The 72,089-nt window shown below is 36.8% G+C and overlaps 4 protein-coding genes across 8 annotated transcripts; 2 read left to right on the forward strand and 2 right to left on the reverse strand.

The window, feature by feature from the left end:
• Positions 1-4,357: 4,357 nt before the first annotated feature.
• On the forward strand, positions 4,358-9,139 carry LOC110775540 (mitochondrial import inner membrane translocase subunit PAM16 like 2). Its single transcript, XM_021980149.2, has 4 exons — positions 4,358-4,551; positions 4,693-4,780; positions 8,589-8,722; positions 8,819-9,139. Exons 1-4 carry the CDS (start codon positions 4,549-4,551, stop codon positions 8,945-8,947), a joined length of 354 nt encoding a protein of 117 aa, XP_021835841.1. The 5' UTR covers positions 4,358-4,548; the 3' UTR covers positions 8,948-9,139.
• A 2,649-nt stretch (positions 9,140-11,788) lies between these two features.
• Positions 11,789-15,878, reverse strand: LOC110775537 (uncharacterized). Its single transcript, XM_021980143.2, has 3 exons — positions 15,651-15,878; positions 13,259-13,492; positions 11,789-12,217 (listed from the first exon to the last, which is right to left on the reverse strand). Exons 1-3 carry the CDS (start codon positions 15,672-15,674, stop codon positions 12,170-12,172), a joined length of 306 nt encoding a protein of 101 aa, XP_021835835.1. The 5' UTR covers positions 15,675-15,878; the 3' UTR covers positions 11,789-12,169.
• A 21,280-nt stretch (positions 15,879-37,158) lies between these two features.
• On the forward strand, positions 37,159-42,350 carry LOC110775539 (probable 20S rRNA accumulation protein 4). 5 transcript variants are annotated; one of them, XM_021980145.2, is made up of 9 exons: positions 37,159-37,315; positions 37,866-37,937; positions 38,310-38,413; positions 38,513-38,596; positions 38,671-38,756; positions 38,860-39,182; positions 40,134-40,371; positions 41,122-41,326; positions 42,060-42,350. In XM_021980145.2, exons 3-9 carry the CDS (start codon positions 38,321-38,323, stop codon positions 42,183-42,185), a joined length of 1,155 nt encoding a protein of 384 aa, XP_021835837.1. In that variant the 5' UTR covers positions 37,159-37,315; positions 37,866-37,937; positions 38,310-38,320; the 3' UTR covers positions 42,186-42,350. The 5 variants fall into 5 exon arrangements, with proteins under 5 accessions (XP_021835837.1, XP_021835840.1, XP_021835838.1 ...); XM_021980146.2 differs by having other exon boundaries at positions 37,167-37,315; positions 37,906-37,937; XM_021980147.2 differs by having other exon boundaries at positions 37,167-37,315; positions 37,909-37,937.
• A 4,475-nt stretch (positions 42,351-46,825) lies between these two features.
• LOC110775538 (alkane hydroxylase MAH1) lies at positions 46,826-48,523 on the reverse strand. The gene has a single exon (XM_021980144.2). It carries the CDS (start codon positions 48,458-48,460, stop codon positions 46,907-46,909), a length of 1,554 nt encoding a protein of 517 aa, XP_021835836.1. The 5' UTR covers positions 48,461-48,523; the 3' UTR covers positions 46,826-46,906.
• Between the last annotated feature and the right edge of the window lie 23,566 nt (positions 48,524-72,089).

Here is a 72,089-nt window from a genome sequence, read left to right on the forward strand (position 1 = left end):
ATAAACGCAATTTGCAATTAATTACGAAAATTAATCACCACTTTAATTCTTTGCAAATTTGTAAAATTTAACCATGTTCATGCAATTTAGATTATGAAAATAATAAGAGGCTCGTGATACCACTGTTAGGTTATGATACATATGACAAAACATAAATCATGCGGAAAACCTTAATGCCAGGAAACATATTATTTACACATAATCATTTAGCATAATTCAGATGCATACACTTTGTAGCGTGCCCTCCCTAGCTGCGCCCGAACCGAACATGAACAAGTCTTTAGGACTCCAAGTGTCGTCCCTCCGTAGATAGTCCATAGCACGTCCGGATCCGCCTTAAGCTTGACCAACTAGAATCGCCCTTAAGGTACTTAGAATTTTCGGCTAATAGGGCAAGTGTTTGTGGCTGATTTTTGCTTGAAAATCTTACCTTTGAATACTTCAATTCTCAATGTAAATATGTGACCCTAGGCACCTATTTATAGAGTTATGGAAAGGGACTTGGAATCCTATTAGGATACTAATTTATTTAATTAGAATCTTATTAAAACTCTATTAAACAAATTCTATCTTTATTAGGATTAGGATTTAATCATAGAACAAATTCCATTAGCTTTAGGATTTGTATTGAAACACAAGCGTTGCACGAGCACGAGCATCGCACAAATCCGCGCAGGCCTTGCGGCCCACACGAGCTGGCGCTGCTCGCAGCCCACGAGCATCAGCCCGCGCGCGCGCGCCATGCCTTGCTGGGCCTGGCCTTGCGCTGGGCCTGGCACGGTTTGGCAGCGTGTGTTTTGGGCGCTTGGCTTGCTGGGCGTAGGCCTGGCTTCGTGCTGGGCCTTCGTCTAGCAAGTCTCGTCCGATGCTAATTCGTACGACGCGCTTCCGATTAAATTCCCGATTCCGGAATTCATTTCCGATACGAACAATATTTAATATTTTCGACTCCGGAATTAATTTCCGTTTCGAACAAATATTTAATATTTCCGTTTCCGGAATTATTTTCCGATTCCGATAATATTTCCGATTCTGACAATATTTCCGTTTCCGGTAATATTTCCGATTCCGACAATATTTCCATTTCCGATAATATTTTCCGATACGTACCATGTTTCTGTTTCCGGCAACATCTACGACTTGGATAATATTTATATTTCCGATACGATCCATATTTCCGTTTTCGGCAATATCATCGTTTCCGGAGTATTCATTTCTTGCTTATGACGATCTCAGCTCCCACTGAAACCAAGATCCTTCGATTCCGAATATCCATAGATGGAGTATTTAATGCCATTAAATACTTGATCCGTTTACGTACTATTTGTGTGACCCCACGGGTTCAGTCAAGAGTAAGCTGTGGATTAATATCATTAATTCCACTTGAACTGAAGCGGCCTCTAGCTAGGCATTCAGCTCACTTGATCTCACTGAATTATTAACTTGTTTATTAATACTGAACCGCATTTATTAGACTTAACATTAAATGCATACTTGGACCAAGGGCATTATTTCCTTCAGGACCAAGGGCATTATTTCCTTCATAGAGCTTGATGAAGATCCACATAACTTCAAACAAGTAGTTGAGGAAGGAAATCACTGGATTTTGGCAATGAATGAAGAGTTAAGGGCCCTAGAAGACAATGAAACATGGGTGATTATTAACTTGCCACCTAGAAAATGGGAATAGGAAACAAATGGATTTACATAACTAAGTTTCATTCAGATGGAAGAATTGACAGGCATAAGGCAAGACTTGTGATTTTTGGAAATATGCAAAGATATGGCTTGGATTATGATCAAACCTTTGCTCTAGTAGCAAAGTTAATGATAGTTAGAGAACTTCTTGTAGTGGCTTCTCTGGAAGGATGGATAGCACATCAAATGGATGTGAAGAATGCCTTCTTACATGGTGATTTGAATGAAAATGTGTATATGAAATTTCCACAGGGATACACTAGTTCTGGAAAGAGTATTAGTACAATACAGGGAGAGTAAGTGCCATAGAAGAAGGTTTTGAAGCTTACAAAGTCTCTGTATGGACTAAAAACAGGCTCCAAGGCAACGGTTTTCCAAGCTTTCAGCAGCACTAACAAGGTTTCGATTTAAGCAATCCAAAATAGATTATTATCTCTTTACCAGATTGACAGGGACTATGTTTGTGGCAATTTTAGTATATGTATGATCTTATTCTTTCTGGAAATTATGAGAAAAAAAATTCACTGATGTAAAATCTCTTTTGTCTGCACAATTTTACATGAAGGATATGGGAGAACTGAGCTATTTCTTGGGAATTGGGGTTAGGAGATCAGATCTAGACATATTTTTGTCACAAAAGAAATAAACACTTGACTTGATCAAGCAATATGGTATGACACATATGAGACCACTTAGGCTTCCCATGGATCATAATGTGAAGTTGATACATGATGCTGGAGATCGGCTTCCCAATCCTGAAGTGTATCAAATGTTGGTAGGAAAAATGATTTATCTCACACTCACAAGACCTGACATTGTATTTACAGTTCATAAGTTAAGTCAATCTATGCATTCACCAACAACTGTGCATTTGCAAGCTGCTAACAGGGTGTTGAGGTACTTGCTACATTCACCAAGGCAAGGATATGCTCAATGCTCACAACTCAATCAAATTAATTACTTACTGTGATAGTGATTGGGCTGGGTGTTCTATCACCAGGAGGTTAACCACTAGGTTCTGTACTAGCTTGGCAACTCACCTTTGTCCTGGAAATCGAAGAAACAAAAAGTTGTGGCAAGATCATCAATAGAAGTTGAATATAGACCCATGGCTATGACAACTTGTGAGGTCCTTTGGGTTGATAAGTTGCTGAAAGAACTTGGAGTTAAAAATCTGGAAACTACTGTGATCAAGTGTGACAACAAAGAAACAATATCTATTACAGCTAATCCAGTTCACAATGAAAGAACCAAGCATGTTGAAGTGGACTGTCACTTCATAAGGGATAAGCAAGCATAAGGCAAAATCAAAACTGAGTATGTGTCATCAGCCGATCAGATTGCAGATTTCTTGATAAATATCCTTCTAGTTTATCAACCAAACTTGGAGAGTGTTCTTGTCCTCCACACTAAGTTTGAAGGAGATTGTTAATGGCAAGAGAAGCAGTCTAGTAGCTTTATTATTCAGTCTAGTAACATTATTATGTTTATTGTTTTACTGTTAGTTGTCACATGATTATCATGTGACAGAAGCATCCTAGGATCCTACATATTTTTTTCTTCTTGTGTGAGGTGTCTTAGGTCATGAATGTAATGTGGGTTGGTGTGCTTGAGCAGCCGCCATATATGTACACTGGTTGTGCTTATAATCAGTGTGATTGAAGAAAAATCAATGAAATAGTAACAAAGCTTCTCTGCCTTAGCATGTGCTTCTCTCCTTTACTCTTTGTTTGATTTTACTCATAAAAGTGTTCACTTTCCTCCAAATGAAAGAGATTTAATAAAAATGTCAAAGCTTTCCCTTCTTTTCCTTTATTACTATGTAATTGCTGGTCAAATATTATATCTCATTCAATTTCTTACATTAAAAAAACACTGAAAATTATAGTTTTCTATAATAAATTGTTCATAGGCTACATCTCATGCTGGAAATTTTCCATTTCCTGCAAATTTCGAAGGAATAGTGTGTATTCCTTCGTAATTGTTTCATAGGCTACATCTCTTGCTGGAAATTTCTTGTCTTGCAAATATGGCCTAGCTTGAGAAGCCAGAAAAGTTTGATGCTATTTTCACATACTGTTTAGTCATATAATTGGGTCGGTATTAGTGTGTGCGTGTATGCACGTGTGCATGTGTGCGTGCGTGTGCGTGTGCGTGTGTGTGTGTGTGTGTGTAGAAAGAGACACAAAAGACAATGCGACAAATGACGTAGATGAAATCCGATCCCAGTTCTGAAATTTATCAACTAAACTAATTGATATTAGTGAGCACTTGGCACCCCACCAAGAAAATTTCGATTTCGTAATTATAGGTCACATGCTTATATCTTTTAATTATATCTGTAATTTGTTTTTTTTTTTGTGTACCACCCATTTCACCCTTAGGGCTAATCCGGATTCGGGGTGAGTTCTGAGTGGATAGGTTCCAGTTCCCTCTCAATTGTTATTGCGGGAGGACCGAACATGGAGTCCCCCTATCAAGTTCAGCCTCAATCACCACTGAACCAACGGACAATTGTCAATTGTATCTGTAATTTGTAAGTGTGACACAACCGAAAAAAAAAAACCAATGCTTCAACCAGGTTAACCCTCAAAAAAAAAAAAAAAAAAAAAAAAAAGAAAGGAAATTTTCTATCGAGAAGCTTCGGTTCGATTGGTCCATTCCATTCCTGTACTTTCACAAAATAATTTCCTTCCGACCTGTGCAGTCTGCCCTGCGCCTCCTTTCTCTCTACCCAAATCAGCTAAGCTCTTCATTTTCCAGTTTCTTCCATTTTCCTCAAAACTCAATCAAAGAAGAAAGTATACAAGAAAAAGCCTTTTGGAGCAATAAACTTCTAGCAACCTTGCAATGGTTGGTTAAAGTTTTCCAACATCCCATTTTATCCCCAACTTGATCATTTCTTGTTCGTTGAAATTGTTAATTAAGTTTTACTTTTTGTGGGTTTGAATGTTCTATTTTCTGATTTTGATTGATTTGAATATATCAATGCAGGCTGGAAGAATTATCGCCCAAATTCTAGTGATGGGCTCTGGGATATTAGTTAGGGCTTTTGCTCAAGCTTATCGTCAAGCTCTTTCTAGTATGTTTCTCTATATCTATTTTTATCAATTCATTTGGATTCTTTTCATTTTTAAGGTTTTCAATCAACTAATCCCACTTGTGAAACCTATGTTCATGTGTTTGTAGGGTTTTTTAATTCATTGTGTTCTTTATCCATATTATTGGGGTTTGATGTAAAATTTGTGCCCAAAATTGATGTAATAGTTAGGAGTACAATAGGATATATTGGTTTTCCTGTTTACAGGATTAAAATGATTGGGTAATGGGTGTATTTATTCTTTGATGTTATAATTATATTTCTATTTGATTATGTTTCCTATTACTAGTAGTTTGGAATATGTATTCCATGATTTTAGAATGGATATTAGAAGTCTGAAGTGTTGGCTGTTGCAATCGAAGCGAACTTTCTGTTGGATTTCTTGGCTACTCTCTTCGTGTTTCATTTAAATTAGTTTATTATGAGGAGAAGGGGAGAGGAAAGACTGAGACTTAGATGAGTTAAATCATGTTGATGTTACTATGGAAGGGGTTTGAAGATGAGGGGAAGTGATTTTTTTCAAGGTCTTGATTATATTTTTGGTGTATTGGAAAGTAGTGTTTGTGCATTTCAGTGTATGGCTCCTAAACTCGTTATATCATTCTACCGAATCCCATATATCTTCCTCTGAAAACGTCTGGTATCTCTGGAGGTAATAAAACACAAATAATCATGCCTTCACATTTCCAGTCCTTTTGATATTTCCTCTGAACCGTGGAGCAACTATGTATCTTTTGGGTAAATGAAGTCTTTCGAAACTCTACCAACATTGAGGTTTTTTGGATATTCTCACGCTTAGTTTTCACTCCTTCATGCTCCCCTGCAATAGAAAGGAAATGTTGGTTGCTTTAATATATACCATAACAATGGAGAGCAAAGAAATTTCATATCCAAGGAAAAGTTGTTTGCTTGATTTTTGTCAGCAGCAACTCTTATATTATTTATTTGTTACACTTTTTATAAGGTCCTGCAGAACTACTTTGGAAGCCACTATTTATATAATTATATTCAGCTTCTTACTAGATCTTATGAATTTCCAATTTAGCATTTGTCTTTAGTCTATGTTTTGACTTGTTATGAGAATTTTACTCAGAACAATGGATGTAGACTACGAGTCATGATTCGTATTTTTACTTTCAAGTGAGCAATCTCATAAGAGCGAGTTCTAACCTTTAAAATGGGGTTGCCTAGATCATTTTAGGTCTAGTATCATCTACTTCATTTCTTAGCTGTGGGATTCTACATGAACACTTCTGAAACTTTCCTCCACATTTTATTGATATTTTCACTTGGTGTTTGAGATGGGCTGATAAAGTTTCTCAAACAGGATGTACTCCCTGAAAGTTTTTTTGGAAACAGATGCGTGGGTCTAACATATGGGTTGGGTTTCATTTTCTAGAGAGATGTTGGGTTATGCCTTTTTCTTTTACTATTTTGTTAGAGAGATGCTGGTTTATGCCTTTTTCTTTTACTATTTTGTTAACCATTACTGGCCTTTAAGTCTGGGTTTAGTGTCTGTGAGGGCATTTTGGTGGCAAGTTGACAAGGTTGGTTACGTTGGGCTCCTCTCTCTCTCTCTCTCTCTCTCTCTCTCTCTCTCTCTCTCTCAACGCCTTTTAGTGATCGAAGGGCCTATGTTCAGATCTTTAAATTGCAACTGCTCCATATTCCTCAAATGTTTTCGGATCTGATTACCAGAAGATATATGATGCCGCCATGGCATTTTGGTTTCTTAGGTTGTTTATGTGCTTCACCTGTTTTCTTTGCCAGTTTCTTTTGACATTGGACCGTAGGAGGTTGCATTGAAACCTATGCGACCTCCCTCCTCGTTTCTTTACACTTCACTAGTGGTTTTGGCTTGATCAAGATAAGTCTTTTATGCATAATAGTGGCTTTTTGTAGTGTCAATAAAAATATTTTTCATGTTTTTTGTAAAAAGTTTCACCCAACACCCTCACTGTTGTAAGTTGTAAGTCCTTGTAATTTATAGAGTTGTACCCTTTAAAATCGAATTGGTTAAGATGCTATGTATAGTTCATATAATTAATATAAACCTCAAGCAATCTTAAACTGTAGCGTAGGGCCATAGTAAACTTCTATTTGTTAATTCTTTTCACTAATGTGCAAAATGAATGGAGTGGTCTTTTAAACATGGCTTAAGCTCTTCTTTAAAGAACTGTAGGAAAAAAAGCTCTTCTTCAAAGGAAAATTAGGCACTAACCTTAGGTTACCCATTGGGTGATCAGTTAATCACAATAGGTTTCCTGCGGTTCAATCTGAGGTCTGTGAGCCCTATGGCCTTTCATTTTTACCATATCCTTCTTTGTTTATTTCACATTCTTTATCCCCACCATCAACATATCATCTAATTTCAACTGTTGTCACTTCTATTTCCAAGTAGTCCTTCTGGTGTTCTCCCTTCTTTTACCTCTTGGCATGTTTCATGTGATGGCGTTCCTTAAATCCTTACTAGATTTAACTGCTGTCATTGGATTTTAGTTAGTTCAGTCTTTGTCCCTTTTTATCTTTCTCAGGGACTATGCTTATTTCTTCTAGATTGCTAGGCCTGCTAGCTGTTGCCCTCTTTTGGCCCTTTTGATTTGAGACGCCATTTTTTTCATTCCTTTTTTGAAGCTGTTGGACTTGTAGTCTTGATCTTAATGAAAATTCCCAGTAGGGGTCTAGGCCATTCCCTACACATTTGCCTTTATTTATTTATTTAGGGGTGGGGGGGGAAGAGGGGAATATGCCCATCACCAATTCTCCTAATTTTATTTCTACTTATTTTTATTTTTGGTGCCCATGTTAGCAAACATCCTATAAATAATTGTAATTGATCTTCGATTGATAGCTTGGCCCTTATCACATAGGCACCTCTAGATTTTGTCTCCAAATTTTCTAATTAGTCTAATGCACCATCCTTGCTTTGTTCTTTCATCGGTCTAATATAAAATTGACAGTTTACCTTTCCTACTTTTCTGTCCCTTTTGAAATTCCTAGGGCGTTGATACCACTTTAGGAGCAGATGTTATATGTCAGTGTACAGTGAAGCAACTAGAAAGGATGAAGAGTAGATGTGTGTTGTGTTGTGAACTGGATACTATGAAGTTAACTAGATATGGTTGAGATGTAAGGCGTCTTAAAACTTCCAGTTCCAGAAGAACGAAAAATTATTAATTTAGAAACATTAGACAATAAAAAACTTGATGATTTTATTTGATATTGTGTGTTACAAACTTACAATGCCTTCTACTTCTGCTTCCTATTTTATGTAAGTGTTCAAGTAAGTAAGAGATACTAGCTACATGCCATTCTACCGCTCACTAGATTTTATTGAGGCGTCAGCTGAACTTTATAGTATTACCTGAACACCTTGGACCTTTTTGAACTTATCACAACTTACATTTTCCTGACATTTTATTCCCTCTGTCCCATACTAGTCTATAGACTATACATATACATTTTTCTGGATGTCCCATGTTAATCTTCATTATCTTTGCTATTACTTATATGTCATAGGAAATAGATAATGTGTGCATAATTTATTTTCTTCTTGTTTCGAATGTTAAAACATAAAGGATAAGTATTGGTCAAGGAATGATTAGGGGTTTACTACAGCCCTTTATCCTTTTTTGTTTGATTTTGAAGAAATACGTGGTGTTAAATTATGAATCCAGCCATAGAATCTTGTTAAGCGTGTAAGATTTCATCTCATGGAAGAGTACTATAAATTGCCCATGCAATTTGCAGTTTCAACTTTCAACCATTTTTAACCTTTCCTGCATTGCAGATGCCTCGAAAACTGGTGCAGCTCAGGAAGCAATGAACAATACCGTACGCAGAGCAAGTAAAGCCATCACAGAACAAGAAGCAAGGCAGATTCTTGGCGTTCCTGAGAATGCGGCCTGGGAAGATATTTTGAAAGTACGTTCACATCTCTTGATTTTCTTTTTGGTGCGTGTGTGTTGACTTTCTAGTATGTTTGGTGATTGTGTTCATAATTTTCATTGGTTTATGCAGAAATATGATGTTTTGTTTGAGAGGAATGCCAAGCAAGGGAGCTTCTACATCCAATCGAAGGTCCATAGAGCAAAGGAGTGTCTAGAAGCGATACATCAAAGCAAAGGTCAAGGTTCCGCCAATGGGTAACTTGAACTTGTTGTACATAAAGAGAGTATCATCTTGATAATTAGAATATGAATTTTTAACATAGTGTTTGTTCATTTTTGGTCCTTGGCCGTTTCTGGCCCCACCACCGTCTCCTCTACCTCTATGCAACGAGATATTGTTTGTTTCATAAAAGTTTTTGAAGCATCACATGAGTAGTTACAATTGTGTTAATCATATCTATTCCTCAATGTATGAGTATGAGTAGTTAGCCTGCAACTTGACAATATCTTATAAGCAGATTTTTGGATACTTTGATAAGGCCAAAACCATTCTCGACAGGATAAAAACATTGGTGCCTCGAAACATTTGCAATGAAAGCAGCAAATTTGCAAAGTGCTAACTGTTCTGGTTGCTCTTGTACTTTTGTTTGGTTTTGTTTTTTTTAATGTTGTTTACAAGTGTTCTACCGTTTTCCCACCCATAATAAAGGATAACGTTTTATTTTGTTAAACCCAATGAGACAATGACTCATGCATGATGTAGTTGTAACTATTGGCTGCAAACGGGCTGTTTGGATTGGAAATGGTGAGCCCATTCAGGTTCGGTTAGTTTCGGTTTTGGAGCTTTAGGGGTTGGTATGGGTTGGGTTGTCAATTTCGGGTAGCAGTGTCTTTGGATGGGTATTGGTTGGGTCAAGTCAAGTCAATTGGAAAACTATGTCATCTCAATTGCAAATGGTTTCTCCAGGGTCCATTCGGGTCGGGCCGTCGGGGCCATTTCAGATTTTCCAGTTCCGGGTATGAGTATGGTTTATTTTGTGCCGGATCAGTTTCGGGTATGGTTCAGGTTCGGGTCGGCTCTAGCTGTAAAAGTAACGTACCAATTTGTTAGGAGTAAACTATACTGGAGGTCCCTAAACTTTGGCAAAAGGAGCAGTTAAGTCCCTCAAGTTTCAAAAGGAGCATTTTAGTCCCTCAAAATGGATGGAATCAGCTACTTTTGTTAACACCGTTTCATTTTCCGTTAAGTTCAATAAAATAATAATAAAATCGCTTTAAAGAAAAGGAAAATTAATTTACACGTGTATAAATAAATGAAAACAGCTGATTTTAATTATGACTTAGCTTTTTCAACTTACTTAGCTTTTTCATATGGCTTTTGCCCCCGAATTCTGAATCTCCCATTGTAGGCACTATGTCAGATGAACCCGAAATCCCGGTTCCGCCTGAACCAAGCACTCACGTTCTCAAGCTTTTTCATATGGCTTTTTCTCCATTTACACGTTTCACCCTTTATATTCCCTTTTCTAGGTTTTTCCACAACTCTTCCTAATCAAATCGAATTTAGTGAGTAACCCAAGCAAATTTACTCTAAATTTTCAGCAATTATCGCCATAAACTTCAGCTAATTGTTGTTCTTCCACAACTCTAAAGTTTCAAATTCTCTTCTCCCAGATGTCTGCTACTACCACTAGTTCTTCTTCTACCTTTTTCTCTCTCTTTCTCTCTCCTCTTTTATTATGGGATACTGTTGAAAGTGATCTTTGAAGGTGCACGATTATTGTGATCTCAAGCTCAAGTTGATAGATGATTGATGGTGATCATGATGAGGATCAACGATGATGCAGAGTAGCAGTGAAGAAACCAATCAACCATGGGATTTTTCCCTACTTGCAGCCACGAAATACCGAAGAAGAAGAGGAGTAAACTAAGATGGTTCGAGACTTTGAGTAAGAATTAAGAGGCGGAGGAAATTAAACCCCCTTTCAGGAAATCAGCCAAGAGGTGTCCAGAGCTTGGCTAAGCCCACTCAGAGGCTCCGATTGAAAATTCGGAGTCGGGCCCTGTTGTTAAGGAACATCCAGCAAGGTGCTTTGTTTTTGTGGTTGTGAGTATTGGTTCTCGATCGATCGATCGACTTGCTGATTAAACATGAGATTGAAGATGATGACGATGCATGGAGTTTATGGGTTTGAGCTCGGATGAATTTTACCGGAAATGTAAGTTACTTGGGTGTGCACACAAGGTGTTTGATAAATTGTCTCTGAGAAATGTTGTTGATTAACCTATGCTTGTTGGGTGTGTTAATTTGGGGGATTTGATTAGTAGGAAGCGTTGATCCTTTATTTTATTTTATTAAGTGTTGAATAATTTGGGTACAAATGGCTTTGTTAAATACTTTGAACTGCTAGTTTTTGTAAAAAGCTAACTTAAAAGGGTTTCCCTTTATTTAATTATTGTTAATATGTAAAAGTAACTGTTATTTTGTCCTTTTCTGCCTTTTATATTAATTTGCCTTTATTTTTAATTCATTTAACAGACGTTAGTAACAGAAGTCAAAAAGCAGCGGTTTCCATCCATTTTGAGGGACCTAAATGCTCCTTTTGAAACTTGAGGGACCTAACTACTCCTTTTGGCAAAGTTTAGGGACCTCCAGACCTATTTACTCAATTTGATAGGCTAGTGGCTACACATTCCGATGCACATTTTCGGTATTTTCAAAATCAATATTAATGTAAGAATGTCAGGATGAGGGGAGGCAATGGACAAAAGGTGGAGTAAATTAAAGTTGTTCAATGTGTTGTATGAGATTGGAAGAATCACATAATTTTGGGGAATCCAAAGTTGTTTTATAATCAACTCGTGGATTTTCACAGCACCACCATTTCACCATTCCTTGCTAAAGTGAATTAATTATTCGAAATCTCATCACGCGATGTTGGACCAAACAAAACCAAAGTCTGAGGAAATACAATATACAGAAGGGAAAGTCATTCATAGCTATGACAGGATAAGTGTCAAAAATGTCAAGCCACCTTACGCTTACTAGAAATTAAATCCTTTAAATAAACGCCTCACAATTCGATTATAGACAACAAGATAAAGACGTGAAGGTGACAGCTTGATCAACTTACCAAAAGGCAAAAAGACAATCCGTGATTAAGGAATTACTCAACAAATCAAACACGATATACACCTTCAGCCCACAAATGTGTCCACACTCTATCTATAATGCATTCAGATTGTTTTCGGAATGAACAAATTGATTGATTTGATTGTATTTGGAAGTCATTTTTAGGAAGTCCAGCTTTGAAGTTAGCTCTTGAAGACAAATTACAACCGAAATACAGGACATTGCCGTGTGAAAACCAAAGAAAAGTAGAAGAGGACCACAAGGCAACTGGATAATAAGGAGATCGATTTAGATACAGGGTCTGCATATTATCACCATTCTACTTCTTGGATTGCAGTCTTCCAAAGCTTAGGCTCTTACACAGCAGTTGAAGTAGCTCAGGAAGCTCTTCCTCGGCTGCACTCAACCAAAATAATACAATAATTAATTATTCACCACTACAATCGGGTTAATCTAGGACATATACCACTGCTGTCCACCATATCATACATTTGATAGGAGCATGAGTGCATCAACTCTTGAAACATGCAACATTTAGCAATTTCGATATATACTTTATTATTTAATCATGTGATTAACCACGAGATTTCCCGTAGATTATTCCTTGCCAGTACTGCAGCAAATCTCGTACAAGCAGTGTCCACAACATCATAAAAAGCAAGAGCCACATACTGTACATATCATGAGATGATAGTTGCCAAATTAAAAACATATCAAGTAACATGTTTGTGTTGTAAAAATTGCAGTGCCCTCCTTCATCTGGTACCACTCACATAGTCACATGACAACTGAGTCACTCACCAAGTCACCACAAGGACCCATGCTTTTCTAGTTTATATATACCAACTAGCTCTCAACAAAATCTTCCTCTCAATGATAAGATCTAGACACACCAATATAGGATTATTAAACATGAATCCTCAAGGTCCATAACCGGCATCACACTTAGCCTTCTATTTTTTAAGAGGTCACCCATTTCACAACTCACGGTTTTAAACCCAGGCATACACATCAACTTTGACATCAAAGTGAAGCAAATCAAACATCAAATTGGAAAACATTACTATCAAGGATAGTAATACACAATGGCTGATTTATTTTAATGCAAAATGTGAAAAGCTACAGCCAGTATTCCCACCAAATAAGTACTTTTTTTGTTGCACCAAGTAGCATGATCAAGGCCCACATCCTTTTACATTTATTGATTAAGCATCCAACAAAATGAATGCCACTTTCATGCTTAGTTTCTTAATAATGGAACTGCGCTCTACCACACAATACTCCGCAAATACAGACAGCATGTGAAAAAGCAAACATATCTTAAAATGAAAAGTCGACGAATCGCATCAATGCCAAAAGTATGATCTAGCAATTCTTAACAACCTAGACAGCTGCATGTAAAAACAACTAGATAAAGTCAGTGGAACAAAATCTTACAGTTGGAGAGTGGCTTTGATTCAAATGCTGCTGTTCGTCACCGTTTGCTTTGTTGTTAGCAGGAGCAGTTGGATTGATAAAATCTTCTTCATTACCAAGACTGGCCCTCGATGGATCTCTTTTGTTCTGTTTCCTCATTTCTCTAATTTTCGAGAAATCAAGCGAGTAATCTGGCAATGGTCCCTTCTGGTCCCAGTCTCCAAATTGTGGCACAGATAGCCATGATGCATTTCTCTGTCCAAAATAATATTTTCCTATGTCAAATTTGCAACGATCAAGGCTATAATCTTCTTCAAATGAATAATAAAGTACAAGGGAATTTTGGCAGTCATGAACCCTATACTTTTAAATCTTCAAGAAGTCTTAAAAGCATAAAATGAATTTTCAGCAATTTCAAGTTTTCAACCACCATGTCCCAACAAACCATAAGCAGCAGCGGCTGCCAGATACTCGTAAAGAAAGAATAAACAAGACTCACAAAGTAAAGTAAATCGAAGTATGAAGTATTTCTGTCTACCAAAATTTATTCTTGGAGAACGGAATTTGGAAAGGCGCAAAAATAACATATCCCTGTGGTATTTAACTATGTTTCATAGTACCAAGCATATCCCAAAATTTCACAGTTCATTAACAATTTACTTGTTGCAATTAAACTCCCAAGTACCACTCCCTCCCTCCATTCTTTTTTATTGTTTATGTATTCCATTCTAGACATTACTATTTAGTATTTATTAAGATTGGACTATTTCCTTTTGTATAACAATTTTTGGATGGATTTATGTGCCATCATTCAATTTTATCCCTATACTTCCACAAAATATGTGCCAATCATTAATTTTCTATTCATTGAAATCATTTTTTTTTCTTTTATTTTTTTTATAATTCATCCAATATTTTGATTCATCACCCAGTGCTCCCATTACTTAATCTAACAACCACGAATATATACCTACACTTGTCGATCACTTTGAACATCAATAATAAAAGTAGAATTTGCAAAAACAAATAGAAAATAAACTAGAGGAATCTATCCCTACTTTAATTATTCGATAATCCGCGCCTACATAATACCAAACAAAAATATATAAAAATAATATATATAAAAAGAAGGAAGGAAGGGAGTAGCATATTATGACCATGCTAATGGCTTTTTGACATTTTAAATTTGCCTTTGTTATATCGTCAAACAACTACTAAAGTTAGGTAACTGATTTTTAGCGAGCCTAAATTAAAGACTAACAGGAGTAGCTTTTCATAGTGGTATTTGGCTTTTTATCCAAAACGTTGGTCAATGGGTATGGGAACAGTGTACAGTCTAATTAGTATGACAAATACAAATAACTAAACCAGTCAACAATTGATTGTCAAACAAAACAATTTTTTAGGTAGGTACAATGGTAATTTTGTTAGGGGAAAGCTGGTGAAGCAACATATTCTCAACAGAGCAAAATAGGTAGAAGAAAAACTTAACATGACTTTTCAAAACCATAACATGTCCTCACCGTGATTTACTCCACTTCTCAAAAAGCTGTCACCTTAATCTCCTATCTAAAACAACCCATTTAATCCAACTAATACCCGAACAAATATTCAAAAGCGATCAGGCTAAGAAAACAACATATACCTACGAATTCTTCCAACCAGTCAAATTAAATGCTATAAAACTATTCAAAATCTAATAACCTAACACATTATTATGGTCATCGTTTCTGTAATGATTCATAGGTTATTTTTATTTTAATGATTACAGTATAACGCGTATTGGCTTTCGATTGTGGGTACAATTGTGTGAAAAAAGTACACACTCCTATTCAATTATAATCAGTATTATGTATAAAGATACTACTAATCTCAAGTTAGCCAATCTGGACTTTGCTCCTGTCAAAAAAAAATCTGGACTTTGCTATAAGAAAAAGTCAAACATTGTGAAAAATTCGCACAGTCGTACACCTATACCACAGCTAAGCTAATTTAGTTGCTTACCTGGAATTTCACTGTCCAGCAATCAACACCAACCAGAAAATTCATCAAAAATTCTTAAAAATCAAGCAGAAAAAAAAAAGTTGACATGCAAAGACAGTATGTAAAAGCGTCGATACAGTAGTTGAAGCAAAATCGGCTTCAAGTGTCAAAGCGTCGATAAAATGAGTGTTCATATTTCGATTAGCAACATAGTTGAAGCAACAAACCATAAATAGCTTGAATGGAAACACAATTAACTCGATTATAACACAGAAAAAGTAGAAGTCACACTAAAATACTCTTGCTAAACGGAAAATATAAAAAATAAACCTAAACTAATTAAAGCTGGAAAGCGTCGAATCAGTTGATATCGAACAATTGTAAAAAATAATGAAATTCAAAGTAAAATTCAGAAGAACAAACTCAGTACCTCTTTATCTTTGCGATCTTCCATTGGAAAGAATTGTTGGAAGCAAATCAACAAAAAATTAGAAGAAAATCGAAGAGAATTGGAAAAGTAGGAAAGAAGAAGAGGAAGAAGGGAAGTTGTAATTTATGAAGGTGAGGAGAGAGAGAAAGTGGGACAGCTAGCAGAGTGACAGCAGGAAGATAATTGGAGGTGCTGGATGTCTGACGTTAGAAATCGACGAATTTGTCTGGTGAATGCTGCTCTCACTTTTCCTTTTATATACGCCATTTTATATTTGTGCACCTTATGTTCGTTTTATTTACGTAACCGCCATTTTCTCTTCGTGTTTTTTACGTGTCATTTTCGTTTTTTTTATGTCGATAACACGTTCATTTAAACTATTGTGTAGTTTGGGTGATGTTTGGTTTCTATTTTGAATAATATAATTTGATTTTTACATAAATAATTGTTACTTTGAACTATTTTTCTTATCTATACTATATATATTAAAAGGCGTTTAAAAGAAAATTTATATGACACGTGGCGCTCTTCTTATGGGGTTTGCTCAATGTAATCTTCATACACATTAAAAAAAATATCAAACATGGTTTCATAAGATTTGAACCCATGACCTTGAGTTTAATAATAAAGCCTTTAATTTACCACTAAGCTATTACATGTGTTCATGTTATCAATGCAAAAAAAAAAAATATAGGTAAATATGAATGTCATTAATGTAGTAACCCGGGGCATCGCCCGGGCCCAAAAACTAGTTAAACATTATTTGGCATCAAATCACAGAGTAAAATGTTTTGTCATTAACATCTAGTGAAAGTAAAAATTAATAATTGAAAGTGTTACTTTGTAGTACTCCCTCTGTCCCTTAATATTTGACATGTTTTGATCGGACACGCTTGCCAATGCACAACTTTGACCACCAATTTCTTTAACTACATATTATAAAAACTTATAAAATATTAATATTTTGAAAATATATATTAAGATGAAGCCAACAATATATTATATACTAACATTTGTTTTCATACACTATAAATAAAATAGGGTCAAAGTGAATTATGTGAATAGTGCAAAAAGTCAAAGCGGATCGAGTATTAAGGGACGGAGGGAGTACATAGTGATTCATATTGAACACTCATTGTTCCAATTTATATGTATTACAGAATAAAAATCATATCAAATAGGTAGATAAGATGGTAAGACTTCCACCATATATTTGGTTGGTCTCATGTTCAAATCTTTATTAGAAATGTCTGTTAATATATTAGTATTAATAGATGGCATAAATTAAAATGAGACTTTTATCAGGTCTTGGATGCCACCCGTCAAAACTTTATCAACTAAGTTGATTAACATCCACATTTTTTTTTAATATAGGCTATAATTCACTTAATTTCTCGGGTTTTTAGGATACATTTGGTTCAACGCGAAAACCACGAGCCTGGACGGTGAACAAACATATGCCTTTCCATTTCGGACCTGTTGTGCCTCAACTCAGGCCGCTCAGCTACCTCCTTTACTTTCTAGTGTAAAGTGCCAAGAGTGGTAGTAGTCTCAAGCTATGAAACACAGACACGCCATCTGACCCACATATACATGTCAAACATGTATGGGACACGTATACTCCGTGGACACGCGAAAATATGTGTCTGACATGTGAAATCAAGTGTACAACTCTTTTTTTTTTGAAATATCTAGACACTAGGATACTGACCGAATACGCGGTGGACACACTTATTTGACAAGTATTTTAATAGTAGTCAAATTTTCAATTTTTTACTTTCTTTTTTCAATTCTTTCAAAGGTCCAATGCGTTTTTGTAAGCCCCCAAACTCAAAGGCTCAAACATTCACACTTTCTGTTGTTGTGGTGCAACCGTCAATACTTCACTATTCAGATCTATAACTCATCTTCTTGTTGCTTTTGTTATCTTAATTGGTAAGCATATATTTGTATTTTAAATATAAAAGGTCTATTTATGATATATGCAGCTTCATATGTGTAATCAATCAACTATGTTACCTTATATTTGGTGATTGTAACTGAGAAGTATATTATATTATTTTATTATTTCCCGTGTCCACGTGCGTGTCATTTTTAAGATAACGTTTTCCCGTATCGTGTCTGTATCCGTTTTGGTGCAACCTATGTCTCAAGTCTCCTAGTTTGTTCTTTATTAAAAACGAGTTTTTGAGGTTTGACCACTTGGACTTAGTCCATATCCAATGGGGTTCATGTTAGGGGCTAAATAGGGGGGAGAGAGAGAGGACTTAGTCCATATATTCATGTTAGGGGCTAAATAGGGGGGAGAGAGAGAGGACTTAGTCCATATAGGGGGGAGAGAGAGAGAGAGAGAGAGAGAGAGAGAGAGAGAGAGAGAGAGAGAGAGAGAGAGAGAGAGAGAGAGAGAGAGAGAGAGAGAGAGAGAGAGAGAGAGAGAGAGAGAGAGAGAGAGAGAGTCCTCATTGGATGAGTTATAAAAAATAACGATAATTCATTTTTCATAAACTATTCTCAAAAGGTTTTCTTTAAAGTAAAAAGTTAATCCTCATTGTATGAGTTATAAAAAATAACGATAATTCATTTTTCATAAACTATTTTCAAAAGGTTTTCTTTATTGTACAAAAACGTTTTAATGCTTAAATTATTTAGAAAAGGCTGGAAAGTAAATAAGTACTAGCGTAGTACTCCTTCCGTTCCTAAATAAGTGTCCACTTTGGACATTTACACGGTAATTAATAAAATTGAATGGTGTGTAAGAGGTAATGATTGGAAATGTTTTTTTTGGGGAAAGGAAAAAATAGATAATTGTTTAATAGATAAAGTACAAAACAGAATCTGAGAAAAGAGGAGGGAAATTCAGAAAAGTACACAATTGCCAAGTCATCAATCCATTAACTCAAAAAGTAACCAATAGAATTCATAGAAAAATATCCAACAGCCAATAGGAAAGCAGGAACAAAAGTACACAAATCAGAAAAGTAAGTGGGGACTTCTCACTTTTAGTGGGAAAATTTTGGCAAAAAAGGGACTTTTCTCTCCAATATTTTCATATACATCAGGAGAGAGAAGAAATTGTACAAAACGAACCCAAAAACTATACAAACACAGAACATTTATTCAAAACAAAGGCTGAAAGCTTCATTTCTTTTGGCTTCTTCTTCTCAGACAAAATGGAGGAAATAAATGATGCTGAATGGGAAGATGTTGCTTGGAACATTAATGATGCTTGGATACCAGAATACGATGAGGATGGTCACCAAATTGATGAGGAGGGGACTTTTTTCGACTTGAATGAAGCAGCAGAAGAAACAGGGGACATGGAACACATAGTGTTTCCATTTGATCTCAATGAGACACCAGAGCAGCATCAACACAATTTTCAGCAACAACATGTAGGTGACCGGGGTCATCAACGCAAGAAGAAGCCAAGGCTCAGCTGTGACACAAGGTTGCAAATTCTGATGTGGTTGTTGAACAACCACCGCAAAAGGGACAAAGACAAACCATATTATGGAGCATTTAAACATGTTGCTCAAATGTACAATGTGCATCCAAGAACAGTCAGACGAATTTGGAAGCAAGCTAGGGCACAAAAAGAGGCATTCCAGAGATACAACATGGCAACAAAGGCAATAAATGCTGGCAATAAATGCTGACAAATAAGGGGACACAATTAGAAATCAACATAGAAATGAATAGGTTTTTCGATCTAATGCCAGTCTATATGTGTTACGAAACTATTCGTTTCCTAAGACATAAAGACTGGAAAAAGATCGAAAACCTAAACACATCAGTTTAAGGATCTCAGGTGTCCCCGAGCCTCATTGAAGCACATTATCTTGGCTTCTCATCAAATTGAAAGACTCGTCATAGATCAACACAACAGGGTCAAACAGGGTCAAATAGGGGACATTTCTTCATGGTTAACACAACATACCAAACACATCAGGGACAAATTCATCAAGTAAATCTCAAACAGGGACACATTCATCAAGTAAATCTCAAACAGGGACCAATTCATCAAGTAAATCTCAAACAGGGACATTTTTCCATGGTTATCATCCAGATCAAACAGGGATCAATTCATCAAGTAGACATCAACACAAACTGAGACATGGAATCAAGTCAAGATCAACATAAACCAAGCTCAAACAGGGACAAATTCATCAACACAAACAAAGATCATTTCATCTTATAAGGGACATTTCATCAACAGGGAAATTTTTTCATGGTTATCATCAAAATCAATAGGGACAAATTCATCAAGTATACATCATGTAAAATTTTATGATCAAATTTAGGGATTATTTCATCACAAATAAAAACAGGGGCGTACCACATGCATGAAAAAACAGGGGAACATTTCATGATAAAACCCTCCAAACTCCACATGCATCAACACATTATCCTTCAACAACAACAAATCCAACCCTTGCCAGCAAGAGACCACACTTGCTGGCCTACAATTTCATCAACAGCTAAACATGCATTCAAATAGGAAATCCATAAATAGATAGAGAGAGAGAGAGAGGGGAGAAGAGAAAAGTGCCCCTTGTAGAGATGCATGCAACACCAACAAAGCTAGGACCTCGAACATGCACCATCAGATTTTGAGCCACCGTCATCGGGATCGTCGTTCCCTTTCTCAGCAATTAGGGTTTCAGATCCCCCAACATCGACACCACCAGGGGACTTAGGTGGAGGTTGATCAACCTTATCATCAAGAATTAGGGTTTTAGATCCGCCAGGGGACGGTGGCGGTGGCGGTGGTTTACCCTCCACCGTTTTTCCAGATCCGGTGGAAGGAGAAGCTCATAAAGAATCGTATCTTTGGCGTAAATAACGGAGATATTCACGACTATAGCTGTGCTCGCCTTCACAATACTCACCAAGATCGCAGTGATCGTCGGTGCACTGATACTCAAATGACTCCATCTTGCCGACGTTATCATGAGAAGAGGAAAACCCATGAAAACTCTCCGTTTTTTTTAATCCATCAACCCAGAAACTCAACCAAATAATCAGAAAACCCAGAAACTCAACCAAAAGATCAAGAACTTCAACCCAAATAACCCAGAAAACCTAGAAACTCAACCAAATAATGAAGATCTTCAACCCAGAAACTCAACCAAGATCAAGAAAAACCCAGAAAAACCCAGAAACTCAACGATCGAATCAAGATCTTCAACCCAGAAACCCAGAAACTCAACCAAGATCAAGAAAAACCCAGAAAATCAACGATCGAATCAAGATCTTCAACCCAGAAACCCAGAAACTCAACAAGACTCGAAAAAAACCCAGAAACTCAACCAAAGAATCAAGATGTTAAACCCAGATAACCTAGAAAACGAATATCACCCAGATCACCAAAGTAACCCAAATAACCCAGAAACTCTAGATCTTCCAGATCTTCAACCAAAAACTCCCATAAATCCCAGAAACCCAATCAAACTCAATTAAAACCCAAAAAACAACCCAAAAATGCATATGCAAACACTTTTTAGAGAGATCTAAGCAAGAAAACAACAAATTCAAAGGAGACAATAACTTTTTTTAGGGTTTAATCCCAGAAAACCCAAAAACTTGAGAGATTTTTTCAAATTCTAGAGAGAGAAGGAGAGAAACCAGAGAAACAGAGTGAAGAAATGAGACACGAAAGTTGAATAAATGAAGGAGAGAGAGAAATACGCGTGAGAATGGGGTGGGTGGGGGGAATATATGGGGGGACAATTAATGTTCCCCATAAAAACCCCAACTCCCCATGTCTGACTTTCTTTTTTTTTTTAAAAAAAAATCTTTTTTTTCATTATTTTAATATTTTGTGTTAGGTATTTTGTGTAATTGTTTAGATGTTTAGGGATATTTTGGGAAAGTTTTTATGTCCAAAAAAGGAAACTAGACACTTAAAAGGGAACGCCATAAATGGTAACTGGACACTTATTTAGGAACGGAGGGAGTATGTACTATGTGATAAATGAGAAATTACTTTCTGAGAGTCTCAACATTAAACATTTGAGTCTCAAACCGAGTATAGAAACAAAATGGATATTATGATATTCAACGTTGGAGAAATAAAAACATTATTGATTAAAGTTTTTTTGAACCCGATGCTCTAAGAAATTTCTAATTAGAAGACTATTACGGGTTAGAAAATATGTGCGCAATATTTAATATTATTAATATTTTTATGAAAGACATGTATACGTTAATTTATGGCCTCCTATCTCATGGATAAACAAATAGATAAACCAAGGTACAATAGGTAATTAAAAAGATTTTTTCATACGAACTAACCCCGAGTTTTCATAAACTTCACCAAATTTACACTAAGTTTTAGAAATTCACCAAATACTTACACCTATTCTTTCACAAATACATCCACATTCCCAGCTGTATAACGGAAATCTAATCCGTTAACTTTAACCCCTTATTAAGAGGGAGAAGAGAACGAGAAGGGGAGATGAATGGGAGAAAATTATATAAAGTATGGGAAAAGGAGAGGTAAAACTAGGAGCTAGATGAAGGAGACTAAAAAGATTGAGGGAGATGGTGGATGTGTTAGGTTATGATACATATGAATAAACATAAATCATGCGGAAAAACCATAAATCCAGGAAACATATTATTTACACATAATAATTTAGCATAATTCAGATGCATACACTTTGTAGCGTGCCCTCCCTAGCTGCGCCAGAACCGAACAAGAACAAGTCTTTAGGACTCCAAGTGTCGTCCCTCCGTAGATAGTCCACAGCACGTCCGGATCCGCCTTAAGATTGACCAACTAGAATCGCCCTTAAGGTACTATAAATTTCGGCTAATAGGGCAAGTGTTTGTGGGTGATTTTTGCTTGAAAATCTTACCTTTGAATACTTCAATTCTCGATGTAAATATGTGACCCTAGGCACCTATTTATAGAGTTATGGAAAATGATTTGGAATCCTATTAGGATACTAATTTATTTAATTATAATCCTACAAGGACTCTAATTAAATAAACTAAATCTTTTAGGATTAGATTTAATCATATGACGAATCCCGGTAGCCTTAGGATTCGAGTAACACACTTCGAGTGATACGCTAGCACCGCACGCAGGCCTTGAGGCCCACGTACAGCGCCAGCCCACTCGTCGCAGCCCCGCGCGCGCGCCAAGGCCATTGCTGGGCCTGGCCTTGCGCTGGGCCTGGCGTGGCTTGGCAGCGTGTGTTTGGACGCTTGGGCTTGCTGGGCGTAGGCCTGGCTTCGTGATGGGCCTTCATCTAGCAAGTCTCGCCCGATGCTAATTCGTACGACGCGCTTCCGATTAAATTCCCGATTCCGGAATTTATTTCCGATGCGAACAATATTTAATATTTCCGATTCCGGAATTAATTTCCGTTTCGAAAAAATATTTAATATTTCCGTTTCCGGAATTATTTTCCGATTCCGATAATATTTCCGATTCTGACAATATTTTCGTTTTCGGTAATATTTCCGATTCCGGCAATATTTCCATTTCCGATAATATTTTCCGATACGTACCATGTTTCCGTTTCCGGCAACATCTACGACTTGGATAATATTTACATTTCCGATACGATCCATATTTCCGTTTCCGGCAATATCATCGTTTCCGGAGTATTCATTTCTTGCCTTTGACGATCTCAGCTCCCACTGAAACCAAGATCCGTCGATTCCGAATATCCATAGATGGAGTATTTAATGCCATTAAATACTTGATCCGTTTACGTACTATTTGTGTGACCCTACGGGTTCAGTCAAGAGTAAGCTGTGGATTAATATCATTAATTCCACTTGAACTGAAGCGGCCTCTAGCTAGGCATTCAGCTCAGTTGATCTCACTGAATTATTAACTTGTTAATTAATACTGAACCGCATTTATTAGACTTAACATTAAATGCATACTTGGACCAAGGGCATTATTTCCTTCAGTCTCCCACTTGTCCTTAGGGACAAGTGTGCATTTCCTAATTCCTTTGTCGCTCGATGCTTGCTCTTGAACATAAGGTAAGAGTTGTCATCCTTATTATGTCCAGAGGTGTTTCTCGGTTTCAGAGTTCAACTGATCAAATAAACAGATAATCATAACCTATGATTCATCCGAGCACGACCATGCATTTTACAGTTTCTAGCTCTCCGAGTGGCCTTGTACAACTTTTAAGCATCTCATCCCGATTTATGGGAGGACAATCCCAATCTTGTGATCTTGAATATATCGTCAAATTGAAGGGACTCATCATTTAATAAACCACAAATTAAATGGAAAAATGAATTCTATTCATTTATTGTGAATGATTAACCAATAATGTTTTACAAAGTATTAAACTCTTAAACTTTAAAACATTAAACAAGGACATCAAAGCCATTCTCCAATATGCTTGATTCCCATAGCTGCAGTGTGCGAGTTGTGCTTTGCCTGCGGCAGAGGTTTAGTCCATGGATCTGATATGTTGTCATCAGTTCCAATCTTGCTTATCTCGACTTCTTTTCTTTCAACGAACTCTCGTAGAAGGTGAAATCTACGAAGTACATGCTTGACTCTTTGGTGGTGTCTAGGCTCCTTTGCCTGTGCAATAGCTCCGTTATTATCACAATATAGGGCTATATGGTCCTTTAATGGAGGGGACTACACCAAGTTCACCTATGTACTTCTTTAGCCATATAGCTTCCTTTGCTGCTTCATGTGCAGCAATGTACTCCGCTTCAGTTGTAGAATCTGTTAGGTTATGATACATATGAATAAACATAAATCATGCGGAAAAACCATAAAGCCAGGAAACATATTATTTACACATAATCATTTAGCATAATTCAGATGCATACACTTTGTAGCGTGCCCTACCTAGCTGCGCCCGAACCGAACAAGAACAAGTCTTTAGGACTCCAAGTGTCGTCCCTCCGTAGATAGTCCACAACACGTCCGGATCCGCCTTAAGCTTGACCAACTAGAATTTCCCTTAAGGTTACTAGGATTTTCAGCTATTTGGGTTGCAAGTGTTTGGCTGATTTTTGCTTGAAAATCTTACCTTTTGAATACTTCAAATCTCGATGTAAATATGTTACCCTAGGCACCTATTTATAGAGTTTATGGAAAGGAATTATAATCCTACTAGGATATGGATTTATTAATTAGAATCCTATTAGAACTCTAAATAATAAATTTAATCTTTTAGGATTAGGATTTAATCAATGCACGAATTCCGATAGGATTAGGATTCGTTACGAACACGAGCACACGCACACGCATGCACGCCCACAGGCAGGCCTTGCGGCCCACGCCGAGCGCATAGCGCATGCGGCCTCGCAGCCCATGGGTTTCGTGCGCGCCCGCCATTTCTTGGCTGGGCCTGGCCTTGCGCTGGGCCTGGTCGAGCACTTGGCGCGCGGCTTGCTGGGCGTTGGCCTGGCCTCGTGCTGGGCCTTCGTCTAGCAAGCCTCGTCCGATGCTAATTCGTACTATACGCTTTCCGATTAAATTCCCGTTTCCGGAATTCATTTCCGATACGAACAATATTTAATATTTCCTATTCCGGAATTAATTTCCGTTTCGAACAAATATTTAATATTTCCGTTTCGGGAATTATTTTCCGATTCCGATAATATTTCCGATTCTGACAATATTTCCGTTTCCGGCAATATTTCCGATTCCGGCAATATTTTCATTTCCGATAATATTTTCCGATACGTACCATGTTTCCGTTTTCGGCAACATCTACGACTTGGATAATATTTATATTTCCGATACGATCCATATTTCCGTTTCTGGCAATATCATCGTTTCCGGAGTATTCATTTCTTGCTTGTGACGATCTCAGCTCCAACTGAAACCAAGATCCGTCGATTCCGAATATCCATAGATGGAGTATTTAATTCCATTAAATACTTGATCCGTTTACGTACTATTTGTGTGACCCTACGGGTTCAGTCAAGAGTAAGATGTGGATTAATATAATTAATTCCACTTGAACTGAAGCGGCCTCTAGCTAGGTATTCTGCTCACTTGATCTCACTGAATTATTAACTTGTTAATTAATACTGAATCGTATTTATTAGACTTAATATTATATGCATACTTGGACCAAGGGCATTATTTCCTTCAGAATCCGCAATGGTGCTTTGCTTAGCACTTTTCCAGCTTATTGCACCTCCGTTGAGGCAGAAGACAAACCCAGGCTGTGATCTGAAGTCATCTTTGTCGGTTTGGAAACTTGCGTCCGTATAGCCTTTAACAATTAATTCATCATCTCCACCATAGACTAGGAAGTCATCTTTGTGCCTTTTCAGGTACTTCAGAATATTCTTGGCAGCAGTCCAATGTGCCTCTACTGGGTCTGACTAGTATCTGCTCGTAGCACTGAGTGCGTACGCAACATCCGGGAGTGTACATATCATAGCATACATTATTGAACCAATCAATGATGCATATGGAATCCCACTCATTCGTCTACGCTCATTAAGTGTTTTTGGGCACTGAGTCTTGCTTAGAGTCATTCCATAAGACATGGGTAGGTAGCCTCGCTTGGAGTCTGCCATCTTGAACCTTTCAAGCACCTTATTGATATAAGTGCTTTGACTAAGTCCAATCATCTTTTTAGATCTATCTCTGTAAATCTTGATGCCCAATATGTATTGTGCTTCTCCTAGATCCTTCATCGAAAAACATTTCCCAAGCCAAATCTTGACAGAGTTCAACATAGGAATGTCATTTCCGATAAGTAATATGTCGTCGACATATAATACTAGAAAAGTAATTTTTCTCCCACTGACCTTCTTGTATACACAAGATTCGTCTGCGTTCTTGATGAAACCAAAGTCACTGACTGCTTCATCAAAACGTATATTCCAGCTCCTGGATGCCTGCTTCAATCCGTAGATTGATTTCTTTAGCTTGCATACCTTTTTAGCATTCTTTGGATCCTCAAAACCCTCAGGCTGTGTCATAAACACAGTTTCTGTTAAAATGCCGTTTAAGAAAGCGGTTTTGACATCCATCTGCCATATTTCGTAATCGTGATATGCAGCGATTGCTAACATTATCCGAATAGACTTTAGCATTGCAACTGGTGAAAAGGTTTCATCGTAATCCACACCGTGGACTTGCCTGTAACCTTTTGTAACCAATCTAGCTTTGAAACCTTCAAGTTTCCCATCCTTGTCCTTTTTCAGTTTGAAAACCCATTTGCTTCCAATGGCTTGGTAGCCATCTAGCAAATCGACCAAATCCCATACTTGATTTTCAGACATGGAGTCTAATTCAGATTGCATGGCTTCATGCCATTGCTTGGAGCTAGGGCTCGTCATAGCTTGTTTGTAAGTCGTAGGTTCATCACTTTCAAGTAATAGAACGTCATAGCTCTCGTTCGTCAAAATACCTAAGTACCTTTCCGGTTGAGATCTATATCTCTGCGATCTACGCGGGGTTACATTTCTAGATTGACCATGATTCTCACCAGATACTTCTAAAGATCTCTGAGTTTCATCCTGAATGTCGTCTTGAGCATTCTCTAGAGTTTGTTGTTCGACTCGAATTTCTTCGAGGTCTACTTTTCTCCCACTTGTCATTTTGGAAATGTGATTCTTTTCCAAAAAGATACCATCTCGAGCAACAAACACCTTGTTCTCAGATGTATTGTAGAAGTAATACCCCTTTGTTTCCTTTGGATAGCCCACAAGGATACATTTGTCAGATTTTAGTTTGTCTGAAATTAATCGTTTGACGTATATTTCACATCCCCAAATCTTGAGAAAAGACACATTTGGAGGCTTTCCAAACCATAACTCATATGGAGTCTTTTCAACAGCTTTAGACGGAACTCTATTTATAGTGAGTACAACTGTATTTAGTGCATGTCCCCAAAATTCTAGTGGAAGTTCGGCCTGACCCATCATTGATCTAACCATGTCTAGCAAGGTTCTGTTCCTCCGTTCCGACACACCGTTCCATTGTGGTGTTCCAGGAGGAGTCAATTCTGATAGAATTCCACATTCTTTCAGATGGTCATCAAATTCATAGCTTAGATATTCACCGCCTCTATCAGACCGCAGTGCCTTAATCTTCTTGCCTAATTGATTCTCTACCTCACTCTGAAATTCCCTGAATTTGTCAAAGGCTTCAGACTTATGCTTCATCAGGTAGACATAACCATATCTACTGAAGTCATCAGTGAAAGTGATAAAGTATCTGAAACCACCCCTAGCATTTGTACTCATTGGTCCACATACATCTGTATGGATTAAACCCAATAGTTCAGCTGCTCTTTCTCCAACTTTAGAGAAAGGTTGCTTCGTCATTTTTCCAAGTAAACATGATTTTCACTTTCCATAATCCTCTAAGTCAAATGGTTCTAGAATTCCTTCCTTTTGAAGTCTTTCCATGCGTTTCAAGTTAATATGGCCTAATCGACAATGCCACAGATAGGTGAGATCTGAATCATCCTTTTTGGTATTTATGTTATAAACTTGTTTGTCGTGATCTAATAAATAAAGTCCATTGACTAATCTAGCAGATCTATAAAACATCTCTTTAAAATAAAACGAACAACTATGGTCTTTTATTAAAAAGGAAAATCCCTTAGCATCTAAGCAAGAAACAGAAATGATGTTTTTAGTAAGACTTGGAACATGGAAACACTCTTCCAGTTCCAAAACTAGCCCAGGGGGCAACGACAAATAATAAGTTCCTACAGCTAATGCAGCAATCCGTGCTCCATTTCCCACTCGTAGGTCGACTTCACCCTTGCTTAACCTTCTACTTCTTCTTAGTCCCTGTGGATTGGAACATAAGTGTGAGCCACAACCTGTATCTAATACCCAAGAAGTTGAATTAGCAAGTATACAGTCTATAACGAAAATACCTGAAGATGGAACGACTGTTCCGTTCTTCTGATCTTCCTTTAGCTTTGGACATTCTCTTTTGTAATAGCCTATTCCATCACAATAAAGACAGCTTGATGTGGACTTGTCCTGCTTTGATTTTGCATTGCCCTTGGACTTTCCACCTTTCTTGAATGGTCTCCCTTTAGCCTTGAGTAAATCTTTGGCTTCACAGTCCAGTATTATCTCAGCCTTTCTAACGAGGTGAACAAATTCTGCAACTGTTTCTTCTCTTGGTTCACTTAGGTATAGTTGCTTGAAGCGACCAAACCCATTGTGCAGTGAATTGAGCAAGATAGAGACTTCCATCCTTTCGCTTATTGGTGTTCCTAGCAGACTTAGGCGATCAAAATATGAAAGCTTAAGATCCACATGGAACCTTAGTGGGACGCCTACCCTTTGTTTGGTGCGAAGGAGCTGAATATGTGTTTCTTGGACCTCCATCCTATAACACCTGTTGGGAGAACTAACCTTTAGACCAGACATTAATTCAATCAACTCATGGACCTTCAGGTCCCTGTCCTCCGTGCTTCCACGACAGATATCCCTCAGATTCTTGATGAGCGTAAAAGGTTCGTAAGCTACAAACCTTCTAGCCCATTCATTAGGGATATTGTTCAGCATGAGACTCATAACCTTTTTGAGATCCGCATCCCAGGCGGCAAATCTTTCAGGGGTCATGTCTCTGGCATAGTAGCTTGGCATGGGATGTAACAGTACATACTCAAGTCCATTGAGTATGACTATTTCAACTAGCTTAGCTTCCCATTCAAGAAAATTTGTTAGGTTCAGCTTGATCATAAGCTCAGAACCCATGATGATGTTTTGATTGTTGTTTGCCATAGTTAAACTACAATAGAAAAAGAATAAACAAATAAATAACCATTCACAGTTTCTCTTAATAAACTTAAATTCTAGCATACATGCATAATTCAATGTTCATTAAGCATTTTATTCAAGTTATGTGTTCCGGCAGGTGTGAATAAAATGATTCCAAGATCCTAAAACCCATTGAAGAATTAAGCACATTATGTATTTAGACTCAATTCTAAAATCTTTTAGGTAAGAAAAAGCCGTTTGCTAATAGTCTAAAAACTACTCTTGGTTGATAGGTACGTCTAAGAGCTTATTAGGTAAACCTATCGATTTTTCCACGACATAAAAGGACTCCTTACTTATATCGTTGAGTTTCACCAAAACTAACATGTACTCACAATTATTTGTGTACCTTACCCCTTTAGGATCAATAAGTTACACCTCGCTGAGCGTATCTATTACTAGATTGATGTAAAGGTTATCCAAGTAAGTGTTATTTTGGCATGGCACCTTTTAACTCAATTTTTAAGTTTGGAACTTAAGGCTCTTACTATGTTGGTTAGATTTTAAGTGAACTAAAATCCTTAATCATGCAACATAATCAAGCTTCGATCTCATGCATTTTTAAGACATATTTAAAAGCAATAAATAACTTAAAGCATGCATAAGATAAATGTGATCTAGTATGGCCCGACTTCATCTTGAAGCTTCAACTTCAAAGTCCGTCTTGAAAATGGATGGAAACTTTGTCTTGAATTTCACCGTGGGAGGCTCCATTTTCTTCAAACAGGATCAGCTATAATTAAACTAATTACAACTATTTGATGGTACGCAGACCATTTTTGAATTGAAAAACAAATTTGGTGCAATAGACCAATTACATTCAAATTAATGATACGCAGACCATATTTTCTATCCTATTTGGGCCATACTAGTTACTTCATAACCTGCAAAACAGTACATATAGAATATATATACCATTCACCCATTCATTATCATGAATGGCCCACATAATTGGTTAGTAAAAACACATTGTATGCATCACATAAATATTTGCAGCAATTAATCAAGGGCACCAATAATCTACCAATTATTCAGTCCTTATTAATTCTAATCAAGTTGTTTAACCTTAAAGGATTTGTAGACCTAATCAAGAGTTTATGACTAAAATTGCTCCCACTTAAACCAATAAATTCATATGCTTTACTAATTTTAAACATAAAAATGTATTTCTAGTCTAACCGGAAACATACAAATTTAATTAAAATTTAAAGCTCATATAAATTTATAATTGAATCCATTTTATTTAATTTATTTTTCAGTTGAATTAAATGAATTTAAATTAATTCAAGGTTTAATTTTAGTAAAATAATTAGTATAAATAAAATTTATAATAATTATAGTATTCAACATTAAAATCCGAGAAAACAATTTAAATTATTAATTTTAAAATTAATTAAAATTATTTCCGAACTGAAAATCTGAAATTAAAATTCAAAACGCGTCAATCGTAACACGACGAGGCACTTGGGCTTGCGCCCAAGCCCCATCGAGTCATGAGGCATCCACGCCTCATCGACTGATCGCTAGGCGCGCACGAGCAGGCCACACGCATCGCAGCCACGCCAGGCCACGCTGCGCGCAGCCCGCATAGCACGACGCTACTGCTTTGCTCGCTGGGCGAGGCAGCGCGCGCTGTGGCGCAGCTCACTTGCTGCCCACACGCGTCTGCTCGCCTGGCACACGTCGCGCCCATTGCCCATCGAGTCGCACACACCCAACCCCCTTGCTTCGCGCGCGCGCCTCTTGCTTGTTGCTCGTTGCATTCGTACCGTATGGGCGACGAGCTCCCTTGCTCGTCGTCGCATGCCCGCACTATACAACACCCCTTAAGGGTAACACGTAGCTTCCTTTGCTTTATGCGTGCAACATTTATGAGAGATTTCATAAAAATTTAAAGTTTTTAATTTAAAATTAACGACAAATTAATAAATCATATTAATTTCATAATTTTAGGGTGAAAAATCGAAAATTTATTAATTAATTAATTTCCGATTAACATGGATTCAAATCTAGGTCATAAAAATTTAAAATTTAACATAAATTAACAATTTTTATGGTGGATTTTAATCATGGATACCTAATTAAATTATTAATTAATTATGAAAAACAAATCAATTTTAAAATATTTTCGAATTTCAACAAATTAATCATAATTACAAATTAGGTTGTATAATTAACAAGTCTAGGAATTCATAATTGTTAAACATATACAGTAGGTCAATCAAAAACTCAAGATTTATCAACAAGAATCGCAAATATTCAATTTAACATCTTAAATTTACAAACTTTTGCGTTCGAAAAACTTAAACCTCCGAAAAGTCATAGTTAGGCTTCGAATTCGGGAATTCTTGGTTCGGCCGAATTTAGAATGCCTTTTACATGCGAAATTGACACAAAAATCACTCGATTTGGTTGAGTAACGAATATTCTGCCGAAAAACTGCGTACATATAATTAAATAAACGCAATTTGCAATTAATTACGAAAACTAATCACCCCTTTAATTCCTTGCAAATTTGTAAAATCTAACCATGTTCATGCAATTTAGATTATGAAAATAATAAGAGGCTCGTGATACCACTGTTAGGTTATGATACATATGAATACACATAAATCATGCGGAAAAACCATAAAGCAAGGAAACATATTATTTACACATAATCATTTAGCATAATTCAGATGCATACACTTTGTAGCGTGCCCTCCCTTGCTGCGCCCGAACCGAACAAGAACAAGTCTTTAGGACTACAAGTGTCGTCCCTTCGTAGATAGTCCACAGCACGTCCGGATCCGCCTTAAGATTGACCAACTAGAATCGCCCTCAAGGTACTATAAATTTCGGCTAATAGGGCAGGTGTTTGTGGCTGATTTTTGCTTGAAAATCTTACCTTTGAATACTTCAATTCTCGATGTAAATATGTGACCCTAGGCACCTATTTATAGAGTTATGGAAAAGGATTTGGAATCCGATTAGGATACTAATTTATTTAATTATAATCCTACTAGGACTCTAATTAAATAAACTAAATCTTTTAGGATTAGATTTAATCATATGACGAATCCCGGTAGCCTTAGGATTCGAGTAACAACCTTCGAGTGATACGCTAGCACCGCACGCAGGCCTTGCGGCCCACGCACAGCGCCAGCCCACTCGTCGCAGCCCCGCGCGCGCGCCAAGGCCATTGCTGGGCCTAGCCTTGCGCTGGGCTTAGCGTGGCTTGGCAGTGTGTGTTTGGGCGCTTGGGCTTGCTGGGCGTAGGCCTGGCTTCGTGCTGGGCCTTTGTCTAGCAAGTCTCGTCCGATGCTAATTCGTACAACGCGCTTCCGATTAAATTCCCGATTCCGGAATTTATTTCCGATACGAACAATATTTAATATTTCTGATTCCGGAATTAATTTCCGTTTAGAACAAATATTTAATATTTCCGTTTCCGGAATTATTTTCCGATTCCGATAATATTTCCGATTCTGACAATATTTCCGTTTCCGGTAATATTTCCGATTCCGGCAATATTTCCATTTCCGATAATATTTTCCGATACGTACCATGTTTCCGTTTCCGGCAACATCTACGACTTGGATAATATTTACATTTTCGATACGATCCATATTTCCGTTTCCGGCAATATCATCGTTTCCGGAGTATTCATTTCTTGCCTTTGACGATCTCAGCTCCCACTGAAACCAAGATCCGTCGATTCCGAATATCCATAGATGGAGTATTTAATGCCATTAAATACTTGATCCGTTTACGTACTATTTGTGTGACCCTACGGGTTCAGTCAAGAGTAAGTTGTGGATTAATATCATTAATCCCACTTGAACTGAAGCGGCCTCTAGCTAGGCATTCAGCTCACTTGATCTCACTGAATTATTAACTTGTTAATTAATACTGAACCGCATTTATTAGACTTAACATTAAATGCATACTTGGACCAAAGGCATTATTTCCTTCAGGATGTGGATGGCCAATGGTGACTAGGAGATGGTGGTTGGTCGACAGCGAATTGGGTGGTGGACCGGCAATGAGTTTGGTAGTGGTGACTTACCGGCTTATGGAGAGAGGGGCAATGAGAAAGGGGTAAATGGTTTCTTTAATTGCGTATTAGTGGTTTAATTATGGTTTATCAATTTAGGTAGGAGTTAGTTGGGGTTGATTAAGGGTTAACGACTAACAAAGTTAAGGATTATTAGTCATTATTGGCATTTTGATGTATTCTAAAAATTCAGGCGTGTATGGTAAATTTCGTAAACTCTGCAAGTATTTGATGAATTTTTAGAAAGCTCGGGGTAGTTCATGAAAAAATGAAAAGAAAAATTACAATCTTCTCACTCAAGGAAGCCAAAGAAGCAGAGAAACTTACTCAAAGGAAAACAGACAATAATCCACCAAGGCGAAACGGAAGGAGCACATCGTATAAGCATGCATCATCGATTGGATACGAGGACGACGACCAAAACCCACCGACTTATGCCAAATACCTAGTCTTCGCATCCAGATGAGAAATACACACCCAAGAGTATTAAAAGAATGGATACTTGGATTAAACGGATGAGATGTGGGTGATCCGTCCATTCGTTAACCGTCCATCCACCGTTTAATATATTTGTCATCCAAAATTTAATAAAACTATTAAATATTCAAGAAAATATATTTAATTTTATGAGCCAACTCTTGAGATATTTAATGTCTATATAAAATAAACAAAATTTTATAAGTGAAGCCTAATTTACCCTTATCCTTTATCTTAAATTACTGAAATAAAGATACAAGATTAATTGATGAAAAATCTCATCATATTTCATATAAGGTCCTGCTATATTTGGTATAATTAACGTAGTGAGTAACTTTAGCGGTGGAGTAACGTAGCGGTGCCTGTCAGAGTAACAAGTAACGGTGAACGTACTAGTAGTGATTGAGATTGTACAACATACCCGCTACTCAACCTTTAAAAGCCACCCGCTACTTAACCGCCAAAAGCTACCTGTAACTTAACCGCTAAAAGATACCCGCTATACGTAAGTGTTCAGTACAATAGCGGTTGAGATTGTAAAGTAAAATTAAATATATTCAGAACTCTGTTATAAGTTTATCGAACACTATTCGCTACCTTTGAATGCTATTTTTAACGTTTGAAAAAAAACCCGCCGAATATCTATCTCTCGCTAACCGCTAATTGAATAACACTTACAAATTTTGCAAGTACCATTTTGAATAGGTCAAAATTGCTACCCGCTACTTTAAATGCTGATGTTGAACACGTCCTAAATAATGTATAACTTAGGAGTATGTCAATTGATATTGCATCGACTAAAGTACAAAAGATCTTGCACGCTGTGAGGGGGTCGAAAAAGCACCAGGCTAATGCGTGACCTTGTCCCTCGTGGGTGTGACGTTTCTTTTTGTCAAATCAAGTGTAATTGGATTTCCTGTGAGTTTACACCCAATTGACTAGTAATATAGGAGTCGCCATTCAGTTTTTAACGACAATGAGAAAAACTGACAAAACCCGGTTATCGTGACATAAAGGGAGTGCAATTATGTTTGACCACGACGGCCGTAGGTTCCCTTGTGATCCCTGGTGTGGGGATCTCTCAACATACACCCGCAAGGTAGAGATTGAGGGTTCGAGGGACTGTAACTACCGAGAGGAGTACTCGCTTTTCGATAACTCCAGAGGCAGGATATCCTTACTAGCTCAGCATAAATAATTGAAGGGACATGTGTTAACTATTAAACTAATCTGAGTTGATTTTAACAATATGCAACATATAGTACTAGATTGAGCGCGATTATCTGATTTAGATTGTATTAAGGGACCTAGCATGATAATCCAATTTCCCAAAAATACCATATTTATTAGGCGTGATAGAACAATCAGATTTAGTTAGTTTAACAGTTCATAAAAAGGGCGAGGAAAGCAATTAAATCATAGAAAAGGGACACATTACGACGCACCCTTGAGAGGTGCGTCACGGTTCTCAGAAAACTAACCACTTTGACTTTGCTATTTCTCCTTTTATTTAACGAATCTCAAGGTACGGGACATGATACGTTCTGTTCGATTTATGGATCGATTGCGACAGAACGCGTGATCAATTTCGCAGCGTGAGGCTTAGGCTTAGGGGTTGGAGTCAATACTCAGAAATAATAATTGTGTGTTGTTCTTTTTCACGTCGAACTTGGGCTATATTTATAGAAAAGAGTTCGTGGAAAGATAGAATTGTAGAGCTCGAATCCACGAGGAATTAGGAAAGAACACGTCCCAGGTAATTTCAGCGCCCAGAGCCAGGCGTTGAAAATAGGATCTGGGCTGTTTTCTTAGTCAGATTCGGATTTCTAGAATCCGGAGTGTTTGAGACTTAATCGAGTCTTTTAGTGCGTATTAACCTTGTGACGGAATGCGTCTGGGCCCGTTACGAACTCTAGGCTCGTTAGAATTTTAATTAATACGTGACTCTTATTTTCGAATCATATTAGGAATAGGATTCTCTCGTAATCTCTATCTCATTTAAGATTTATGTTGGAGTGCAACACCTAATTCTGACAGGTTTCTATCTTTTATGACTTGCCACTTTTAACAACTACCCATTGCGGCAGTTACTATTTTTAGCAGGTTTCCATAAATAGCAGGTTTCTATAAATAGCAGGTTTCGGGTGAAATGAAAAGGGGTGATCGAGATTCGCTATTTTATAGGAGATGCGTTGTGAAGTGGAGATTTATGCTTTCATCATCGAACCTTCCCTTTCGGGAATGGGGACAAAAGTAGGTGTCTACACACGCACAAGGTGTACAATAGTTTATTGTACACTAGGATAACTTTTACTCAATTTTTTTTGTAACTTTTACCAGTTTTTAAACTTTTAATATGTTTTGATTAACTTTTACACGAAATATTATATCAAAGAAAGTTGATAGATAAACATTTTAAAGAGTAAATAATTAATTTTATACATTATAGTGATTTTGGAGAAATGAATTTTATTAAAATGAATTTTTTTATCAATAAAAAATAAATAATTTTACATATATAAGGGTAACTTTTAAGCATTTTGAGTAACTTTTATTCTGGTGTATAAGACTTCTTGTACACCACGTGCAAATAAATAAGAATTTATCAAAGCCAAAACTCCTTCCGGGTTAACGTAAAAGGGGGAAAGACAAAATTACTCAGGGAGTAGATCTGACAATGGGTTGGGTTGAGTCGGAATCAAGTCGACCCATTTATAAACGGGTTGAGATCTTCCCAACACAACCCGACCTCTTTACTTAAATGGATTGAGATTCTCAACCCAGCTTGATTATAAACGGGTTGACCTAAAGTTGACTCATTTAAGTTTTTCCAGTTTAAGTGTAAAAATTGACTTAGATTTATAACGAAAGAGTCATTTTTTCGAGGCAAATCTCATAGCAAAACTAATACTCCAACATTATTTAGAGAGAAAAATAAGTATTAACGGCTGTTAGACTTTAGTTTAAGTTTTAAAAAGAGTAAAACATTCAAAATTAAAATTTTTATGTAGGTTAATTAACCCAGTTAGTTATATGGGTTAGGCGAGTTGCTTCCAGGTTGAAAATTTCAACCCGACCCAACCCATCTGAGTAAACGAGTTGGATTATATTGACCAATTTAATTAAAAATATTGAAAATCTTGACCGAACCCTATATCATTGGATTGGGTTCGATTCCGATTGGTGGGTTGAGTCAGCTTTTGCCGGTTGTATTAAGGAGTTTATAAGAATTTAGGATTAGCTTTTCTGGGGATAACTGGAAATGGAAAAGCAGCCTGTAAAAGAAATATAAAACCCTAAACCCCTCTTTTTTAAAAAATAATTTAAGTTCAATTTATCATTCTTCATCCTTTCTTCAAATCTAGTAGCAGTATCCGCAGGCAGACCAATCTACAAGAAGGTATTATTAATCCGATTTCACTTAATATGGCCTCCTCGTGCAGTAATCTGTTGTTATAATTTCCCGCGTTTTAATTTACTTGAATTTGTATTTTCACTTAATTGAATTTTTATTTTTCAAAATTCAATTTGTATATCCTCAATTAATTTCCTCCTCAATCAAATTTATCATCGATATTGTAAGTTTACTCTAATTATTTGATTATTTAAATTTGATCAATATGTTCATGATAATATGACTAATATCATGATTCATGTTATAGTGTTACTCCGTCTTCCCTTGTTCAATATGTTTATGATTATTTTCCGCAAACAGTATTCTCCACAATTGCAAACAGCTAATTAAATCCGTATCAGATTGATAGCAAGTTACTAATTGTTCTATTTTACAATTCTTATAATTTGTAATGTGATCAGGCGCTATTCTTTCTTGATTTATATTAAGTAAAGATAGATTTTATGTAAATTAGAGTTTTCTTAGAATTACAATTCCTCATAGACTTAGGATTGTACTACTATATATATTTCACTAATGAGAACCTCCCACATAGGGAGAATTACATTATTCTACAATCCTTTCTTCATATCCAGCAGCAGTAAACGCAGACCAATCTACAAAAAAGGTACTATTAATCTGATTTCACTTAATATTGCCTCCTCTTACAGTAATCTGTTGTTTCAATTTCTCGCGCTTTAATTTTATTGAATTTGTATTTTAACTTAATTGAATTTTTATTTCATTTGTATTTATTCAATTAATTTCCTCCTCAATCAAATTTTATATTTCTGAATTCGTATTCATGATTGGAATTTTAAAATTGGTCTTCATAAACTGAAAATACGAACATCATTCCCAGTTTTAATGATAATTAGTTAATTGTAAGTTAATATAATTGTATTGGACTGGATTTGATAGTTTGGGGTTTTAAATTAAGCATTTGATTTGAGTTGTATAAGTTTAAATTAAGTATCTTATGGGCGATTTACTCTTCCAGTTGACTAAGTTATGAGGGAAGTGATTCTTGGCTTGCCTGGACCATGGGCTGATCATAATCTAGAGCTTGCTGATCATTATACTACCAAAATCGGAGGTCTTCCTGTAAGAGTTTCTGCTCATAATTAACATTGCCCCGGCTTCCTTTAATGTGTACATTATATAAATTTGAAGTATTAACTAATCTTATGCCGTCTGTTGTAGGACTGGCCTTTTCCCGAGTCATCTTTAGGATTGGATTTCATCGAGTGTGGTTCGTGTCGAAGTAAATTGTGCCTAATTTCACAGGTAATGATATGATCTATCAGCTGGAAAAGTTTGTTCTTTTGAAGTTTTGAGATAATGGTCTTTTTATGTTATAGGTATATGCACCAATTCATGGTGCACCTCTGAAGATCGAAGAGCGTGTAATTTATGTACTTGGTTGCCCTAATCCACCTTGCAGAAGGTATTTTGTGTTTTCCAAGTCTTTACGGTTATAGTTGTATGTAGCTATGCACCACCGTTTTGATTTCCTCATGAGTTGTGTCTCCACCTTGACGACCTTATAGCTGGCGTGCTATTCGTGTTCAGAAGCCTGGAAACTGTGGGGAACCAGAACTTGTCGACTCACAAGCGGCCTCAGCAATTGTTTCATCTTCGGCTTCTGAAATTAAGGCTTCCAATGATTTGTACTCATTTGAAGCTGAATCAGAGGATGATGGAGATGATGATGATGATGATATAAACTTGGAGGAATTGGGTAGGGCTCTATTTGAAGCTGCAAGCCTTGCTTCTAAGCCAGCTAAACAAGATGTCAAGAGTAACACTGAGACCAAAACAATACCTCCTTCATTGAATCCGAATTCTAGAAAAGTTGATGCCACTAGTATGGGTAATTTTTTTATTTCTTTAAGAACAACTCTTTTTGCACTGGGCATGAATTAATAATTGAGCTTTCCGAAGGAATAGGGGACCTGTCATGAATACATCGATATCTAACCCCTAATCTCCTATGATAGAGTTAGTCCTTGATACAACTAAAAGTTCAAGAAATGTTAATCTGTAATGCCATAGCTAAAGAGCTCTAAGTAGTTTCCAAATGATGAACCACAAAATAGTTGAACTCTTTTCCAGTAAGGAGTTATAAAGAGACGAATGTGTCATGTTGCTTATGGTCTTATACTCTTAAAGATTTACCAGTATGTATTTACCCTTAAAGGATATGCTTCCTGTAAATTGCGATAGTGCGGGATCATGGATGAGGCGATGCTGGAAGGAAATTACATTGCGACTGGCTTACAACAGAGACCCTAAAATTTTCAATCCAGATTTCCTCTGGAAACGTAAGGTTCCAAAGAGGGTCTTGCAATTAAACTAATGCCACAATAACTGTAGTATCTAGATCAAATACAGTTTCCTATCTAATGTGTATTTTCTGTGTTACGGTTGCAGAGAGGTGGATTTTTGTGCTTCTCTTCTGCCTCCCTATGGCAAATATTTCACTATAGGGAGTAGGGAAGTTTTGTCATGCCCAGCTGTCCTTTTAGATCGTTTTTGACAAGGTTTGTTAGTCAAGCTTAGGGAACATATGGTGTAGACGTGTAGTAGATCCATTGGTGATGTGTTTGCTTGGTGGTTCCATGCATTATCCTGGTCTCACTTTGTGATTATGCTTTAACAGTTGCTTTCATCTTTCTCTGTTTAGTATTATGCTTGCTGTCAATTTGGATATTGTTGGACTCCTGGTTCCGGGACTTGCAACTATTTCTGTACTTCTTTCATTCATTACAAATTAATTTTGTTTCTTATTTGAGAAAATTTTCTGTACATATTTTGATTGCAGAACTTCCTTGCTTTTACGTATACAGTCAAGAGGATAAATCTTCCCGGGATTCATCCGCTGTTTGTTCCAGTTATCCTTCACTTTCAGCCGAGGAGGCACAAGCTAAAGATAGTAACGATCCAATAGAGGAAGAAACCTGGGAAGAAGAACGCTATGAGTATGACAAAGCTTTAAGTGCAGATAGAATTTACCTGAAGTTCAAGAAAAGACTGGACAAATGGCCAGAACAATGTTTCAGGTATCAACCTACAGAAAACTTTTCAGAAATTTTCTGGACTTGATAGTAACAGATTATAATTGTGCAATTTCACATTTCATTTTCATGTGTTATAGATGCCTGTTCTTCATATTCAATTTTTAGAATCAGTTTCTAGAGATTCCTGGCTGAGCTACTACACAGATTATAACGATAATGAAGCTATAACAAAGTTAATACAAGGATAATGAGCTACCTGTATTTGTTGGATTTTGCATGATTACTGTCACAGTTTTTTCCTGCCTGTTCTAATAAGTGGAGAATATTTTTACATATAAAAATTAAATAAAATTCCCTGCTTGTTGATGGCTCATTTGTGCTCACACCTTAATTTCAGTTGCGGTTGATTGACATTTCTCCTCTTGTTGTTCTTTATTTATTCATTTTTAATAGTAAATGCTGCTATGCTGCGTTCATACTATGTATTCTTGAGGGATGAAAGACATGCCTTCTCAAGTGTTGATTTGTGTGTAGTACTCCGTACAAGCATTAATCCAAATACTAAAGTCTAGGTGCTCAAAATTTTGTTGCAGTTTTTTAGTATTTGTGAAATAGCCAAATGTTAGGTGAGTCCAGAATGTCCAGATGGTTAGGACTATTGGGGAACAGTTTGTTGACTGTGTTTATTGGAACTTCTTGATGTTTTTTTCCCTTGCTGATATTGATAACTATTTACATATTATTACTCTTGCGTGTAAAAGTTAGCTATTTCTGATGAAATTTTTATTTTAGGTATTGCTTTGGGGGGAAGCCTCTGTTGGCTACTGGAGATATCGCTGATCCTAAAACATGTGACCTTTGTGGTGAACCAAGGCACTTTGAGTTGCAGCTTATGTCACCATTAGTTTATTTTCTACAAGAAGGAGCTATAGGTGGACAAAGAAATTTGCTGGAGAACTGGAATTGGATGACGCTCATCGTATATACATGTTCAAAGGTGAGTGTTTGTAGTATAAAATTTTTCTTTACAAGTTCTCAGCATACCAGACTACCAGAGAGGCAGAAAGCAATTATGCTACCACTCTTTTTCTGGTTGCCTCATTCAGACACATTAGAATCGTTCCGACTTAAGTCAGCTATCTAAATTCCTTACTATTCCAAAACAAATAAGGTGTAGAAGGCAATTTAAATGGATATATAATTTGTCCACTAAAAGCCATTGTTGAGAAATTGTCCACCAGTGACCCTTTCACCTCCTTTGATATGCACTTGGGATAACTCACGCCAACGAGGTGTAGTAAAGCCATAGTATTTTTACTCATGTTTCAGTGTTCCGTAAAATGTCTATAAGCTTTGCTCAAACATGGACCATCACCTCTACTCTTGTTCAAACCCTTTGTCTTGTCCTCCTATCATCTATCAGCTCATCAACTCATAATCCCCTACCCTAGCATACCCTAAGAGTAGTCGTTGAACTGTGATTATTTTCATAGTTGTATGTTTCGGAGTATATAGTGGACCTATTATGTCTGCTGCTGGTCCATATATATTTACACTGGTTGTTCCCACTTCCCCTTGATTTGTTCATCAGTAACACCTTCCTCTCTCCGTGCGTGCAGCCATTGTTCCGGTATCTTTGTTTCTGTTTTCTTGTTTTGCTAATGGCAAGATGTGTTGCCTATATCGGAGTCTTTATTCTTATGATGTTATGGTGTTTGTGGTATTCACAGAGCTGCTTTCAGAGGATGGATTCTGAAGTGGCCAACTTGCATCAATGGAGTGTGGTAGAGGAGACTGTTATAGCACAGTTTGAGAAGCCTCTGACTAAATCATCTTGTCTAGGTTACTTCTCTTAATTTATACTTTATAGTATCAATATATCTTTGCTTGTCATTTTCACGTTTTCTTGTTGGGAGCTTTCATAGCTAGTCACTGAAATTGTAAATTTGATAGTTTTGTTTATCAGCATTTTAACAGTTTATACATTATATGATCAAAACTTGTGAGCATTTATCGCCTAATTTTGTTGATGCTTCAAAGTTCTAATAATAGGGATCGTAGTCTATTGACCCAAGCATCATTCTATATCTTCTCCTTGCAAGCTGCATTCTCTGTACCAAGCAATGGCACAAGTAGTTGCTTGGAACTTGATCTCTGAGGGAATTTCCAATTTCCAATTTCTAATTTTTAGAATATGGGTGACATGCCGGTTTTTGTATGATGAGCCTTTCGTCTGTCCACAATTGCACAAACCCCACGTATGTTATTCTGGAAATTCAGTTTCTACATGATCATTCCCATTTCCACCCATGTGTCTTTAGCCATCTGAGCTTGTAGAGGTTAGCCATTTTATAGAAGTTGGGAGAAATAATACACAAGTTGGGAAACACTTGAAAATCGCAGAATTTAATCTCGATCTAGTATTCTGTTTTGGCTAATTATTCTCTTTCCCTCTCGGTTTAGATTACATACAAAGTAGGACATATTAATGTGCTTGTAGCCCTTTCCGAACCCAGCTTATATTCTTAAATTCCACAAACTTTATTCATTTATCTCATGTGAATCTGTATGACTCTACTGGTAATGTGGTACTCCTTAATTTCTTTGTTTCTCTGTTTTTCTTACAACTCTTAAAGTCCATCTTCATGAGAACCTTACATTTCCCCCACTTCTATAGACCTGTGCACAACCCCACCCCATCTAGGCATGAAGCAAAAAAGGAGACCAAGGGAGTAATTTTCATTGATGCTTTTGACGGAGTTTGACACACCCACAGTTACTGGTCTGTTCATCAATCTCCGACGATAGTAAGTTTCAATATTCCGGAGAGGACTCACACTATGAGCATGTTTGTTATAAACTTATGAAAGAAAATGGAAAGGAAATCCGTAAGAATGGGAACCAATATTAGCTATTATCATTTATTGTTGATTGGTATACTTCAGAAGAGGAATCACTTGTAACAAATTGGTGATTGAGGAGGATAACAATTTTGTTACCATAGGGTTGGTTGGGAGAATGGGAGAGGTAACAAATGGTGGTAATGGTCACCCTTAAGGGCACGCTTAGATTGGGTGTAATGGGTTATGAGGGTAATAAAAGTCAAACCACCATAATAAAAGGACAATGAAGGTGGTTGCAAGGAGGGTGGTGTAGTGGTATTGTGATGAGAAGTTGTGGTAGTGGTGGTGTTGTGAGGAGAAGGGAGGAAGGGGGGAAGTAATTACCCCAAATGAGGATAATAATTACCCTAGTGGGATGGTGGGTAACTATTTCCCCCATGATGAGGTTATTTGTTCCCCCTTTCCTTTTATTTTCTTCTTGCCAACACTACCTTGTTTCTTTGCCACCATTTCATCCCCTCATCATTACCTTCAATTACCTTAGTTTGACTTTTATTACCCCTTTAATACATTACCCTCAATCCAAGCATGCCCTAAGAAAAGAATTGTGTTATCACTCCTCTCGTACCAAATATTAGATAAAGGAAATAGTTAAGTGATTCCATTTCCTTCGCTTAGAAACACTATACCAAATATGGTCTATGTGTAATTGAAACGCATGTGATATGTAATCCCATCTTCACATGTGGAAACAATCCCAAGAGTTCGATTATTGTCTTGTTTACCTTACTCTCATGTACATACAAGATTTCATAAAAGCTGAAATTTTTTGGCTCTAACCGAAATACTTACAAATTGTATGTTGTAGTAGGCCGAATCAGAATATAAATGTAAAATTTATATGTTAAAAATAAAATAAAATAGGATATAAAGAACTTTCCCAAATGCACTAAAATGAAAAATCTAAATAACTTCCGAAAACAGATGGATGCAATATAGTCGGACTTCTTATTGCATACTCCGTACTTGGTGTTTACCTAAATGGTTAGTGGTTGAGGAAAAAGGAAAAAGGAAAAGACAATGTACTGCAATAAATTAACTTTCCTAAGTTCTTTACTACTGTTCTCCTTAGAATATAAAATTCTTTACTACTGTTCTCCTGAAAAAGAAATAAAAGAATTCTTTACTACTGTATTCCTTATTTTGCGGAAATATGGTTGCAACATTTTTTTCCAACAGTCAATCTGGTTGCTTTAAATTCTTCTGGTAAAAGGGGAAAAAAAAAGTGATCTTACAGAAATCTATCATCTTTTGCATTAATTGTTACTTTTATTTTATTTTTTATCACTCTCTCCCTCCTTTATGTATTTTTCTACTTCTTCCGTTCCGTAAAAATGTTCCGATTTCTACTTTTACGTTTGTCAATGTACATTTTGTATCATTTAAAAATTATAAAATTTTGATATTATTAAAATACTTATTGAGTAGAATCAAACAAACTCCACATAAATATATTTTTTCTTATGTACTGAAAATAATCTAGAAAATTCTTGCAACTGTGAATAGTGTCAAAATTATAAACTTGAACATCATTGTGGAAACGAGGGAGTATGAGATATCCTTTTAATATTTACCATTTCGATTATTTCTTTTTATATTGTAACCTAGATTCCTCTACTATTTTGTCAAAAATCTTGTCAAACGATTATTTTAATCAATTAAACTAGTTTGTGGCCCGGGCGTTGTCTCGGTTTCTTACTTTTATTCGAGTTTATTTATTTTGTAAATACGTGCACATATAGATGGAGTCGACATCAAATGACATCGAATTACGGTGTTGACACAAGATTAGTGGCCGATCAACAAACTTCCCAAATATGAAATCCCACATTCGAAAATCAAAACAAAGTTAGATACTTTTCTTCATAATTAGTTGATTTATTACACCATTTTTTGTTTTTTGTTTTTTGTTTTTGAGGCTTAAGCTAGAAAAGTAATAACGGTACATTTACAAATTAAGTAATCACTCCCTTTTTGTCTTTTTGTTTTTGCATTCACTTTTATTTAATGTATTATTTAACGTCAAAAAAATATATATGTTTATATAGAAAGATATAACATAATTTGCGGTTGGCTAAGATGGTAGGAAGTGTAACTTTTAACAAAGAGGTCTGGTGCTTGATCCTTTTTACATGTTTTTGGTTGTAATGACAAGTCTTGATGCTAATTAGTGGTGACGTGGCGTAATGAGGAGAGGTATACATGAGAAGTATACATTCTTCCTAACGCCTTTTAATATATTAGTATAGATTCATGGATTGTTAAATCTCTCACTCTTTTCTGTTGGTGTATTAAATCTCTCACTCTTTTCCAATGTCAGGATTTTGATGAAAGTGAAAATAATATTGATAAACTTAATTTGTTTAATTAATTGTTAAATCATATGCGTGATACGAAGCGTAAAGATTAAAAAGAGAAGGAGAGGATAGGAAAGAAAAGTAGGCGGACTACCTAGCTCCTCCTTTCGGAGTTCCTGACTCAGTTAAAAAAAAAAAAAACGAATTTCAAACACTAATGATAAATTTAAGACGAGTGTAAAATAACTATTGTAACACTATAAAGAGTTAACTCAAAATACTTAGAAGTTACCCGGTATAACGTAAAAGACTCGTGTTTTATATGGACAAAGAAAATAACGTAAAAGACTCGTGTTTTATATGGATAAAAAAATTTCTTTTACGGAGTAATAAAAATTGTCAATTCAAAATCACTCATAAATAGGGATGGCAATGGGTAGGGTCTGGGTAGGGTCTAGTAATATCCGGACCCGGACCCTAACTTTTTGACATATACCCATATCCTACCCTTACCCTATAGGGTCTAAAATTATAAGACCCTTACCTGGACCCTATGGGTCCGACAGGGTATGGGTAGGGTCTAGGGTCTTATGCGGGTCCGCGTTAAACTATAACTTTTATTTCCTTTTTTGTATGCAATTATATGTAATATGCAAAAATAATACAAGAACAACGAGTAATATGGCATTTTAAAACAAATAAATAGCTAGTCTTCAAAAATTATCCTTGTCTTTCCTTAAATACAATACATTTTAAAGTACGAAGCTCATAAGTTACAAAATCCCACATTCTTAACTACACAACATTAATGTTAATAAATAGGCATCCATATAGTACTTTAGTAGTAGTTATTGTCCATATCATCATCTACTTCATCATCAAGACCTTACAAAAAAAGTGAAGTACATAAAAATAACAAAATTTAAGCGGGTCTAAATATAGGGTATGGGTATGGTATGGGTCTTAAGGGTCCGGGGGTAGGGTACGGGTAGGGTACGGGTCTGAAAAATTAAGACCCTTACCCTACCCTAAAAAAACAGCATATGCCCATACCCTACCCTTACCCTATAGGGTCTAAAAAATAAAGACCCATACCCTAATTTTAGGGTAGGGTCCGACAGGGTCCAGGTAGGGTCCTGGACCCGCTGCCATCCCTGCTCATAATGTATAAATAACCATATACTCATATAGTAGTAACATTTACAAAGTAAAATCACTTCATAACCTAAAAGGTTATCAAAAACTGATTTAAAAAGTTAATTCGATGTACAATATATAAATTTATTGTACAGCAGGTGCAAGCAATATAATAAGTTTTGAACAGTAGCTATATAAGCTAATAGATAGAGTACAGCAGTAGGTATTAAATGTTGCAATTCAGTGCAATGTGTTCCATCTACTGCTAACATTAACCTTAAATCCATGTTTCATATGCAGAATGACTGATAAATCTGGTTCAACATCTTGTCCATGAACCACATGAAACTTATAGTTATGAATCAATGTTGCACCTACCATTTTCATTTGAGTCAAAGCCACCTCCTTCCCTAGACAAGTCCGGGGACCGGCGTTGAACGATAAGAACTTATGTGGTGGTTCATACTTGATCTTCCCTTCCTTTGTAATCCATCTCTCCGGCTTAAACTCGAAACAATCTTCTCCCCATATACCCTTCATTCGTGCCATGGCGTACAATGAAAACAGGATTTTCGTGTTTTGGGTTACATGATGGCCACTTGGTAGAGTATCAGGTTGGATTGGAGATTTGTGTTGGAATGGAACAGGTGGGTATAACCTTAAAGATTCACATATTGCTGCATGTAGATAGGTTAACTTGTTGGTTTCTTCTATTTGGAAAACATGCCATTGATTTTGTAAGACGAGTGTTCCTTTTAGTTCATCTCTTACCTTATCTTCAACTCTAGGGTTTTGTGACATTAGCCAAAAAAACCATGTTAGAGCTGAACTGGTTGTGTCTCTTCCTGCAAGCATCAGGTTTAAGATGGTATCTCTTAAGAACTTGTCGTCGTTCACGTTGATCCCACTCGTTTCCACTTGTTCTTTTAGGAACGACGTTAACAGATCCACACCTTCTTCTTCTTTGTCTTCTTCTTCTTCTTCTTCTTCTTCTTCTTCTTCTTCTTGTTGATGTTGACGTTTCATTGATATAATGGAATCAATGAAGTGATCAAGAACTTTCCAAGCTTGGGTTAGTTTATGAGCTTGCCCTAATCCAAGCCACTTTTGAAGCTTCCAGAAGTTATCAGGGAGGATATGTCGATGAGCAATGGCTTCCTCAGCATCATCTAAGGCTTTAGAGAACGGAACATCGGGGAATTCGAGGGAAAGACAACCCGGGTCATGGCCAGTAACTAGCAAGCATGTGGTATCAAAGGTAAGCCTTTGAAACACATCTTGTAAGTCTAATACAAGACCATCTTTATAGGCATGTTGGAGTATAGGAACCAACCCCTTTTGTACCTTATTGTACGTAACTTTAACTAAAAATCTAATGAATCTCTTGTGATTGATCAAAGACCTCATGATTTTCCTTTGAAACTTCCACAAATCTCCATCGGAGTTGAAGATTCCAGCACCTAGGATGTCGAATATCCTAAGGAACTCTTCTCCTTTGGGATAATTAGTGAAGTTTGTGCTCATTACATATTGGATATTAGCTGGATCGGCCGTAATTAAGGCGTCCATGTTAGCAAACCATGGACCTAAGAGTAGGAAGTTGCAGTTACTTTGTTGCATAAGATCAACACAACGGCTATGAACCCTGTGAAGGTGAATTAAAACACTAGGTAACATTCCAAGGAAAGGCCAATTCCATGGAAGACCATTTCTTGTTAAAAAACAAGTCACCAAAAAACATATAAATGCAACAAATAATTCTGGGTATTGGATTGAAATTGAACCCATTTCCATTTCGTAATTTTGACAAATGTTTTTTGAGATTTTGGATACCAATAAATTCAGAATAATATCACCTTCTATTTATAGAAGGGTTTCATTTAATTACATGTATCAGCCTTTATTTAATGAAGTTGGTGGGTCCAACATATATGTATTATTTTGTTGAATGTGTTAAGATTAAAATCTAACCTGCTTTATTAATTAGAGTATAATTGTGTGTTAGTGTTACGGTTGGATGACCTATCTACCATAAAACTGCTCATCCTATTGAGTATTGATTCAACGGATACACCTAAAAGCGCATCATTAGTGGTATAAGTCCAATGTTTACACACTAATTGAACAAAAAAAAGGTGTTATGTTATTAATAGTAGCACTTTTGAAATAATTTGCTTAATGTTCCGTCTAGATTGTCCTTGTAATTGAAAGATATTACGGAGTACATAGCATGAGATCGAGTACATACCTTGTTTTTTTGGTGTAAAGAGAGCCACAAAGGGCAAAGCGACAATTGATGTAGACGGGATTCGATCACAGGTCTTGGTTACCACTCCCTCAATACTTTACTAACTAAGCTAGTTGGCATCCACATAGTACATACCTTGTAAATAAGGGCACGTGTCAACTTTGTTGGATAAGAATGTAAAGTTTATAATGTATTTCTCAAGGAGACTAGTATGTAATATTACAAAATGTGGATGTCAATTAGCTTGATTGATAAAGTCTTGAGGGATGTATCTAAAACCTTAGACTTGAAATCGAACTTTGTGCATTATTTATCGCCTTACACTTTGTGCATCTCTTTGCGCTAACAAAATTATAGTCGAATAAAAGAGAGAAGAATATAACAAAGTTATAGTCAAATAAAAGAGAAAAGAATATAACCATAGAAGGTTGATGGTCAGAAATTAGAAGAGACAATCTCCTATAATAAATCAATTGTCCTTTGTTATCAGAAAACAACAAAATTTTGAATTGTTTTTGTTTTTTATGTGAAAGAGGGGGCTATTCTCATACAAAAAATAAAATGAAAATTGTGCATTCAAGTGTATTTTTATGCTTAATTTGTTTCATATTTTTCCTCATGTGTAAGAGGAAAATATGAGAAAATGCACGAGAATGTATTTAATATGTTCTAATAAATTAAACAATAAAAAAAGTTGTAATAACACTTACAATGTTTTCACGGAGGAGATTAGTACTCCCTCCTTTTCTTTTTGTTTGTTACCCTATTCCTTTTAGGGTGTTTCACAATGTTTGTTACGTGGGAGAATCTTTTCTTTTATATTATTATTATACTATCATTTTCTGTGACAACTTTTAATTTTAATTGGTCCAATTTTTTCAACTCATTAATTTTGTTTACAATTTCCCAAGTATGTTAAGTTAGCTATCTTTGTGCTTTTCCACTTTTGATTCATTTTGATAAATAAAACAATCTTATTGGTTGTTGTAGTGATTAGTGGATTGAGGTTTTTCTTGGGTTTATTTTTTTAATAAAAAATAATTTTTTTATTATACGTTAATTAACGTGCAAAAGTCCAAACGTAACAAAGAAAAAGAAACGGAGAGAGTAGTTTCGGGGGAGGTATATAAAAAAAAAAAAAAAAAACACTAATTTTCCCACTTGAAATTTTATTACCGTGTGTGAATTTTTTAAATCTTTTTTCTCTTATTAAAAGGCCTATTCCGCTGCTAGTTCAAATACAGTTAAATGACGCATATCATTAAAACAGTTGAAGCTTTTGGTTAGGAAGTGGAAATTATTGTTGATCTAAACGAGTTTTAAGGAATTAAAAATGGTGGGACCCAATAAAGTTGGTACAGCAGAATTTACTCATTTATCACCTACCACAACTCCACAAGCCTACATTTCCAATTTTGTTTATATTTTACATTTTTACTCCATCTTTTGGAAATTTACTGCCTTTAACCCTAGACAAGGAAACTCTATCTATTGATTTGTCGGGGTGTAAATGAGCCAATACTTTCAATAAACTACTCGGATTCGGATAAAACTCATTTATGTGTTGTTCATTTAATAAATGATTTGAGCTTTAACATATATATGCCACTTCTTTTAATTTCATGGACAACTACAAGTATCTTATTTATGTTCATAAATAACTCTTTTAATTTATGTTCGTGAACAAGCTCGTCTATTTATGTTAATAATTAAATTAACCATATATAGTTATTTATCATAAATAAAATTCATATTTTTTACTTCTAATTTTTGAAGCTCTATATTGAAAAAAAAAAAATTATTGTTTAAGAGAAAACTCGTTTAAGAAAGCTTGTTTATGAAAAAGCCTCGTTAATGAACTTGTCTCGATTAATTTGAGACGTTCACTAATTTTTCATGAACACAAACTTTCTTAAATGATCCGAGTTTGAACATTTTTTTGAGTTCGGTTGAAAGCTCGACTTAAGTTCGTCTAAGTTAAATGAACATGAAGATGAACAGAGTAATATTAGGCTTGAGTGGGCTTGTTTGCACCCCTAAATTTGCCCTTTTTAGACTTATTTTGATTTTTGTTCGGACTCTTTTCATCCCTAATAGATTGTCTCATATATCTCTTTTGGGATGTACTTATTACTACCTTCTTTTATAATGATCTTTACGCTTACTATTTGCACATATATTAAGAAAAAGAAGGGAGAATGGAAAAAAGGTGGGTAAATAAAAGAAAATATGGATAAAGTAAGATAGATGTGTAGAAAATGAGGTGAATGTAAGAAAAAATGAATAAAGTAAGAGAAAGTAAGTGAAAATTTATAAATGTTGTGAGGTAAGAGGGGTAAGGTAGAAAATTTTCATGTCCAAATATAGTATAAAGCACAATGTAAGTAACATTATGAAACAAACTAAAACAGAAAGTGTAAAGATCATTTTGAAACGAATGTAGTATTTGTTTGTCTCATACGAAGGATCTTATTAAGTACTCCTTTCGTCCCGAACTACTCGCACCGGTTTGGCCGGCACATAGTTTAAGTCAATTTAATTGACTTATTATTTAATTAGGTGGTAGTTAATAGTGGAGTATTTTTTTTAATATAATTAATGGGAAATGTGTAGGACCTTTAATTTTTTTAATGTTTTTTTAATGATTTTTTAGATATTAAGAATACAAGTGGGACCTTAGGTAATTGAAAGAAACAATATAAAATTAGAAAAAATATGTCATTTATAGAAACCAGATAAGTATTCCGGGACAACTTTATAAAATTATAAAGAAAGTCGAGCGAGTATTTTGGAACGGACAGAGTAATTTTTTTCACTTGCTCTATCTCTTTAAGGGTTTACTTTAGGAAAGGAGCTTTGGTCTGCAGGAAGGTCGATGTCTTTTGTTTGGGATGTTATTGGGATATATTCGTGGAGATTAACCTTTGTTAGTCTTCATTTTAGGTTAGTATTGAGAGTTATCCTAACGTTTTTAAAATTAGTTATATGAGCGATGCTCCCCATTTTTGGGGGTTTTATAGCATGATAAACGAGTGTGTAAGGTATGCCCTCCTAAACTGTCACATTATATTGTTTCTCTTCTTCTCTTTCCCTTTTACCCTAAGTTTTACAGGTTTTTAAAGAGGCCTCCTAGTGGTTGTCAGCCCAATATCAAAGTCATCTTCTATAAAGGAATCACATCGGTAAGAAGTTTGGGCAAGGAAGCACAAAGTAAATTGTGTAAACAATACTCCATCAACAATCAAGGGACGAATCAAGAAGAACATGCTGCCCTTTCGAAGTTTATGTATTTTGTTATTGTAATTGGTGTAATCGCCATTAAAGACCTTAGTGTAGTGTAAAACTTTTAAATTATGTATGTTTTTTTTTTGATAAACAAATTAATTCATTGATAAAAAGTCATACGACATCTACATAAAGATTTAAGTCTAACAAATACATAACAATCGAATCAAATAAAAACTTCCTTTCACTATAGCTACGATCGTAGTATATCAAACATTCTGTACACCCTCTTTTATATCGCCGAGATTTACAGCCTTCATTGACGAGGGGGTCTATAGATCTGTTGTAGCCATGACAAATATGATTGTAGTCGAAAGATTGACATCCTCTTCGATCCCGCATAAATCTTTACCAAAGAAACAACCTGAATTAAACTAAACACACAAAACTTAACTAGAAACAAACCCATCATAGGGGTACTTACTACACTGAAACAATCAAACCCACAATAGGGGTACTTACTACACTGAAACTATGTAGTTTTATTAAGATCTAACGCAAAAAACACAACAGAATTGAAAGACAAGGGGCGGAAATAACCAAATTTCTGAAGAAACTTGGCTATTTCCGCCCTAGAAAACCCTAATTTTTGTAAATCCCAAAAAGAGAGAGAAAAGAGGGAGAGAGGGAAGAGAGTCACGAAGTTTTTTAATTATGTATGTTAAACATATGTCAAAAAGAATAAAAAGTAAAAAGTGTTTACTTTATCAACATACTCATGTGCACATTTAACACCTGAATATTAATAGAGAGAATTTTGTTATATGGAGCAATCTTTGGGGACGGAGTGATACTCTGTACCAAACAAATTAAGATATGTAAAAGTTTAAACATATCATCAATGTGTTTGGGCACTCTAGTTTAATGGGAAAAAATGTGTAAAATTGTGAACATAGGAGAATTCCTTAACTTTAGCTTGTTTTGTAATTTAAATGGAAAAGTGAGGAAAATGAATTGTGTGGAAATATGTGAAATCAATTAGTTATATTTTGTCGGTTTTATTATCCACAGTTTTCCCCTCAAAAGTGATGGAAAATATGTAGAAACTTATGGAAAACAAAATTAAACATGTGAAAAATATGTAATATTCCATTTTTCATAGTTTTCCATAATAATTAGCCAAATAAATTAAAGTAGAGATTTTCACATATTTCTTCCGAATTATATTCTAAATTTTTTTATAGTTTTACTTTTCCTTACATTTTCACATTAACATGATTTCCAAACACATTAAATAAGTTAGGTACAGTAAAAATAAGTTCAGAAAATATAAAATTTAATACGACAAAATAAGCCGAGTATAAAAAACCATTAGAGAAGTATCTATATATATATATATCTGATAATTGTTTCTAAAATAAAACAAACACTATGTCCCAACCATGAATTGGAACATGTGAGTAATGAGAAAATTTTATGTTTGTTGACTGATATTTGTTGATGGTAGTAATGAGAGTTGAACTAGTATCAAAATATCGGAAAATTTTAAAAAGGAAGTGTTAAGTTGTTGTGATTAAAAAAGGGTGAAACACTGAATATTTTTTGTCAAAATAAAAGACTTGAGTATTTAGAATTTGATGCGGACAATAGTTGTGGATGGGGTCTCATAATACTGACATGTTTACACTGACGCTTCTTAGTTATAGGGTTAACTGTAGAGGAGCCTCCCTATCGAAAAGGACAACCACCACACTAGTACTACTTGAAAAGTAATACACAGTTGATTATAACTAGAGCCGACAAAAATTGATCTAATTCACCTATTTGGGTACACAATTGATTACCAATTGGGCTTACCATCCAAAAGTCCACTTGGCTAACTACACAACATAAAGCCATACACCCAAGACCCTACGCCCTATTCATACGGCTCATTGATCATAAATGCTATAGTTGCATTTACTACACAAACACTATATATAAGCCGTCAAAGCGCATATATTCAGGTACGTCTAATTTATTGCCTTAACATTTATAATTCTCTAGAGAACTCTCTCTAGATCCGAACAAAATGCTTACTTAGACATTGGAGGGGCTTTTCTCGGAAACACGCCCGAGGCTAGTAACTTTGTCATTGTGCAGGTACATTTGGACTCCACACAATCAATCAAGCAAGATCTTCCACATTGATGAAAGGGCCTTCAATCCGAAACCCACTGTTTCAACACCAAAACAATTTGGCGCCGTCTGTGGGGAAGACACTACAAAGCCTTGAAAAATCACTCATTTTGCTCCTAAAATGGAAAACCTCTATAACTATGAGGATTCAGAATCTGAATCTGAAGTGTGCGCCAGCTCCCAGCCGAGTATGACCACGCACACTAACACGGTAATCTCAAGACCTCCAGTCCCTGCAAGGGAAGAGCTTACCGCGACCATAACCATAACGAAAAACTTTATTTTCAATGAAAAGGAGCAAAATGCGAGAAATGACCGCCGCTCGCACCGGAGAACGAGGAGACAACTAAATCTGGAGCCACAACCCAGCAGTGAGCCATCAAGGTCCAACTGAACTCTACCACCGTTTACAGGTACTCACCTGACGTCACGGTGGACCAAAAGCACCTGGAACACCCAAGACAAGGCTCGGGGATCAACCATATTGTTTTAGGGAACCAACTCCTTGCACTTTCTGAAGTAATGGGACATCTGCGAGTCGACCCACTCGGATCTGAAGCAGTGTACAAACCAAGCTGAGACCCTCTGCATGAGAGAATCAGAGATTCTTAAAGTTCTCATGACCAGCCAGAGACAAGCAGTGGGGATTCTAGGAGGAGTAAGAGGAGGCGAGAACGAACTCCCGGTCCCCGCCGTACTCCCGAGGATTCCCACACGGGAACTTCAGGCAGTAGAGGAATCAGAGCGAGGCTGGGAACACTAGTGGAAAAGTGTTCATTTGCATCACCATATTTGCCTCGCACATTTAAACATGTGACGCAATTGACAGTTCTTAGCATTAAAATTAGTCATTTGCGTCGCAGTATTACCAACCTGCGAAGATGACTCTAAGATGTTCTCAGATTCATTTGCGTTGCATATTAATAATACTGCGACGCAATATACTCACTCATTTATGTCGCAGTATTACTAATCTGCGGCGCAAATGATTCTGAGAAAATCTTAGAGTCATTTGCGTCGCAGGTAAGTAATTCTGCGACGCAAATGAGTTTAAAAATTTTCGGAAATTTTAATTTGTCTTTGCGCTCCTCAAGCTCACTTGCTCCAATTCTACTAACCTAAATCGAAATTAACCCAACAAAGCTTCACCCTTCACGTACTGCTTCTCACTGCCGCTGCCTCACAACTCACTGCCGCTGCCCCATTCTCACCACCTTCACGAGCTTCACTGTCGTCGTTCAGCCTTCCTCCTGCATCGTTCTCCTGTTTCCCTTTGTCGTTCTCCTGTTCAACCTCCTCGATCTTCTCCTGTTGTTCGTCCTGTTAACGCACCGGACCACGACAACTGCTGCCTGTTAACGCCGGCGACCACGACAGCTGCTCCCTGTTAACGCCGCCGACCACGGCAGCCGCCCACGCCGCCGCCCACTCCGTCGCCCCTACTCAGTCGTCTCTCCTCTCTTAGGTAATATTTAAATTGTATTTTACATTTAAGATTTAATTTAAATTTTGATGTTAAGATTGAAATTTTGTGGATATTATTTAATTAAATTTTAATTGTGCATTTTAATTTGAACTGTGGATATTATGATTGCATTTTAGTTGTACATTTCAATTGAATTTTAAGATTGAATTTTAATTGTGGATATTATTTAGTTGAATTTTAATTGTGTACATTTAAGATTTAGGTTTTATTGAATTTTAATTGTAGTTTTTGATGAATTGTAATAGGTTATTAGAATAGTTGGTTTTGTTGAATTTATTTGTTTATTACAATTGGGTTTTGTTGAATTAAGGTTATGAAATGAATTTTTGGGTTTGTGTAGGTTTATGAGATGGTTTGTGTAGGTTATGAAATGAATGTAGGTTATGAAATGAATTTAGGTGATGAAATGATGTTTTAAGTTTGCTACAAAATCGGGGTTTGTGAATTTGTGATGTGAAATGAATTTTACTATGGGAACTTGTTATTAGTTATGGTAGGTTTAGTTGGAAGCCATGGATTTAAAATGATATGAATAGCCTAGTTTATATTCTAACCTTTGACAAAATCTGGTCATATTGTTTTATCTTTAGTGGTTGAAAATGGATCGAAGTTGGATGTATGGTAAAGAAGTTCTACAAGATTCTTACAAGGGATTCAAGAGTTCAGTAAGGTTGCCTTGAAACATCAATCAGAACATAAATCAAGTTTAATTCAGTGTCCTTGTTGTGATTGCAATAATTAAAGGGGGTATCGGGAGATTGATGATATTGTTGATCACATAGTTCATCGCGGTTTTAAGAGTAACTATACGACGTGGACATGGCATGGTGAGAGCATAGATCATGGGGAAAGCTCTAGTATGCCGAGCTCGAGTCAGCATAATCATTGTGATAATAGTTATGAAAATGAAATTGAGGATGATATTGGTGTTGAAAGTGAGGAAGAAGAGGAGAAAGATAGGATAGATGAGATGATGCATGATTTGGAAGACCATCATTTCGTTGAGCGTCCCGTATGTATGATAGTATAATCACAGCTTCTGCAACACCGTTATATCCTGGTTATACACAAACTGTACTTGGTGCCGTCATCAAATATTTCAACTTAAAGGTGGAAAACGGTTGGACCAACAAGAGTTTTTCACAGTTTTTGGAGGCCACGTTCGATAATCTTCCTGAAGGAAACAAACTTCCAAGGTCTAACTATGAGGCCTAGAAGCTTATGTGTCCTTTGTGTTAGGTTATGATTCATATGACAGTTCATAAATCATGCGGAAAAACCATAAAGCCAGGAAACATATTATTTACACATAATCATTTAGCATAGTTTAGATGCATACTCTTTGTTGCGTGCCTTCCCTAGCTGCGCCCGAACTGAACAAGAACAAGTCTTTAGGACTCCAAGTGTCGTCCCTCCGTAGATAGTCCACAGCACGTCCGGATCCGCCTTAAGATTGACCAACTAGAATCGCCCTTAAGGTTCTAATATTTTCGGTTAGGTAGGCAAGAATATTGGCTGATTTTTCTGCTTAAAAATCTTAGTTTTGAATACTTAAAACTTGTGTATAAATAATGACCCCTAGGCCTTTATTTATAGAGTTATGGAAAAGGAATCGTAATCCTAGTAGGATACGAATTAATTGAAATTAGAATCCTACATGAATTCTATTTAATTAATTTATCCAATTAGGAATAGAAATTTAATCATACACTGACTCTTGTAGATTTAGGAATCACGCATGAGCACAAACTCACACACACACGGCAGCCACAAGGGCTGCCCATGCGCGTGCGAGCAGCAGCCCACGCAGCGCGGCCCACGCATCCGTGGCCTTGGCGCGCGCTGGGCCTGCCTTGCGGTAGGCCTGGGCGCTGCCTTGGCTGGGCTTGTGGCGCGCGTGCTTGCTGGGCGATGGCCCGGCTTGGTGCTGGGCCTTCGTCCGGCAGGCCTCGTCCGAAGCTAATTCGTACGATACGCTTCCGATTAAATTTCCAGTTCCGGAATTTATTTCCGATACGAACAATATTTAATATTTCCGTTTCCGGAATTATTTTCCGATTCCGGTAATATTTCCGATTCTGACAATATTTCCGTTTCCGGCAATATTTCCGATTCTGGTAATATTTCCATTTCCAATAATATTTTCCGATACGTACCATGTTTCCGTTTCCGGCAACATCTACGACTTGGATAATATTCATATTTCCGATACGATCCATATTTCCTTTTCCGGCAATATCATCGTTTCCGGAGTATTCATTTCTTGCCTGTGACGATCTTAGCTCCCACTGAAACCAAGATCCGTCGGTTCCGAATATTCATAGATGGAGTATTTAATGCCATTAAATACTTGATCCGTTTACGTACTATTTGTGTGACCCTACGGGTTCAGTCAAGAGTAAGCTGTGGATTAATATCATTAATTCCACTTGAACTGAAGCGGCCTCTAGCTAGGCATTCAGCTCACTTGATCTCACTGAATTATTAACTTGTTAATTAATACTGAACCGCATTTATTAGACTTAACATAGAATGCATACTTGGACCAAGGGCATTATTTCCTTCAGTCTCCCACTTGTCCTTAGGGACAAGTGTGCATTTCCTAATTCCTTTGTCGCTCGATGCTTGCTCTTGAACATAAGGTAAGAGTTGTCATCCTTATTATGTCCAGAGGTGTTCCTCGGTTTCAGAGTTCAACTGATCAAATAAACAGATAATCATAGCCTATGATTCATCCGAGCACGGCCATGCATTTCACAGTTTCTAGCTCTCCGAGTGGCCTTGTACAACTTTTAAGCATCTCATCCCGATTTATGGGAGGACAATCCCAATCTTGCGATCTTGAGATTAGACTTCGTTTGATAGGTGATTACCTGAGCGTTGCCTTTATAGCCTCCTTTTACGGTGCGACGGTTGGTCAACGTCAAAGCAACCAGTTCTCAAACAAGTAATCTCAAATCACTCAGGTATTGAGGATTTAGTGTCTAATAATTTAATGAAATTTACTTATGACAGACTTTCATCTCTTACAGTAAAGTTTCATAGGTCTTGTCCGATACTAGTCTTCCCAAAGTAAGTATCTATGCAAATGATTATGACATTGCCATGTCCACATAGTTCAAGAAACAGAACTACTAGTCATCTTGCATTCTAATCGTCTAACGTTTTCTATGCGTCCAATTTTATAGAAAACTCCGATTAGGGACCATTTTCAACCTTTGACATTCAAGTTCACTTGATAGACATTTCTTAGTCACAGGACTGGTCCTGACAGTCTATCTTGAATATATCGTCAAGTTGAAGGGACTCATCATTTAATAAACCACAAATTAAATGGAAAAATGAATTCCTTTCATTTATTGTGAATGATTAACCAATAATGTTTTACAAAGATTTAAACTCTAAAACTTTAAAACATTAAACAGAGACATCAAAGCCATTCTCCAATATGCTTGATTCCCATAGCTGCAGTGTGCGAGTTGTGCTTCGCTTGCGGCAGAGGTTTAGTTAATGGATCTGATATGTTGTCATCAGTTCCAATTTTGCTTATCTCGACTTCTTTTCTTTCAACGAACTCTCGTAGAAGGTGAAATCTACGAAGTACATGCTTGACTCTCTGGTGGTGTCTAGGCTCTTTTGCCTGTGCAATAGCTCCGTTATTATCACAATACAGGGCTATTGGTCCTTTAATGGAGGGGACTACACCAAGTTCTCCTATGAACTTCCTTAGCCATATAGCTTCCTTTGCTGCTTCATGTGCAGCAATGTACTCCGCTTCAGTTGTAGAATCCGCAATGGTGCTTTGCTTAGCACTTTTCCAGCTTACTGCTCCTCCGTTGAGGCAGAAGACAAACCCAGACTGTGATCTGAAATCATCTTTGTCGGTTTGGAAACTTGCGTCCGTATAGCCTTTAACAATTAATTCATCATCTCCACCATAGACCAGGAAGTCATCTTTGTGCCTTTTCAGGTACTTCAGAATATTCTTGGCAGCAGTCCAATGCGCCTCTCCTGGGTCTGACTGGTATCTGCTCGTAGCACTGAGTGCGTACGCAACATCCGGGCGTGTACATATCATAGCATACATTATTGAACCAATCAATGATGCATATGGAATCCCATTCATTCGTCTACGCTCATCAAGTGTTTTTGGGCACTGAGTCTTGCTTAGAGTCATTCCATGAGACATGGGTAGGTAGCCTCGCTTGGAGTCCGCCATCTTGAACCTATCAAGCACCTTATTGATATAAGTGCTTTGACTAAGTCCAATCATCTTTTTAGATCTATCTCTGTAAATCTTGATGCCCAATATGTACTGTGCTTCTCCTAGATCCTTCATCGAAAAACATTTCCCAAGCCAAATCTTGACAGAGTTCAACATAGGAATGTCATTTCCGATAAGCAATATGTCGTCGACATATAATACTAGGAAATCAATTTTGCTCCCACTGACCTTCTTGTATACACAAGATTCGTCCGCGTTCTTGATGAAACCAAAGTCACTGACTGCTTCATCAAAACGTATATTCCAGCTCCTGGATGCCTGCTTCAATCCGTAGATTGACTTCTTTAGCTTGCATACCTTTTTAGCATTCTTTGGATCCTCAAAACCTTCAGGCTGTGTCATAAACACAGTTTCTGTTAAAACGCCGTTTAAGAAAGCAGTTTTGACATCCATCTGCCATATTTCGTAATCGTAATATGCAGCGATTGCTAACATTATTCGAATAGACTTTAGCATTGCAACTGGTGAAAAGGTTTCATCGTAATCCACACCGTGGACTTGCCTGTAACCTTTTGCAACCAATCTAGCTTTGAAAACTTCAAGTTTCCCATCCTTGTCCTTTTTTAGTTTGAAAACCCATTTGCTTCCAATGGCTTGGTAGCCATCTGGCAAATCGACCAAATCCCATACTTGGTTTTCAGACAGGGAGTCTAATTCAGATTGCATGGCTTCTTGCCATTGCTTGGAGCTAGGGCTCGTCATAGCTTGCTTGTAAGTCGCAGGTTCATCACTTTCAAGTAATAGAACGTCATAGCTCTCGTTCGTCAAAATACCTAAGTACCTTTCCGGTTGAGATCTATATCTTTGCGATCTACGCGGGGTAACATTTCTAGATTGACCATGATTCTCACCAGATTCTTCTAAAGATCTCTGAGTTTCATCTTGAATGTCATCTTGAGCATTCTCTAGAGTTTGTTGTTCGACTCGAATTTCTTCGAGGTCTACTTTTCTCCCACTTGTCATTTTGGAAATGTGATCCTTCTCCAAAAAGACACCATCTCGAGCAACAAACACTTTGTTCTCAGATGTATTGTAGAAGTAATACCCCTTTGTTTCCTTTGGATAGCCCACAAGGATACATTTGTCAGATTTTGGATGAAGTTTGTCTGAAATTAATCGTTTGACGTATACTTCACATCCCCAAATCTTAAGAAAAGACACATTTGGAGGCTTTCCAAACCATAATTCGTATGGAGTCTTTTCGACAGCTTTTGACGGAGCTCTATTTATAGTGAGTGCAGCTTTATTTAGTGCATGTCCCCAAAATTCTAATGGAAGTTCGGCCTGACCCATCATTGACCTGACCATGTCTAGCAAGGTTCTGTTCCTCCGTTCTGACACACCGTTCCATTGTGGTGTTCCAGGAGGAGTCAATTCTGATAGAATTCCACATTCTTTCAGATGGTCATCAAATTCATAGCTCAGATATTCACCGCCTCTATCAGACCGCAGTGCCTTGATCTTCTTGCCTAATTGATTCTCTACTTCACTCTGAAATTCCTTGAATTTGTCAAAGGATTCAGACTTATGCTTCATTAGGTAGACATAACCATACCTACTGAAGTCATCAGTGAAAGTGATAAAGTAGCTGAAACCACCTCTAGCATTTGTACTCATTGGTCCACATACATCTGTATGGATTAAACCCAATAGTTCATTTGCTCTTTCTCCAACTTTAGAGAAAGGTTGCTTTGTCATTTTGCCAAGTAAACATGATTCGCATTTACCATAATCCTCTAAGTCAAATGGTTCTAGAATTCCTTCCCTTTGAAGTCTTTCTAAGCGTTTCAAGTTTATATGGCCTAATCGACAATGCCACAGATAGGTGAGATCTGAATCATCCTTTTTGGCCTTTTTGGTATTTATGTTATATACTTGTTTGTCGTGATCTAATAAATAAAGTCCATTGACTAATCTAGCAGATCCATAAAACATCTCTTTAAAATAAAACGAACAACTATTGTCTTTTATTATAAAGGAAAATCCCTTAGCATCTAAGCAAGAAACTGAAATGATGTTTTTAGTAAGACTTGGAACATGGAAACATTCTTCCAGTTCCAAAACTAGCCCGGAGGGCAACGACAAATAGTAAGTTCCTACAGCTAATGCAGCAATCCGTGCTCCATTACCCACTCGTAGGTCGACTTCACCCTTGCTTAACTTTCTACTTCTTCTTAGTCCCTGTGGATTGGAACATAAGTGTGAGCCACAACCTGTATCTAATACCCAAGAAGTTGAATTAGCAAGTATACAGTCTATAACGAAAATACCTGAAGATGGAACGACTGTTCCGTTCTTCTGATCTTCCTTTAGCTTTGGACATTCTCTTTTGTAATGGCCTATTCCATCACAATAAAGACAGCTTGATGTGGACTTGTCCTGCTTTGATTTAGCATTGCCCTTGGACTTTCCACCTTTCTTGAATGGTCTCTTTCTAGCCTTGAGTAAATCTTTGGCTTCACAGTCCAGTACTATTTCAGCCTTTCTGACAAGGTGAATAAATTCTGCAACTGTTTCTTCTCTTGGTTCACTTAGGTATTGTTGCTTGAAGCGACCAAACCCACTGTGTAGTGAATTGAGCAAGACAGAGACTGCCATCCTTTCGCTTATTGGTGTTCCTAGTAGACTTAGGCGATCAAAATATGAACACATAAGATCCACATGGAACCTCAGTGGGACGCCTACCCTCTGTTTAGTGCGAAGGAGCTGAACATGTGTTTCTTGGACCTCCATCCTATAACACCTGTTGGGAGAACTAACCTTTAGACCAGACATTGATTCAATCAACTCATGGACGTTCAGGTCCCTGTCCTCCGTACTTCCACGACAGATATCCCTCAGATTCTTGATGAGCGTAAAAGGTTCATAGGCTACAAACCTTTTAGCCCAATCATCAGGGATATTGTTCAGCATGAGACTCATAACCTTTTTGAGATCCGCATCCCAGGCGTAAAATCTCTCAGGGGTCATGTCTCTGGCATAGTAGCTTGGCATGGGATGTGATAGTACATACTCAAGTCCATTGAGTTTGACTATTTCAACTAGCTTAGCTTCCCATTCAAGAAAATTTGTCAGGTTCAGCTTGACCATAAGCTCAGAACCCATGATGATGTTTTGATTGTTGTTTGCCATATTAAAACTACAATTGAAAAGAATAAACAAATAAATAACCATTCACAGTTTCTCTTAATAAACTTAAATTCTAGCATACATGCATAATTCAATGTTTATTAAGCATTTTATTCAAGTTATGTGTTCCGGCAGGTGTGAATAAAATGATTCCAAGATCCTAAAATCATTGAAGAACTAAGCACAGTTTGTCGACTTAATCCTAGAACATCTTAGGTAAGCAAAAGCCTTTTGCTAATAGTCTAGAAACTATTCTTGGTTGATAGGTACGTCTAAGAACTTATTAGGTAAACCTATCGAATTTGCCACGACATAAAAGGACTCCTTACTTATATCGTTGAGTTTCACCAAAACTAACATGTACTCACAATTATTTGTGTACCTTGCCCCTTTAGGACCAATAAGTAACACCTCGCTGAGCGAAAACTATTACTAGATTGATGTAAAGGATATCCAAGCAAGTGTATATTTTGGCATGGCACCTTTTAACTCAATTTTTAAGTTTGGAACTTAAGGCTCTTACTATGTTGGTTAGATTTTAAGTGAACTAAAATCCTTAATCATGCAACATAATCAAGCTTTTGATCTCATGCATTTTAAGACATATTTAAAGCAATAAATAACTTAAAACATGCATAAGATATTTGTGATCTAGTATGGCCCGACTTCATCTTGAAGCTTTGACTTCAAAGTCCGTCTTGAAAATCTCCGTGGGAGGCACCATTTTCTTCAAATAGGATAAGCTATAACTAATTACAACTATTTAATGGTTCGCAGACCATATTTGAATTGAAAAATAACTTTGGTACTTTAGACCAATTACATTCAAATTAATGGTACGCAGACCATATTTTCTATCCTATTTGGGCCATACTAGTCACTTCATAACCTGCAAAACAGTACATATACGATATATACCATTCACCCATTCATTATCATGAATGGCCCACATAGCTGGTTAGTAAAACACATTATGCATCACGTAAACATTTGCAGCGATTAATCAAGGGCACCAATAATCTACCAATTATTCAGTCCTTATTAATTCTAATCAAGTTGTTTTAACCTTAAGGATTTGTAGACCTAATCAAGAGTTTATGACTAAAAAGCGCTCCCACTTAAACCAATAAATTCATATGCTTTACCAATTTTAAACATAAAAATGTATTTCTAGTCCAACCGGAAACATACAAATTTAATTAAAATTTAAAGCTCATATCAATTTATAATTGAATCCAAAATTTAATTTAATTTCAGTCGTATTTAAATTAATTCATGATTTTAATTTTAGTAAAATAATTAGAATAAATAACATTTATTATAATTATAATATTCAAAATTAAAATCCAAGAAAATAATTCAAATTATTAATTTTAAAATCAATTAAAATTACGTGAACTGAAATTTTCAAATTAAACATTCAAAACGATCTAATCGTAACGCAAACACCCTACGCGTTGCACGCCCATGGACCGTACGCACACAGCCATTGCTGGCCATGTGCGCGCAGCCCATGCGCTCGTCGCATAGCTGTTGCTTCCCTATCGCAAGCCTCCGCACACATCGTGCTCGCTGCGCGCGCCAGCGCTCATCGCACGCGAGCTATCGCTCGCAGTGCGCGCGCGCGACATCGCTCGCTGGGCGCGCGACATCGCTCGCTGGGCGCGCGAGCCATCGCTCGCTGGGCGCGCGACATCGCTCGCTGGGCGCGCGACATCGCTCGCTGTGCGCGCGAGCCATCGCTCGCTGGGCGCGCGACATCGCTCGCTGGGCGCGCGACATCGCTCGCTGGGCGCGCGACATCGCTCGCTGTGCGCGCGAGTGATGCTGGGCGCAACGCTCGTGGCACGCGAGCTTGCGCTCGCTGCGCGCGAGGCTGCGCGCTCTTGTGCGAGGCAGCGCGCGTTGTGGCGCAGCTCGCTTGCTGCCCACACGCGACTGCCTTGGCTCGCCCTTCGCCCATGCCCATTCGTTCATTGCTCGTGGCACACGACACAAGGCAGGGCTGCTGCCTTGTGCTCGTGCACTACGCCCTTGCTCATTGCATTTGTGCCGCACGGGCGACGAGCTCCCTTGCTCGTCGTCGCATGCCCGCATTATACAACACCCCTTAAGGGTAACACGAAGCGTCCATTGCTTCGTGCGTGCAAGTTTTATGAACGAATCGCATAAAATTTAAAATTTATATTTAAAATTAATGACAAATTAATAAATAATATTAATTTCATAATTTTAGGGCGAAAAAATCGAAAATTTATTATCCAATTGATTTCCGATTGATATGGATTCAAGTCTAGGTCATAAAAATTTAAAATTTATCGTAAATTTATAATTTTTTTATGGTGGTTTTTAATCATAGGTTTCTAATTAAATTACAATTAATTATGAAAATCAAATTAATTCTAAATTATTCTAATTTTCAACAAATTAATCATAATTAATAATTAGATTGCATAATTAACAAGACTAGGCATTCAAACTTGTTAAACATATGCAGTAGGTCAATCAAAAATTCAAGATTTATCAACAAGAATCGCAAATATTTAATTTAACATCTTAAATTTACGAAATTTTGCATTCGAAAAACTAAAACCTTCGAAAAGTCATAGTTAGGCTTCGAATTTGAGAATTCTGGTTTCGGCAGAAAAATACTATTTTTGTCAAAATTTTAGAATGCCTTTTACATGCGGAATTGACACAAAAATCACTCGATTTGGATGAGTAATGAAGAAACTGCCGAAAAACTGCGTACGTATAATTAAATAAACGCAATTTGCAATTAATTAACAATTACGACGAAAATTAATCACCCCTTTTAATTCTTGCAAATTTGTAATATTTAACCATGTTTATGCAATTTAGATTATGAAAATAATAAGGGGCTCGTGATGAAGGAAATAATGCCCTTGGTCCAAGTATGCATTCTATGTTAAGTCTAATGAATGCGGTTCAGTATTAATTAACAAGTTAATAATTCAGTGAGATCAAGTGAGCTGAATGCCTAGCTAGAGGCCGCTTCAGTTCAAGTGGAATTAATGATATTAATCCACAGCTTACTCTTGACTGAACCCGTAGGGTCACACAAATAGTACGTAAACGGATCAAGTATTTAATGGCATTAAATACTCCATCTATGAATATTCGGAACCGACGGATCTTGGTTTCAGTGGGAGCTAAGATCGCCACAGGCAAGAAATGAATACTCCGGAAACGATGATATTGCCGGAAACGGAAATATGGATCGTATCGGAAATATGAATATTATCCAAGTCGTAGATGTTGCCGGAAACGGAAACATGGTACGTATCGGAAAATATTATTGGAAATGGAAATATTACCAGAATCGGAAATATTGCCGGAAACGGAAATATTGTCAGAATCGGAAATATTACCGGAATCGGAAAATAATTCCGGAAACGGAAATATTAAATATTTGTTCGAAACGGAAATTAATTCCGGAATCGGAAATATTAAATATTGTTCGTATCGGAAATAAATTCCGGAACTGGAAATTTAATCGGAAGCGTATCGTACGAATTAGCGTCGGACGAGGCCTGCCGGACGAAGGCCCAGCACGAAGCCGGGCCATCGCCCAGCAAGCACGCGCGCCACAAGCCCAGCCAAGGCAGCGCCCAGGCCTACCGCAAGGCAGGCCCAGCGCGCGCCAAGGCCACGGATGCGTGGGCCGCGCTGCGTGGGCTGCTGCTCGCACGCGCATGGGCAGCCCTTGTGGCTGCCGTGTGTGTGTGAGTTTGTGCTCATGCGTGATTCCTAAATCTACAAGAGTTAGTGTATGATTAAATTCCTATTCCTAATTGGATAAATTAATTAAATAGAATTCATGTAGGATTCTAATTTCAATTAATTCGTATCCTACTAGGATTACGATTCCTTTTCCATAACTCTATAAATAAAGGCCTAGGGGTCATTATTTATACACAAGTTTTAAGTATTCAAAACTAAGATTTTTAAGCAGAAAAATCAGCCAATATTCTTGCCTACCTAACCGAAAATATTAGAACCTTAAGGGCGATTCTAGTTGGTCAATCTTAAGGCGGATCCGGACGTGCTGTGGACTATCTACGGAGGGACGACACTTGGAGTCCTAAAAGACTTGTTCTTGTTCGGTTCGGGCGCAGCTAGGGAAGGCACGCAACAAAGAGTATGCATCTAAACTATACTAAATGATTATGTGTAAATAATATGTTTCCTGGCTTTATGGTTTTTTCCGCATGATTTATGAACTGTCATATGAATCATAACCTAACAGTGGTATCACGAGCCCCTTATTATTTTCATAATCTAAATTGCATGAACATGGTTAAATATTACAAATTTGCAAGAATTAAAAGGGGTGATTAATTTTCGTAATTGTTAATTAATTGCAAATTGCGTTTATTTAATTATACGTACGCAGTTTTTCGGCAGTTTCTTCGTTACTCATCCAAATCGAGTGATTTTTGTGTCAATTCCGCATGTAAAAGGCATTCTAAAATTTTGACAAAAATAGTATTTTTCTGCCGAACCCAAAATTCTCAAATTCGAAGCCTAACTATGACTTTTCGAAGGTTTTAGTTTTTCGAATGCAAAATTTCGTAAATTTAAGATGTTAAATTAAATATTTGCGATTCTTGTTGATAAATCTTGAATTTTTTGATTGACCTACTGCATATGTTTAACAAGTTTGAATGCCTAGTCTTGTTAATTATGCAATCTAATTATTAATTATGATTAATTTGTTGAAAATTAGAATAATTTAGAATTAATTTGATTTTCATAATTAATTGTAATTTAATTAGAAACCTATGATTAAAAACCACCATAAAAATTGTAAATTTACGATAAATTTTAAATTTTTATGACCTAAACTTGAATCCATATCAATCGGAAATCAATTGGATAATAAATTTTCGATTTTTTCGCCCTAAAATTATGAAATTAATATTATTTATTAATTTGTCATTAATTTTAAATATAAATTTTAAATTTTATGCGATTCGTTCATAAAACTTGCACGCACGAAGCAATGGACGCTTCGTGTTACCCTTAAGGGGTGTTGTATAATGCGGGCATGCGACGACGAGCAAGGGAGCTCGTCGCCCGTGCGGCACAAATGCAATGAGCAAGGGCGTAGTGCACGAGCACAAGGCAGCAGCCCTGCCTTGTGTCGTGTGCCACGAGCAATGAACGAATGGGCATGGGCGAAGAGCGAGCCAAGGCAGTCGCGTGTGGGCAGCAAGCGAGCTGCGCCACAACGCGCGCTGCCTCGCACAAGAGCGCGCAGCCTCGCGCGCAGCGAGCGCAAGCTCGCGTGCCACGAGCGCTGCGCCCAGCATTACTCGCGCGCACAGCGCGCGATGTCGCCCGCCCAGCGAGCGATGTCGCGCCCCAGCGAGCGATGGCTCGCGCGCACAGCGAGCGATGTCGCGCGCCCAGCGAGCGATGGCTCGCGCGCCCAGCGAGCGATGTCGCGCGCCCAGCGAGCGATGTCGCGCGCGCGCACTGCGAGCGATAGCTCGCGTGCGATGAGCGCTGGCGCGCGCAGCAAGCACCAATGCGTGCGGAGGCTTGCGATAGGGAAGCAGCAGCTATACGACGAGCGCATGGGCTGCGCGCACATGGCCAGCAATGGCTGTGTGCGTACGGCCCATGGGCGTGCAACGCGTAGGGTGTTTGCGTTACGATTAGATCGTTTTGAATGTTTAATTTGAAAATTTCAGTTCACGTAATTTTAATTAATTTTAAAATTAATAATTTGAATTATTTTCTTGGATTTTAATTTTGAATATTATAATTATAATAAATGTTATTTATTCTAATTATTTTACTAAAATTAAAATCATGAATTAATTTAAATACGACTGAAATTAAATTAAATTTTTGGATTCAATTATAAATTGATATGAGCTTTAAATTTTAATTAAATTTGTATGTTTCCGGTTGGACTAGAAATACATTTTTATGTTTAAAATTGGTAAAGCATATGAATTTATTGGTTTAAGTGGGAGCGCTTTTTAGTCATAAACTCTTGATTAGGTCTACAAATCCTTAAGGTTAAAACAACTTGATTAGAATTAATAAGGACTGAATAATTGGTAGATTATTGGTGCCCTTGATTAATTGCTGCAAATGTTTACGTGATGCATAATGTGTTTTACTAACCAGCTATGTGGGCCATTCATGATAATGAATGGGTGAATGGTATATATTGTATATGTACTGTTTTGCAGGTTATGAAGTGACTAGTATGGCCCAAATAGGATAGAAAATATGGTCTGCGTACCATTAATTTGAATGTAATTGGTCTAAAGTACCAAAGTTATTTTTCAATTCAAATATGGTCTGCGAACCATCAAATAGTTGTAATTAGTTATAGCTTATCCTATTTGAAGAAAATGGTGCCTCCCACGGAGATTTTCAAGACGGACTTTGAAGTCAAAGCTTCAAGATGAAGTCGGGCCATACTAGATCACAAATATCTTATGCATGTTTTAAGTTATTTATTGTTTTAAATATGTCTTAAAATGCATGAGATCAAAAGCTTGATTATGTTGCATGATTAAGGATTTTAGTTCACTTAAAATCTAACCAACATAGTAAGAGCCTTAAGTTCCAAACTTAAAAATTGAGTTAAAAGGTGCCATGCCAAAATATACACTTGCTTGGATATCCTTTACATCAATCTAGTAATAGTTTTCGCTCAGCGAGGTGTTACTTATTGGTCCTAAAGGGGCAAGGTACACAAATAATTGTGAGTACATGTTAGTTTTGGTGAAACTCAACGATATAAGTAAGGAGTCCTTTTATGTCGTGGCAAAATCGATAGGTTTACCTAACAAGTTCTTAGACGTACCTATCAACCAAGAGTAGTTTCTAGACTATTAGCAAAAGGCTTTTGCTTACCTAAGATGTTCTAGGATTAAGTCGACAAACTGTGCTTAATTCTTCAATGGTTTTAGGGTCTTGGAATCATTTTATTCACACCTGCCGGAACAATAAAATCGAATAAAATGCTAATAACTCGTTTGAATTGCATGGTTGCTTTAATTTCAAGTTATTAGTCATGATAAATGTTTAGACTTTGCATGCTTCAATGTATGTTTTAATTATTGTTTATAATTAAATATCTTGCACTGCAGTAAATCCTTTTAGAAAGGTAACAGTAAATTTCCTCGATTGGTAGTGAATCCAAGAACGATTCACGGAAATGAGAGAAAATGAGCAATTTAAAATGTACGTTTCTTTTAGCGACTTTTATGGTTGTTTTCGAGTATCAAAATCGAATGGCAAACCAATTGGTGCTTGTGAAATCAAGATACAATGTAGTTTTGAGATCATAAAGCATTGAGTTTAAACGCTCAGCCTTACCAATGGTTAACAACCTAATATCTTTGTCCATTTAATTCTCGAATGAGTCTAGTTCCTAGACATTCGAATAGATCGATGCTTAGAGAACTTTAGAAGCTTCTGGTAAGATCATCTAGTTGAAACAGAATATTCAACATAAATTAAAATGGAAAAGAACCTTGTTGGTGACATTGGACATGTCTAACAAAGTATAAAAGTCAACACTAAAGAATTCAATTCTTAAGACTATAAGAAAGGGTACAAGAAATAGGAAAACAAAGGAACATATGAAAGGAATTTACGATTCCGTTTCTACCTATAAGTTTATGTTTAAAGAGGAGTGACCTAGTAATCAAACTTCCTTGGTATCATATACCGCTTGAGGTTCTTACTTCGGTAATAACTCAAACAATGGAAGCTAGGATACACTAATGACCTACAAGTGGGAAATGAAGCATGGCAATGCTACATTAATTGTAGGGTCATCTAAGTTTGTTTTAAGTCCTTTCAAAGGCTGGAACTTAATGGCTATTTTGTTCCATAATCAGCATACCTAAATTTCTGCTTCAAACACAGAAAGACTCACATTCAAAGAAAAACAAAAACAATATTTGTTTGTTTATTTGAATGAAATGGTCAATTACAGGTTGAGTCAATATGCTTGATTAAAACAAACAACTCTTTAAAGAACTTTACTAGGTTCAAATCAACCCCTTGATTTGAGTTCCACAAATCTTTGGCATTGTTGCTTAGACCATATCAACAAGTTAACATTCATAAGCTCTATTTTGATGGACCTTTTGAAAGTTGGTTGATTTCTAGATCAACTTAAGACAAGCTAGTCTTACTTGTTGAAAGTAACAAAGAATATGAACTATTGTTAGAACGCCTAGACAATAGAGTTCAAAGCTAAAGAAAGATTTTATGACTTTATTATTTCACATGGATTTGAGTGAATATAGGTTTATTTACTCAAATGTGATATAAGTTGAATCTGTTTGGCTAGTTCAAAGATTCAGAAGTATAAAATCTACTTGGCAAGAAATCATAAAGATCTAGGTTAGATCATGTTGATGATTACTTGAGACCAAATATTCATCAATGATTGTGTGTTGCAATTTCACAATCTAGGTCCATAAGATATGGCATATCTTAGTTGGAATAATCGAAGTCAATTAGTACTTGATTCGATCAATGATGGATCATAAAGACTTTTCCTATAATTTCTAAAACAAAATGCTCAACTACCACCAAACTAAACCAATTTCGTCAAAGCTATTGAAAAGTAATTTCAGAATATCTTTTCATAATATATCTAAAGAGTTCCTAAACTCAGTGGGAGCTTAGTGTTTGTTATTCAACAAACTAAGGCCCAAGTATAGATATATGTTTCATTGTGATTTATTCAAATGAGACACAAGGGTATTGTTTCTACCACAAATTTTTGAGAACATAATGTTTGTTTGCTCGAAATAATGTCCTTTTGGAGATTCGTTTCCAAAATGACAAGTGGGAGAAAATAAAC

Source organism: Spinacia oleracea, chromosome 3 (assembly GCF_020520425.1).
Source record: "Spinacia oleracea cultivar Varoflay chromosome 3, BTI_SOV_V1, whole genome shotgun sequence".
NCBI classification, from domain to species: Eukaryota; Viridiplantae; Streptophyta; class Magnoliopsida; order Caryophyllales; family Amaranthaceae; genus Spinacia; species Spinacia oleracea.

What these genes read in the sequence shown, in the direction of transcription:
- LOC110775540 (XM_021980149.2), top strand. An exon ending in TTATCGTCAAGCTCTTTCTA is followed by an intron (nt 4,781 to 8,588) that starts GTATGTTTCTCT and finishes CCTGCATTGCAG; the next exon opens with ATGCCTCGAAAACTGGTGCA. An exon ending in CCTGGGAAGATATTTTGAAA is followed by an intron (nt 8,723 to 8,818) that starts GTACGTTCACAT and finishes TGGTTTATGCAG; the next exon opens with AAATATGATGTTTTGTTTGA.
- LOC110775537 (XM_021980143.2), bottom strand. Translation starts at nt 15,674, where the DNA reads ATGGAAGATCGCAAAGATAAAGAG. An exon ending in AAGATCGCAAAGATAAAGAG is followed by an intron (nt 13,493 to 15,650) that starts GTACTGAGTTTG and finishes TATTTTGGACAG; the next exon opens with AGAAATGCATCATGGCTATC. An exon ending in ATCAAAGCCACTCTCCAACT is followed by an intron (nt 12,218 to 13,258) that starts GTAAGATTTTGT and finishes GGTTGAGTGCAG; the next exon opens with CCGAGGAAGAGCTTCCTGAG.
- LOC110775539 (XM_021980145.2), top strand. Translation starts at nt 38,321, where the DNA reads ATGAGGGAAGTGATTCTTGGCTTGCCTGGACCATGGGCTGATCATAAT. An exon ending in CCAAAATCGGAGGTCTTCCT is followed by an intron (nt 38,414 to 38,512) that starts GTAAGAGTTTCT and finishes CGTCTGTTGTAG; the next exon opens with GACTGGCCTTTTCCCGAGTC. An exon ending in TCGTATATACATGTTCAAAG is followed by an intron (nt 41,327 to 42,059) that starts GTGAGTGTTTGT and finishes TGGTATTCACAG; the next exon opens with AGCTGCTTTCAGAGGATGGA.
- LOC110775538 (XM_021980144.2), bottom strand. Translation starts at nt 48,460, where the DNA reads ATGGAAATGGGTTCAATTTCAATCCAATACCCAGAATTATTTGTTGCA.